This window comes from Pinus tabuliformis, chromosome X (assembly GCF_031772625.1).
Source record: "Pinus tabuliformis cultivar Carrire ecotype Pingquan chromosome X, CPIR1, whole genome shotgun sequence".
NCBI lineage: Eukaryota > Viridiplantae > Streptophyta > Pinopsida > Pinales > Pinaceae > Pinus > Pinus tabuliformis.
Genome location: NC_142308.1, coordinates 1,471,913,668 through 1,471,985,756, shown reverse-complemented (window position 1 = coordinate 1,471,985,756; position 72,089 = coordinate 1,471,913,668). Strand labels below are relative to the sequence as shown.

General features: G+C 37.4%; 1 protein-coding gene and 2 pseudogenes across 1 annotated transcript; 2 read left to right on the top strand and 1 right to left on the bottom strand.

Annotated features, from left to right (window-relative positions):
• Positions 1 to 40,658: 40,658 nt before the first annotated feature.
• On the bottom strand, positions 40,659 to 43,761 carry LOC149145554 (pentatricopeptide repeat-containing protein At1g11290, chloroplastic pseudogene; annotated as a pseudogene).
• A 7,915-nt stretch (positions 43,762 to 51,676) lies between these two features.
• LOC149145553 (plant UBX domain-containing protein 4-like) lies at positions 51,677 to 54,368 on the top strand. The gene is made up of 7 exons (XM_089452495.1): positions 51,677 to 51,685; positions 51,811 to 51,897; positions 52,137 to 52,149; positions 52,319 to 52,446; positions 53,453 to 53,558; positions 53,901 to 54,153; positions 54,245 to 54,368. Exons 1-7 carry the CDS (start codon positions 51,677 to 51,679, stop codon positions 54,366 to 54,368), a joined length of 720 nt encoding a protein of 239 aa, XP_089308621.1.
• Positions 54,369 to 55,017: 649 nt separating this feature from the next.
• Positions 55,018 to 58,575, top strand: LOC149145552 (plant UBX domain-containing protein 4-like; annotated as a pseudogene).
• Positions 58,576 to 72,089: the final 13,514 nt, after the last annotated feature.

Below are 72,089 nucleotides of genomic sequence, written 5' to 3'. Positions count from 1 at the left end.
GGGAGATGTGTAATTCCTTCTATTCTTAACATAGAGTTCTCCTATGGCATCTAAAAAAATTGAAACAAAATAAATATTTCAGTGTCAACCATAAATAAAATATGTTTACATCAATTTCATATATGTAGAGTAATTAAAAGTAAAAAGTTCTTATTCTATGAATATATGCATTCTATATCCTAGGATGAGAGACATGTGTAATTCCTTCAATGTCTAATATGAAGTTGATATGCGACATTTAAAAAAAATATTATTTGATTGCCAACCTTCATAAAATATTCCAATGTCTACCTTATACAAAATATTTCAGTATCAACTATATATATATATATATATATATAGAGAGAGAGAGAGAGAGAGAGAGAGAGAGAGAGAGAGTGTGTATTGTGCCAAAAGGCATGTTCTACAACCTAGGGAGATATGTAATTTCTTCAATGCTTAACATGGAATTGACATGTAGGTTTCAAAAAGTATTTCAATGTTGGTTGTAAATAAAAGATTTCAATTTCTACTTTAACTAAAATATTTGAATATCTACTTTATATATAGAGAAATTGATTTTTTTTAAATGGTTAATACATTTCAATAATATATTAACATAAACAAATTTCTTATTGTCTAGAGAGATATTTTCCATAATCCAATGTAAGAGAGATGCCTAATTCCTTCCATGCTCAACATAGAGTTGACACGTAGCATCAAAAAAATATTAAAAACGAAAAAATATTCCAATGTCTAGTATATATATGTATATATATATATATATATATATATATATATATATATATATATATATATATATATATATATATATATATATATATATATATATAGATATATATCATGGATCAATTTGAACTTCGGATCTATAATAGGTGTAAAGGGTTCAATTATCCTATGGTAAAAACATTTTTATCTTAAAAACATAAGGAAAGGTTGCACCTTGAGGGATTTGATCCCTCTTGGTGCATGATAAATCTAGAGTTAAAATGGATTTAAACGAGTTCTATAATTCATATTCTACATTGCTATATGAGCACAAGTTGTAGATATGGCATCGGTACACAATAGTGCACAAGCCTTTTTATAAAGTCATGACACCCTAGTTTTAACCCACATATATACTCTATGTTAGAGGTTTCAAACTAGGTTAGAATGCTTAATCTCTTATTGCTATATTAGGGATACAAGATTCTAAAGGCCATTGGTGATGCATTGGGTATATATATTACACTTTCTCTAGAGACTTTAATAATGTTTCCAAAATCTTAGTTTGAATATGTATCTAATATGTTGCCTTGAGCAAAGGTCTTCCAACCCAAAAATGCGTTGGAGATAAGGATTTGAAGTTGGACAAAACTTTTGGATTATGAAAACATTGTGTTTTGATGCGATCTCTATTTCAATCATGGACATCCGGTAGCCCCATGTCCCAAGGTAATAAGTTCTTAAATGTCTGTAGGGAAAAATAGAAAGCACTCACGGTGGAAACGATTTATGGATGATAACTACTTATTGGAAATATCCAAACCCTCTTAGAATCCTAACATTGCAACTCCCACAAATGCTTTTGTCACTTCAAAGCACTCATGGTAGAAAGACTCTAAGAATGATAACTACTTAATGGAGCTATCCTAACCCTTATAGAATCATAATATCACAACTCCTAGGAATAATTTTTGCTACTTCTTTATAGGAGGGTAACAAAAATTCTCATCCCAATCATAACTTAGATTGTTACTCCCCTACCACCAATGTTAATGAAAGAAAACTCTTACCATGTCATAATTATTCTTCAACCATAACGCAGTAATAAATTTGAGTTATTAAAAGACCTAACTACAAATTTGACAATGAACTTTAAAAATCGAACCCTTGATAATCCAAATCCACAAGTAAATTAAAAATAATCATTATTAATTAATCATTTTGTTACATTAAATTAAATATATATATATACTAATTAATAAGGCATTATCCTTTACCAAATTTTCACATCATTGTAAGTGTTTTCCTTGAGGGCGTATCATCAGGAAAACAAATTTCCCGGTTTTGGATATGAGCTTACTGCATTGTTTTTCAATAACCAAAGAGATGGCGGTAGGTGATGCTACCTCTAGTATCCTGTACAACTTATTTCCCAAAGTAGCAATAACAACACAGGGCCTTGATTCATACACAACATGTCGCTTCTAAAAGTATGGTTGTCCTAATAATACATCAAAAACTTCAAGGGGAGCAATGTCACACAATACCTCATCCGCGAAGGGCTTGATGTTGTATGGAAGGCGACACTGCTGGCTCACGCGAAGATCTTGTCCTTGGTGAAGCCACTTGATGGTGTATGGTTGTGGATGTGCTGTGATCGGTAAGCCCAGCCACTTCATGACCTCTACCGAAATGAGGTTCTTTTGGCTCCCGTTGTCGACAATGAACTTTAGCGGGGAGTCCTTTACCCACATCTGGGAGTGGAAGAGATGCTCCTCCTCAAATCGTTGAAATAAACTTCTAGGGAGACTGGTAACATTTATTTGTTCCCTTCACAGGTGTTATAATAAAACTATTCTTTGTATATCTGGTTTCCATTGGATGATTGGAGTTGTTGAATTTAGGCTTCTATGATCCATATCAAGTTTTTGAGAAGAGTTTTCGGCGAAAATCACATCATAATCCATTTGTTGATGCATTTCGAACCAACAAGTGTGGTTCATCGTCAAGACAAGATGAAGAACCAGATCATGGTTGCAGGATAAATAGAGAGAGCAGACCATCTAACGGCTACAACATAGTTACCGATCAAATGAAAAAATGACCTACTACCCATTTTTTTTGAGGTAGCAAAATATCACTCGATTTTGAAAAATGGTGATTCAAAATACACCTTTTTTTTGGGAGAATATTTTTTCCACTTTAATTTTTTTTTTTTGTATCAAGTATGAACAATTTTTTTAAATGTTAGTTATTTTCATGTTGATTATGAGAAGTGTTGATGCAGCATCAACACATTTTTTTAGAGGGCTTATTTTTGACACTTTAAATTTTTTTTTATGTATCAAGTGTGAACATTTTTTTTTTGTTAGTGATTTTCATCTTGATTTTCAAAAGCGCTGATGAGTATCAACCCTTTTTAGAGGGCTTAGTTTTTACACTTTAAATTTTCTAATGAATTAAGTGTCGATATTTTTTTTTAAATGTTGTTGATTTTCATGTTAGTAATTAAACAAAAAAAAAACATTACAAAAAAATTATATAACAAAAAAAAAACAAACAAACAAACAAAAACAAAACAAAAAACAAAAAACATATAAAAATGTTAAAAAAAAATAACGAAAAAATAAATAAATAAATAAATAATATCAAAAAATGAAATTAAAAAAAATAATATATAATTTAAAGAAAAACAAATTACACCAAAAAAAAATCTAAAACCATATTATTTATTTATTTATTTTATTTTATTTTATTTTATTTTATTATTATTATTATTATTATTATTAATTTTTTTTTTTTTTTTTTTTTGGGCAGGCGGGGAGCACCGAGTGGGGAGGGCAAGGGGCGAGTGTTGGGGGGTGTCAAGGGGTGGGGGAGGGAGAAGGAGGGGAGAGTGGAGGGCCGAGGTGGGAGGGCGAGCGAGGGAATGGGGAGGGGAGCATGGGGAGTGGAGAGGGGATGGGATGGGTGGAGGCAGAGCGAGGGGGTGGGGACGGGCGGAGTGAGGGGGGGGGGGGCATTTTTTTTAATTGTTTTTTAATATTCTTTTAATTATATATTTTTAATTTTTTTTTAAATAATTTTTTTTTTTTTTTTAATATATTTTTTTAATTGTGTTTTTAATAATTTTTTTAATTGCTTTATTTTATTTTATTTTATGTTTTAAATTTAAATATTTTTTAGTTTTGATTTTATTTTTTTTTAAATGTATTGAATTTTTTTATTTTTATTTTTATTTTTATTGTTTAATTTGTTTTTTAATTGTTTTGAAAAAATAATAATAATAATTCTCAATTTTGTTTTTTAATTTTTGTTATTTTCTTTTATGCTATTTCTTTATTTTTATAATTTTAATTTTAAAAAACAATTCTTAAATTCTTTTTTATTTTTATTTTTGTTTATTTAAATTATTTAATTTAAATTTAATTTTTTCATTTTTATTTTATTTTTTATTTAATAATTATTTTAAGTTTATTTTCTAATGAGGTTTTTATTTTTTAATCAAAACAGTCAAGCAAGGGCTCCCTAAACCATGGACTTAAAGCCTCGTTATCCCTATTTTTAAAAGTGGGGATACAAATAACCCCTCTAATTATCAGAAAATTATGATCAACCCTCTCTTAGCCAAGTTATATGGTATTATTTTGGAAAAGAAGTTGAGCATATGGCTTGAAAGTGAAGGTAAGTGGGCTAAAGACCAAGTGGGTTTTAGAAGGCAGCATTCAACAACAAACCACCTCGTTACGCTTAGAATCATTGTGGAGGAATGCCGCAATGATAAATCCAATCTCTTTTGTTGCTTTGTGGACTTTAGAAAGGCTTTCGATACAGTTCCTAGAAACAACCTATGGAATAGATTAGAAGAGCTAAAGGTTCATTTCGAGTTGAGAGCTACCGCTATAAGGTTATACGAGAATGTAATTGCCATGTTAAAGAGAAATGAGGGGCGGTCGAAAGATATTAAGTGTAATATCGAAGCTAAACAAGGTTTCCCCCTCTCCCCTACCCTGTATGGCATTTACATCGACAAGCTAGAAGGTTGTTTAGAGGAAGCAAGTTGCGCTGGCATGATCTTAGCTGGGATAGTCATAATCCTTCTTCTCTATGCTAACGATATTGTTCTTCTCGCAAGATGCCCATCTGATTTTGATAAGAAACTTAGACTTCTTCAGGATTTCTGCTCTACCATGGGTATGACTGTTAACACTGACAAAACAAAAGTTATGATTATCAAATCCAAGAAGGACACTTATGCTAATTTTATGCATGACAATAGTAACTTGAAGGAAGTGTCTTCTTACAAGTACATAGGAATTGATATTCATCACAAGCTCAACTGGAACTATAGCATTGAGAAAAGATTTAATGGGGGGTGGAAAGCTTATTTTGGTCTTGAAAATATTGTAAAATGGAAAACCTCATAATGTGAGATAGAAATAAATTCATCTTTGAAACTTTAGTCGCTCCTATTATCTTATATGGATGTGAGGTTTGGGGTTGCAGCATCTCTAGAGAATCATAGAGAAAAATTGAGCAAATCCAGAAGCATTTTATATTGTATAACCTCAAAATTAAAAGAAATACACCCTATCATATTCTCCTTATAGAAGTGGGTCTTTCCCCTATCGAGAGCCTAGCTATGACTAGGCTTCTATTGTACAAGTACAAACTCAATAACATAGGATACCATAGACTTCCTAAGCTAGCTTTAAATTCCAGCCAAAACCACCTAAGGCTCAAACGAGGTTGGTATAAAGACACCAGGGCTTGGTTAAACCATTGGGAGATCAACGAGAATGTTGCACTACAAAACATTAATAACATTAAAAATATTGTTATTTCTAAGCTCAAAGAAAAATTGTGGTGTGAGAAAGATTTAGCAGCTAAAAGAAAATTAAGATATTATAAGGAGGTCATCAACCCCACCCTAGAAGATCAAAAGTATCTCTGTAATTTAACTAGCTCAAAGAAGAAAATTAATATAACCAAGATTAGAACAAACTCTCATGAGCTCCATAGTGAAACGGGTCGTTGGGCAATTCCTAAAACACCATGGATGGAAAGGATCTGCCATCTTTGTGAGAATATGAACATCGAGGATGAAAATCACTTCCTCTTAGAGTGCCCCATCTACAACCACATTAGATCTCAGTTTCATAATCTTTGTTGCAATACTGACCATCCTAGCCTTCTACGATGTCAAAATTATAGTGAGCTCAGGAAGCTTCTCTCCAAGCTTTTTGAGCATAGGAATAAAATCTTAAATCAAACTAAATAATTCATTTCTTTAGCTTTGATAGACGAAAACTTGGTCTTAGTGGACATTAACCAACTTCTTCATCATCATATTTAAAAAAATAAAAAATAAAAAATCCCTTTTTTTAATTTATTTTTTGATGTTATTTATTTATTTATTTATTATTTTTTTTTTCCGTTAATTTTTTATTGAATTTTTTATTTTTACGAGTTAATTTTGGTTTTTTTTTTGTCATGTGTTTAAATTTTAAATTTATTTTTTTAGTTGTTTTGAATTTATTTTTTATTTAATTCTTAATTCTTAATTTTATTTTATTTTGTATTTTGGTAATTATTTTTTAAATGATGTTTTTATTTTTTATTTTTAACTTAAAAAAGTTGTTGTTTTTAATTTTTATTTATTTTTTCCTAAATTATATATATATATATATATATATAAACTTTTTTGTTTTTATAATTTTTTAATTATTTTTTGTTTTATTTATTTATTTTTTATTTAAATTTTTCATTTTTACAAGTTAATTTTGATTTGTTTTTACATTTTTTATGGTTTTTTTAATTTATTTTTTATATATTTTATGATATATTTTTATTTTTTCCATGAATCCTCCCCTTGCCACACCTGGCCGATTGGGCCTTGGGGTGGCCGGAGAATTTTTTTTAAGTTTTTGAATTTTTTAATGCTGTATTTTATTTTTTATTTTTTATTTGTTTTTTATTCTTTTATTTTATTCTTTTTTTGTTTTACATGGTATGGTTAATTTTTTTTACATTTTATAGTTTTTTTTATGTCATTGCTATATATTTTTTATATTTGACCTTTTTTGTCATGTTTTATTATTTGTTATTTATATTTTTTTCAATATTTGAATTTATTTATTTATTAATTTTCTTCAGTGTTTGAATTTTTGCATTTCTATATACTTTTTATATTTGATTTTTTTGTCATGTTTTTATGTTTTTTTGTTTTTTTGTAAGGCTTGGTAGGACCATCCATTTTCTATTTTATATATAAGGCAAATTTACACCACGCAATTTTACCAGGTGGCCTCAACTTGCCTTGAGGGGAAATCGAGTATGTTGGCCACCAGTCAGCATTATACACCATCTAAAAACAAAATTGCTTTAGTCTTTCTAACAAGGCTAGGTATGATTTAGTCTCATGTCCAAATATTATATAATATCTGACATAAACAATAGGAAATTTAAATGCTATCCGCATAAACAAAAACTATGCATAGAGGAACTAATCCTTGACATTCTGATCCTCAAAGTCTGAGGCAACAAGGGTGGGATCTTTAGCAGTTGCCTCTAGCATTCCATACAGCTCCACGATGCAAGGGTTGTGATGGTCGATACAATCCATCCTGATATCCTGTTTGTGCAATTGAAATAGGATTTTCTCCATGTATTTTTTGTAATTGGGTAGGCCCTGCAATCTGACTGCCATCCCCACAAAAATTTGTTCTATTGCTTTACCAAGCAGGATTTTCATCAAGAATTACAGGTACAGGGTATCTTTGAACTGCTTAATTCTACCTTGTGTATTCCGTGGGTTAGGAACCATCGTCATCCAGACTTCTATCTCGTCATCCCGTTCCCCTTCCTTTTTTATCTTGGCTTCCCAGTCATCAATCAACTTTCAAATACCTTCATCTATTTCATCCCTATTCATCGCGGCTGCCTCTGTTATGAGGTGCTCAGCAGGCTTGTGGCCCTTGCGGCGTTCCATCAGGCTGGGTCTCTTGGTTGCCCAGGGGGCTCGGCCCTTACTTCCACAACCACAACCTCATTTTGCTGGAGCCATGCCCTGTTCCTTGATTCCCTGTAGACATTCAAACACTGTTAGATTCCTCATTCCATTCACATCATCCCATCACAACTGGCCATGCCTTGCTTCTCTGCATTTCCTAGCCTGCGGCGAGTTAAGGTATCCCAGTGGCCATAAGTGGCCAGGGGAATTGGGTTCCAAGCTCGGGTCCCCAGTCTCTTCACTGTGCCTCTCACCCTTACCATGGTGCAGTTGTTGGTCACCCCCCTGTAGTTGGAGCCAGGCTTTTAGGCCCATCTGGAACTGAACTTTGCAATTGTTGTCATACCCACATGCCCCTCCCTCAGCTAGCAGTTTCCTGCCAAGGGTGTGCTTGCCCCTCTGCCACTTATGCCACCCAGGGTCCCTAGCTACGCTCTTTCTACCATGCATATGCAAATGCCAGGGTTTTCTCAGTGAATTGTTGGCGTTGCTAGTGTCCCGTCCCCCTGCCCGCGGCTCTTGCTTACCTCTCTCGGCATCACTCGCCCCCCCCCCCCCCCCCCCCCCCCTGACATGACATGCCCGCTATCCCCAATACCCCCGGTCTGAGAAAATAAGTAGGGGCCTGTATCTTGGCTCGACCCCGTATTATCCATGTTGTTGCCAAAACTTTGGCTTAAAAGAAAAATGAATGACACGTAGAGTCGGGCCATGGCCCTCCCTTTCCTCCCCTAGTTTCTCCCTGACTGTGCTAAGCCCCATTGGGACATACCCTTACCTCTCCCTTCCCCCAGCGGAACCCCCACCAGCGCATGTAATTGCCGCAAGAACCCGACCAAAGCATAGAAATTAAATAGGAGCGAGACCAGACTACATACCAGAAAGTCGTCGCTAGCCCGCAGACGAAGTTCCTCCTCCTCTCTTCTGCTCTGAACTTCCTTCCTTCTCCACTGCGAAATTCACTTGCCCGGCACGTCGAATACCATTCCCGTCTCCGCCACCCTTCCTTATTCCTCCCTCTGCCACCTTGCCAACCCACATCCCATGCATTCATGGCTAAGGACACTGCACCCTCTACCTTAAGCATGTGGGGGGCGGTTGTAATAAATGCCCTGGTACTAACCATGTCAACTCAAGGCCTGTCGCCTCTGACACCCTCTCTCATCCCGATCAAGAGTTTTTTTATGTTTTATTACTTATTATTTTTTTATTTTTTTTCAATATTTGAATTTTTGTTTTCTTATTCTTATATATATATATATATATAGGGTCTGTGTCGATGCTTGTCTAGCAACTCAATGCCATTATGTGCAATTTGTTAGTTGATTTTAAAGTTTTTGTTATAATGAACCAAGTTTTCCCCACAATGTGTTAATTTCATGGTTGGCCTTTAAGTTTTCATTACAATGGGTTGAGCTCACCTACACTACGTGTCAATTTGATAGTTGATTTTAAAAAAAAATTTGCAATGTATCAACTTGTCTTAGGCTAAGATTTTAAAATCAATATAAATTTAACATTTAAAAAAAATTACTCTTGATATAATAACTCTTTCATTTAGGTCTTCATTTAGAAAGTTTTTTTGTCATAAATTTTTTCCATAATGTCATGCTTGAAATATTTTGAAAACTTACGATTGTTTTGTAGTCATAATCTTTGGTTTTAATTCCATGATCAAAAGTTGTCAAGATTTTAATGTTTTTCTAAGTCGTGATATTTTATATTTAATGTTATGGTTGAAAACCATTATAAATATTTTTTCTTAGCACCATGTTTGAAAGTTGTTGGAATTTTAAGGTTTTTCAAAGAAGTGATATATTTTAAATTTATTGTCATGCTTAAAAATCATTGGAATTTTAAGGCTTTTCAAAGATGTGATATTTTATTGTTAATGTCATGCTTGAAAATGGTTGGAAATTTAAAATTTTTCAGAGTCATGATATTTTAATTTTAACGTCATTATTAAAAAATGTTGAAAAAAAAAAAAAAAAAAACGCTATTTCGGCATCAACACTTTTTGATTTCAAGGTGTTTCTTGCACCAAACAAAATGGCTTTTATTGTTTTTTATTGTTATTTTTTAAAAATATTGAAAATTTACTCTGAATATATGGTGACGCAGAATCAACACTTTTTACTTTTTGGTTGTTTTTTTCATGTTTTTTAGGGATTTTTGGGCTCGAGTACTCGTTTTGAGGTAATAGTTCCTATTTGATTGGTAACTATGTTCTGCATTTGACCAGGAACGACTACATTTGATCAGGAAACGATTACATTAGACTGGGTAACCGGATGGGACCAAGAGATATGGAAAGGGAAATATAATTAGTTAACTAATTTCAACTAAATTGAGAGTGAAATAAGAACTAAATAATAGAATTTTTTTATTATTTAAATCTTTAAAAACTAGAAAAAGACTTATATTAATATTATTATATGAAATAATAAGAAGAAATAATAAATGAGTAATAACTAGATAACCTAATTAGTAAGTTAGTAAGTTAGTTCTTTGACTTAATTCTTATTAAACTAAGAAACTAAGAATTAAGTCAAAGAACTAACTTACTAACTTACTAATTAGGTTATCTAGTTATTACTCATTTATTATTTCATATAATAATATTAATATAAGTCTTTTTTCTAGTTTTTTGAAGATTTAAATAATAAAAAATTCTATTAGTTAGTTCTTAGTTCACTCTCAATTTAGTTGAATGCAATCAATTTACATTTAATCACAAAATAAATAAATATAATAAAACTAACTAATTATATTTCCCTTTCCATATCTCTTGGTCCCATTCAGTTACCCAGTCTAATGCAACCGTTTCCTGGTCAAATGTAGTCATTCCTGGTCAAATGTAGCCGTTAGATGATCTACTCTCTCTATTTATCCTGCAACCATGATCTGGTTCTTCAACTTGTCCTGACGATGAACCACACTTGTTGGTTCGAAACGCGTCGACAAATGAATTATGATGATTGTAGTTATTACTATTTCTTTTTGTTTTTTAACTATGATTGTGGCATAGTCAGAATTTTGTCAATTTTTGTTTGTATCAGTTGTTGCAGATCTACAATGTTTAGTAGCCATTTATATTATTGAGATTGTTTGTCATCCACAATCTTAAGTGGGTTATTTTCGTACATCTTTTAGAAGAAAACTGGCGACTCCAAAAAAACTGGCGACTACAAAAAAATTGGCGACTCCACTGGTTTTATACTTCAGATCCAAAAACCTGGGTGACCTTTGGTTTTCAACTTAGGGTTTCTCCTTTTTCTCAAATTCTCTTAATGTTTCCTAGCTTTTCGACCCTAGATTTGTTAAATTTCTAACTTCCGCAAGCTTTCTGGTCTTTTCTGTAGGTCACAGGAACCAATCGTGACAAAGACGAAAATTTTTTCTGAGATTTTTTTACGGGGATCCACGGAGCAGAAATCACACTTTTTAGCCCAAAAAGTGCAATCTGGAGGCCAGAGCACACTTATCAGCCTAAAAAGTGTGATCCCACCTGAAAATCAGGTCAGTACCTACGATTTCTGGGTTTTAGGGTTTTTCTCAGATCTATTTCTGGGTTTTGCAGAGAGTTGTCTACTGAGTTGTATGACCTCTTTCTCATCCCGCTTAGGCCTTGATCTACTCTGATTTACTCGTAGAAGTGTGATTTATCCCCCTTAGGGCTTCTAGTACACTTCCACCTTTATAGGGGGAGTTTCGCTGAGTGAGTAGTTTGAGTTTCTGCAACGCTTTCAGCCATATTTTCCAGATCTGTACCCTTTTGTTTCAGATCTATAAAGATAGGTTGTCACCATCCATAGTTTCACATTACAACTTGTTTGGTCATTGGCCTTAGGGTCCCATCGGTTTCCCTAGGTGTTTCACCCATCTCCCTATCTTTTTGCAGCGATCTTCCTCTCTGGTTTTTTGTTGTTGCTACACCACTTTCCAACAGCTTAGTGTCACTTGATCCCAGTCACACTGACATTTAGATCTCTTGACCGTTTTAGTGTATTTTTTGTCGATTTAGCCACCAACCAGCACAGTGTTTGCAAACCCAGTTTGGGTGGGGTTTAGTTAATTGTTTTGTTGTTCATTTTCTGTTGTTAATTTCAGTTTATTTTCAGCAAGCCATTTTTTTTTTTTTTTACAAACACTATATGGGCTTAATCAATAAATACACTTGCACACACAAGCACACCTTAAGCGAAGGGAGCTTGGTTTAAACCGCCAAGCCATTTTCGTGTCACGTTTGTTTTACCACCATTGCACCACCAAGGCATTTGTTGCAGAGACTTTAGGCCTTCATCCCTAGTTTCCGCTTGGGCATATTACCCATCCCCATCAGGTTCGAGTTCATAGCCCCCCAAGTCCCAACACCGACTCTTCTCTTGGTTCATCTGATTCCTCATCTGATTCCGAGCCTCCTTCACCGCATATCGTCACCATGTCTGGACCCGGAGCTAGTGTAGGAACCCAACCTGGTGTTGGCTCCGGTTCTATCCTAGTGGTCACATCAAGCGGAACAGTGTCAAGAACCATTTCGACAACCCCCATGCTCCCCTTTATGGATGGGTTAAGTCTACCAAATTTTATCCAATTGATAAGCGACCCCATACACCATGATGGTTGTTGGCCTTTTATGCCAACTAAGCTTCCCTCAGACATCCCAAAGTTTGAGGGTAATGTTGGAGAGGATCCTACTAACCATGTCTAATCCTTCCACATGTGGTGTTCATCCAACTCCATTCTTCTTTGGCTATTCCAACGCACGCTCACTGGAGACGCTATAAAATGGTATGTAGACCAGCACGCCACATGAAATTCCATTTTTGTGACGCTTGCTAAAGCGTTCCTCTCATATTTACAATTACCTCTCTGTTACGACACTGGTACGGAGCTATTGACCCCATTCCATCAGTCCTCTGCCACTCGCCTTTCTGACCATGTTCAAGAATGGCGTTGAAGGAGGAGCACATGTCGTGCCCCGCCCTTTGAAGACTAGGTCTATCTAGATTGGTTTCTTAGCATCCTTTTATCTCCCATTGGAAAAGATGTCGCATCCCATTTTCCTCAAACCGAGGAAGAAGCTCTCCAAACTGTTGTGAGATATGACCTGATTTATGTGCAATCTGGTTATGTCTATACCGTCATTCCAGACCTCCCTCATCCTGGAATTGCTAATGCACCAGGGGCATCTCATGCCGTCAACGGTATCATTGGAACCCTTTCACACCCTTAGCCATATACTCAACAAAGTTATGTCTATTTGCAGGGGGGCACCAGTTCTACCAACACTTATGCCCATCCTAATAGCAACATGTTCTTCAGGGCTCCAGCCTGTCTACTAAACCATTGCTCCTCCTTATACATAGCCTAGCACTCCAAACCCTCAAGCATTGCACCACAGCCTCCCATGCATCCTTAGCCCGAGCAGCCACCACCCCCTTAGGGTTAGGTGTTTGCACAACAAAGTGAAACCAATCTCCAAAATTTGAAGAAAAAGAATAAGGGTAAGCGTAACCAAGGTAACCAGGGCAATCAAGGTAATCAACCTAGTGAACCCTAGGGGAACTAGCCTAACACCAACAACTAGCAACAGGTCAACCATACTAAGAAAAACAAGGTTATTCATACGAACAAGCCTTATGCATGTTGTGGTGTACATGGCCATTATACACATGAGTATCCTCTCTTGCCCCAGATGTGCCAAATGTGGGAAGATCAAGCAGCTTCTAGAGGTCAACAATTGTCTCATAATCCTATGTCATCTCAACCAGTAGCGCTGACAAATCCTTTCCCTCAGCAAGGATTTGTTTTTGCTAAACCTCATCCAGGTCAAGCAGCCCATCCCCCCCAACCTTCTAGTCCTTGTGACTACTAGATCTTTATGATGAACTCTAATGAGGTTAATCCCTCTGATATCAACCTGCAAACTTGGTCGCATCAATATGATAAGCCATTGACTTCGTCTGCCACTTAGTCCAAAACCAAAGCATCTATTGAGCCTCTTACGACACCAAATGGTTCATTACAGATCCCTCAACCTAAAGTCGAGGCCATTCCCAATATCCCAAAGGGACCATTACGTCGCAATGTGGCTTCTAACTGAGTTGCACATTCATACAATATAGTAGATGACTTGGTGCAATCACCTATTGTCATGTCAACACTGGAAGTCCTCCAATCGTGCCAATATCAAAATAAAGCTCTACTAACTACCTTGGGCGCAGTAGATACTTCTGACGATCGTTTGATTTTCTTCCCAGTTGATACATCATAACATCCCCATTGCCTTCATCTATCGCTTTCTAGGTACCAGTTAGAGTCCGTAATTCCATCATCTCCCAATGCATTATTTACAATGGCACATCCACCTGTGTGATATCCGCTTCCATTTGGAAACAGATCAAGTCACCTGAGTTGTCCCCCTCCACCATCCCTTTGCATGCTTGGGACGGACACTTCTCTCATCCTCTTGGCATGTACCGAAACTATCCAGTGGCCCTTGTGGGAAATATTTTCCATGTCGAAATTGAAGTCATTGATGCCTCTTTGGATTACAACATTCTCTTAGGTTGTAGCTACACATACTCCATGTCATTCGCCGAACCTGTGGCGTTCCGCAAGATGTTCTTCCCCCATGAAGGGAAGATCGTTACCATTGATCAATTGACTTACTACGAGTCGACATCAGTGACTTCCCCCGAGTCCATTATCTCGTCAATGTCAGATAAACAATCTTCACCTCCCCTCACCAGTGTTTCACCCAGAGTCTATAAATCTTCCTCATTGTTCGGTGATTTCACTGGTCCTCCCCCTCCCATCTCAGAGCCCAACTCTTTGAGTGTTTTCATGTTACAAGCGTCACAGGTTGCTCTCAAGTAGTTTGGTACATCTGATCAACAACCAGCTCCTTAGCCACCTATTGTTGCCATCCCATCTGAGCCTTCTAGATCCACCCCTGGGACCTCCTCCATTTGTGGGTGCCTCTCCTATGTTTCCACCAGGAACTGTTCCTCCAGGTCTCAACCATCTAGGAGCTATTCCATTGAGGGATTACCCTACAGGCCAGATACATTTCTTATTACCCCCTTCAGGAGTATTTTATGTCCCTATCATGGCTTCGTTGGTCGTACCTAACATGACTTTGGGGATCCCAATATGGTACATTGATCCCCTTGCAAGCATTCTGCCTAGTCAGCTAATACCTTATCATGCTTTGACCCTAGTTCAACCGATCCCTATGGCCCTTGCCACTGCTTCAGTTCCATCACCACCTCAACAGGAACCTGTTATTGTTGGGAAAGCATCTGGACAAGGGGGGCAAAGCTAAGAGGAAAGAACCGAAGGACAAGACTCCCCAAGCTCCTCCAGCCCCTAAGGCCCCAAAGTCATCACCTCCGTGCGATTTGTGTAAAGGTGTTGGGCATGCCAACAATAATTTTCCGTGAGTCAAATATCCTTGAAGTCCATGTTAACTTACCAGGTCCACCCAAGAAACTCAAAACATTGCACACAAACCACCCTTGTGCCTTGTGTGATCATCATGGTCACTATTCCCATTGTTTCCCTCGTCTCGATGAATTTCGTGATTTCCTTGAAGCACTTCGCGAATATGAGGCCACTCGTAGTGGAACACCTACTCCTCTACCCATGGATTCTGGTACCCCTAGTAAACTAGAACAGAGGGACTTTGGTCCCACCATCGTGATCCCTTCCCCCGATGTCGAGATGATGGACACCACAGGCCATATCCTTTACCTATTGTCATCCTTGAGTTCCTCGCAGGCAAACCTTTCTAAATTTTATACGCGTGCTTCTATCGAACCTCTTTCGACTGAATCCCAGGTCTCAACATCCATAGATCCTCCATCTACCAGCTCATCGTCTCCCATTCAAGATGATGCATATGTGAACCTTCTTTCTCAGGTTGATGCACCAGGTAATGTCGCCACATCATGCAGTTAGTCTTCCTCTCGTCCGCCAGTCTTTCATTCCAATGAGGAAACCATGGAAGTTATGTCTACCCATGATTACCCTTCCACATATGCAAGGGGACATATTTTTTGGAGGATTTTGAAGGCCATATCCTTCCTAATTCTCCCAATGCACTCTACCTCAATAAATTTCGTTCATTGCATATCCCTTTGATTTGCATGTCTTTATTTCTACCATGAATTTAGGTAGATTGCATCATCTCATCCGTTGTATTTTGCACCTTTCAGATGGATCCACCATCCACACCGTATATCGGTCATGCCAACGATGCGAGTCGATTCTCCCAGAATCTAGCCTCGGCAGCCTCAGCCATTTTGACCCCCTTGCATACGTTAGTCCTTTCGAACATCGTGTGCATTGGATCTGCCACCAATAACCAGGTCGAATATATGCAGTGATGGGTTTGTTAGTCGCATCCTTCATTTTCATATTTGTTTAGATTCCTTTCTACTTGTCATGCAATTGAATGGTGTGTATCATGTGCATAACTAAGTCCTATTTAGAAAATATCTACGAGTTAAGCTGTTGGTATGTGAATTTGAAACCATTACATTTAGTCATGTTCCCCGATCCAAAAATAACTATGTAGATGCCATTGCAAACAACATTCTAGATTGGCATTTATCACATGTATACCATAGAAGACAACCATAAACACAACACATGGTGAGCCATCATCGTCATATAAAATGCATAATCATATTATGTATCATATAAGTGTTTGGATCCCATAACTCTAAATACATCTAGTACGCCCATAGCATACTGGGGGGTCACATAAGCCCCTACATCTCATTATCATCCTTTGGAGGTTCTCATGCCAAGTTGGGCCGAGATGCTTGAATACCTTTTCTGAGCACTCGGAACACAATGGCATTCCACAAACCCCTCCTACTAGGGGGCATCATTCCCACCTTTGCATACCATATCAGTCCCCTCCGTCACATATGCTTGCAGGCAGCATCCCATGCTTTGGGGCATGATGGTTTTCCCTTCACCATCTTCTCAATTAAGTCTCAGCCTAGATCCTACCAAATCTAGGTATGGTCGATTATCCTCCATTCCTTGGATAGTTTGTTCTACCGGCCTCTCCGGCAAGCCATATGCACATCACATATCGTAGATGTCTGATACCATATCTTCAAATATTGTACTCTATGTCCACATAGTCTCTATGTTTTACTTCATGGTTGAGGATGATTCTAGACCTCCTCTAGTAGTTCATTCTCGTTTTCTTCTTCCCTTAATTCTTCATCAGGAACCATCATTCCAAGAAGCATTAAGGCCATCTTTAGACAAGTAAAGACACTTTCCTAAAAGTCACATATCTTGATTCTAATGGTCGGTTTGTCATCTACGATATCCACAAGATTTAGGGCCTTTTCCTCCTCTTCATATTCACCACAGCTCACTTAGCAAATGAATCCAAATTGGAGGGAAAACGTCTTTTCATAGAAAAATCCACAATTTTTCTGTCTCCCATTGCAACCAAACTGTAGCTCATTTTGACGAACCGTCAGCACCATTGGAAATATATCATCAATCTCTATAATGGGACTTCCTTAATTTTTGATGATTTGACACTTAACCAGGAAGCCATTTTTCTAAGAAGGGTCACTTCATCGTCTCTCAAAATTGAATTTCTTCGTAAAGTGACACTTGTACTTTTAGGGCATCCTCCTCTTAATACTTGTCATACCATGTGTCGATTTTCTTCATGAGTAACCATCATTTACTCATGTTTTCATGGTCCCCACTGAACCTATTCTATGTGGCAGCATCATCGAGACACCCTTGTTCAGAGAATCCACAATGAGCTACCCTTGCATCCATGGAGTCTAGTTCATGTCCCATTATATCATGTCATAGTATTCCATCCATATTTGCATACCATTCATCTTGTGTTGCCCATTTTGGCCTCTAATCATACTATCCCCATCGCCATTCGAGGTTGCGTTAGTCGCTGCCAGGTAAACCATGCACTTTATTCTCTGACAAGGGAAGTTGTCTGTTTGTCCATCAGTACCACTTTACCCATTATCCATGGTGTCATTCCATCAGTCACATTAATATTTTCCCTTGTGCCTCAGTTGAGGATCCTTATTGCCTCATCTATTGCGGGCCCTATTCTGTCGATATCAGCTCATTTATTCTAGAAGAATGGCCTAGAGGGCGGTGTATCTTGGTTATAGCTTCCATTCTTATTCGACACCTCAAATCAAGAAAGGAGACTCATCATTGGCCTTTGACTTGGTTGTTTCATGTTCATGATTCATACACTTGATGATCCAATGATGCAGCAGATTGTACCAGTGATTCCCATGTGTGTGTGAGATGTTCCAGACCTCATGACGGGGTGGCCCTTCAGGTAACCCAACACATGCCCGGATGTATTCATATTATTCTACAGCCTCAGATGTAGTTCTGCAGATTCGATGGGTTCAGTTCCTACCAATCACAGTGTTAATAGCATGCACGTCTCCTTTAGATGATCCATTCAGTTTTGCAGAGCCCTTCCCTATTCAACAGGGCTTCTCCGGTTTTTCTACCCTCCCTCCCAACCATTTTTTGAGGGAAGGGTAATTATATCTCATGTACTCAGATATTATTGTATTCAGTCCTGGCTCATATTTTTCCAGGTGCATTATGTATATGGGACACATTGTATTATTTTTTGGCTCTGTTATGCCAGCATGTCATGTACCATTCAACATGTACTTCATTACTTAGTTTTATGTTTGTGGGCGCACCATTATTTTTGTACTAAGTTATCTTGGTGGGTATGGGTACACCTCCCACACCTCATTGAAGTCTGTTACCACAACATAAAAGGAGACTTGCATTAGTCTCACCCCCTCTGTCCCTATGCTCTTTTGCTTCAGCTTTATTGGTCTCTCTCTATCTCTGTGACTCCCCTGTGTTGTCTACTGATTGTGTCTTTACAACATACTTCGGTCATACCTTTTTCTCCTAACACTCGTACGTTGGGGCGAATTTGTTATCACCAAAAAATTGATCATCTAGCCTAATTTACTAGATGGATCGAAGTACACCATGTAAAGCCAATTTTACCATAATAAAATTGCTTTCACTGCGAGAAATTACTTAATAAAGCACCTTTGTTAAGTAATTTATAGTTAAACCCATGAAGAATAATTAAATAAATCACTATTTATTTGATTTTATTCTAGGAATAATTAATTAAACCATTGTTCAATTATTATTCCTTGTCATATTTGACCCAATCATGAAAAATAAACAGAGAAATCATTAATTATCTTATTTTTATTTAAGAATAATTAATTAGTCACTAATTAATTATTATTCTTTGTCAAATTTGACTAAATCCCTTAGGAATAATTAAATAGTTCATTATTTGTTTATTATTACTTAACTAATTCCTTGAGATGATAAATAAGTCATTTATTTATTTATTATTTCTAAATAAAAGTTTAAATACTTTTTCCATCCTAAACAAATATAATAAAATATTCTTGGTGGTTATTCCAAGAATGGGATCAATAATATTTTATTATTGATCATTATTCAAGGATAACTCAATATTTTGTTATAAATAGAAGGGTTTTCGATTCATTATTCACTTTTGATTATTTTCATTGTTGCACTCACTATTGTAACTCTGATTATTTTCATTGTCGCACACCATATTTTTGTTGGGTTTACACATTATAGAGGAGAAAAACTCTACACAAACTGAAGGCATTTGAGGATAGCCAATAACCCATCCCATAGAGGGGGACTAGTAACATTTGTTTGTTCCCTTCAAAAGTGTTATAATAAAACTATTTTTTGTATATCTGATTTCCATTGGATGATTGGAGTTATTACTATTTCTTTTTGTTGTTTAACTATGATGGTGGCATAGATCATAATTTTGGCAGGTTTTATTTCTATCAGTTGTTGTAGATCTACAATGTTTAGGAGCCATTTATATTGTTGATATTGTTTGTCATCCACAATCTTAAGTGGGTTCTTTTCGTACATCTTTGAGAAGAAAACACTACAACATAAGGGTTTCATTCCTTAGAGGTGGCCATGAAATAAATTAAAATGTGTTAGAATTGATACATTCAGATGTGATTGGGCCTATTAACATCAAGTCATTAGGAGGAGCATCATATTTTGTAACATTTATAGATGATGCATCTAAGAAGGTTTCGACCTATCTTATGAAAAGTAAAAATGAAGTGTTTGAAATATTTCAAAAATTCCATGTTGTTTTTGAAAGAGAGACTAACAAATTGCTCAACTGCTTGAGAATGGATAATGGTGGAGAATATTGCTCAAATTCATTCAAGGAATATTGTAACAGGTTTGTCATAAAGTATGAGAAGATTGTGCCTGGTACTCCACAATAAAATGGTGTCGCAGAAAGGATGAATAACACAATTATGGAAAAGGTCAGAAGTATGTTGTCCAATTCTGGGTTGGAGAAACATTTTTGGGCAGAAGTTGTAAGGACAACTTGCTATATTATAAATCCATCTCCAAGTACAACCTTGGATGGCGGCTTCCCTGAAGAAGTTTGGACTAATAATAATTTGAATTATTATCACTTGAAAATCTTTGGATGTGAAGTATTTGTACATATTCCAAAAGAAAATAGAACTAGGCTAGATAATAAATCTATGAAATGCATTTTTCTATGATATGTGGATGAAGAATTTGGTTATCTTCTAGAGGATCTAGTAAAACATAAAATTATTAGAAGCAAGGATGTTATATTTAATGAGTCAGAAATGTTTAAGAGGACTGTAGGTGAGATGGATGTTAAGAAATTTATTGATAGGTTTGAAGAGCAGCATGAAGACATCCCATCAATGCAAGAAAATGGATAGCAAATTCAAGAGCAGGAAGGACAACAAGTGGAAAGTAATGAACATTAAGAAGGAATATTGTAGGAGATTCAACCTAATAATCCACCACCACAGTTGGTTCGCAGATATTTTAGGCCTCATAAGCCTTCACAAAGGTATCCTCCTTCAAACTATATAGTATTGAATGATGAAGGTGAGCATAATTGTTTTCAAGAGGATTGTAAAGTTGAGCACATTAAATAATGGAAGAAGAAATGAACTAAATCTCCCAAAGGGTAGAAAGGCTCTTCAAAACAAATGGATTTACAGGATTAAGCATGAACCTGATGAAAAGAAGGAGAGGTATAAAGCAAGGCTAGTGGTGAAAGGATTTTCCCTAAAGGAAGGTATTGACTTCATTGGGATTTTCTCAATTGTTGTCAAAATGTCAGCCATTAGAGCCATTCTTGGTCTTGTTGCTACTTTAGACTTAGAAAGTAAACAATTAGATGTAAAAACTTCTTTCCTTCATGGTGAACTGGAAGAAGAAATTTCTATGGAGCAACCAGAAGGCTTCATAGAAAAAGGAAAAGAAGATATTGTTTGCAGGTTGAAGAAGAGCCTATGTGGGTTGAAACAGGCACCTCAAAAATGGTACAAGAAATTTGATTCATTCATGTTGGAACATGGTTTTCATAGGTTAGAAGTTTACCAGTGTGTTTATATCAAGAGGTATGATCAAGGAAAGTATATAATATTATTGTTATATGTGGATGGCATGTTGATTGTTGGCCATGATAAGAATATGATCAATAGGTTGAAGAAAGATTTGGGCAGCAAATTTGCAATGAAGGATTTGGGTCCAGCACAACATATATTGGGCATGAGAATCATGCATGACAGGAAAAACAAAAGGTTGTGGATTGTCACAAGAAAAATATTTCAAGAAGGTGCTTGACATGTTTAATATGAAGGATGTCAATCCAATTGGTACACCCCTTGCAACTCATTTCAAGCTGAGTACTGCATTATGTCTTAGTGATGACAAGGAGAAGGAAGAGATGAGAAGAATTCCTTATGCTTCGGTAGTTGGTAACTTGATGTATGACATGGTACCTTAATGGTACTAGCCAGGAAAACAACATTGGAAAGAAATAAAATGGATTTTGAGGTACCTTAAGGGTACTAGCCATTATTGTTTATGTTTTGGTCATAATGAGACTGTGGTTGAAGGATTTATAGATGCAGATATGGCTGGAGATATGGAAACCAGAAAGTCCACTATAAGTTATTTGTATACATTTTCAAGTGTAGCAGTATCTTTGGTGTCAAGGCTACAAAGTATAGTGGCTCTCTCTACAATAGAGGCAGAGTACATAGATGCAACAGAGGCATGTAAAGAAATGTTGTGGAGGCAACGGTTCCTAGGAGATATAGGAATAAAGCAATACAAGTATGTTTTGTATTGTGATAGTCATAGTGTGATTCACTTGGCGAAAAACCCATCATTTCACTCAAAAACCAAGCACGTTGACTTAAGGTATTATTGGATTTGACATGTATTGGAGGAAGAACAATTATCCTTGGAAAAGATCCATATAGATAGGAACTCTGCTGATATGCTCACTAAGATTCTACCAAGAAATAAACATGAGTTATGTAGAGACTTGGTAGGACTCGGTGTGACTTGGTTCATGATTCTTCATTTGGATTCAAGTGGGAGAATATTAAACGTGAAGCCAATTAAGGTGTCGACTACCTGACACTCCGTCATCTTCAACCGTCACTACCACACCCACGCCGAACCTACCGCACAACCCATTGATTTCTATATCTTCATCTGAATCACATGCAGGATTATAGACCCTCCTTCTTCCTCTATAAATTTGTATTTTCCTCTACCTGAGGAATGCAAGCCAAGGACAAAGGCTTCTATGTAATGTGAAGTGTGATTTCATTCTCCATTAGTAATGTATTTGTGTTTTATAGTTTTGTCTCTCTGGTGAATTGTGTTGTCACTGAATTTTTAAGTAAGCCCGCAATTTTGCATTCTCCTGCCCCTGTTAATGTTTTGCTGCTTTTCCGTGTTGCACTATACTGTAAGGAAACACAATCTTTACATTGGATTCCAAGCCATTGCGAGGGTTCTTCAATGATGAACCATATTACATTGATTTGAACCCTGGTCATATATTAGAAGGGATCAAAGGACAAGTCTTTGGCTACGCTAATACCTCCATGGATCTTGATCCCCTAAATGGATTCACACAGTAGGCAACGAGAATATCTCCTAATATGTTGGACTTAGTGATGAAGGGATTCAGGCCATAGGAAATTCCCCTGTAGAGCACCCTTGTACGTTCACAGTATTCAACCATTGGTTCTCGTCAATAACAAGCCCAACACGTTGTTTTTTTATTCAAGAAACTCACACAGATCCACACACCATGATCCCAAGCAACTGGTGAAGGGGTATCCTGAGAAGACCATCTTCGACTCCTTGCAAGAATCGATGTTGTCAATCAATATCTACTACCCCAACATTCCCATTAAGCTCTTCTACAGAAACCTAAGTACATTTCTAGGTTAAATTGGTTTACTAAGAAATTCAAGCATCATGCCATAGCAGGGACCCTGCCAAATGTTGTGGTCATAGAGCCCCACTACTTCGATCTTTTGTATTATCCTGCAAATGATGACCATCCTTCACGTGATGTTTCTAGTGAGCGGAAATTTTATTAAGAGGTGTTTTGGAATGGGAGAATTGAATTGAGGCCTAAGCACAAGGAGCTCCAACATGAGCTTCACAAGATGGCACCTCCCAATGGAAGGGTTGCCTTACTTTTGGGGCTACATGTCGGTGCCCCATTGTCAAATTAGAAGCTTTAGGTCCCAAGAGATCTCATAAATGAAAAATATGTGCTTGATGGATACCTTGAATGGAAAAAAATGCGGTCTTGTGGAGTCTAATGATGGAAATTTTATTTCATGGAACTCCATGATGGCAAGGTATGCATTGAGGGGATAGTGTGGTTGCATTTCTTTATTGGAATTCCTCCCATCATGATTTGGTCTATGTTGTTTTTGGAGTGAGTGCTTTATTGGATTTTTCTCGAGTTAGTTTCTTCATACAGTACAACATTGCTTTCTTCACACTACATAGTGTCACAACCTACAAGGCATATTGAAGGCTTTGCTACCCATCATAATAGCTCTAGAGATGAATTTAGCAAATGTTCTAGCAAGAGATCCAATGGTAATTTCAACCAGGGATGTGGGGAAGTGCCTCCTCCCCCTCGAATCCACTCTCAAAGTGTTCTCCGAGTGGAATCGCATCTGGAGTGACCCTGAGAGCGCGATCCCAATTCGCTCTCATTTGGGAGCGATTTTCGGGACCGTGCTTCCATGAAAAAAAAATTGCTCCATAGATTTCTTCGCAAAATTTTTTTGCAAAGAAATTCCAAACACAACTTTTTTTTCAAAGAAATAAGAATTTTTGAATGGGGCAGCCTAATCAAGCCTATGGCCCTAGTATTAATATGCAATTCATGGGAATGTTAAATTCTTAAAGTAAAAATGACATTCTCCTTTATCTTTCATCTTCATCCTTTTAATAAAAAATTTAACATCACCATGAAATGACTCGGTGTGTTTGAGAGTGGTTCCGACCTCATTGGATTTCATATGGAAAAAGTAGAATTTTAGATCTAACTCAAAATCCAACAGACTTTTCAGTTTTTCAAGATTTCAGGATTGGGGGGATTGCAATGTTTCCATTGGATTATGTCATGTACTAGGGTATGGAACTCGTATTTAATCAAGAGCACCAAGCCCTCTAGATACCTTGATGTTAGTGACATTGGTTTTCAAACTCCTCTATCATGACCCTACTAAAAATGTACCCATTACTCAAACAAAACCTTGACTTGACATGCTACATTTTTTCTATCTTATGTTTTAAATGCTTAGAGGGTGATATTAATGACAAAGATCCCAATATAGCTAATCATTTTGATGACATGAAGGTTTTTGTTGTAGCATGATTTTTTCGAATGCTAAAATCCATCTAGAGCCTATTTTTTGATGTATTTTCAGTTTAGATATGGATTACACTCGATGTTATTTTAGTTTATGCACCCTTACATGCTATATAAATGAGAACTTATAATTTGTGGACCTATGGTTGGTGAATATTATAACTACTAGATATGTTATATGGTTTAATTTGTGTCTTTATCATTTTTTTCACTAATTCATCATTCTACATGCTTTTGTTGACATAAATGCATCAAAATATATAAAATTCGCTCCCAAAATTGCTCCCGACCCTGGAGGTTTTGAAAATGTCGCTCCCCACTCTCACTTCCCACGTCTACTCCCGCTCCCAAGTAGCCTTGATTTCAACTCCCTATTGTTGTCACAACATGCTCTATCCATGTCATCCTGGAATACGTATAGGCGAACTATCTCAAAGTCCATTTTCTTGGCCATATGTTGTTAGTATCATAGTTGGCCCACAAGCATTACAAGGTGATTCCATCCTCGGACCTTCGTTTAATATGGTTATGGGTCACCCACAAACCCATGGTTATGAGTCAACTACACAAAACGATTCTTGAAGCTTGCCATCACTAACTCAATTTTGGGTCATCCGCAAACCCACAAATATGGGTTAGTCACACAAAACCTTTGTCTTTGTTAGCACTTGGTACATTGTAATCACTTGGTTATGGGTCATCCAAAAACCCATGGTTATGGGTTAACCACACAAAGCCCTTATCTTCAATAGCACTTGGTTATGGGTCATCCACAAACCCGCGTTTATGGGTTAACTACACAAAACCATTCTCTTCATTGGCTCATAACTTTTTCATGAAGGCAACTAGCTCAACATGAGCCATATTGAACAAAAGCTTCTAATGAGGGAACTTGACGCAATGGGGAACAATGCTTCTTAAGAGGGTAGATTTGATTTGAATGGAAAGTGGTATCCACCCATGGTATTGAATGATGTAACTCAAGGAGGCACCGAAAATACTATAAATAATGGACCTCACCTTTATTAAGGAGATAAAGGATTTCACAATGTAGATGTAAAATGTTTTCATGTTCCATTAATAAAGAGTTGGGTGTTATCTTATTCTTGTATTTTATTTTTGATGTGGTGATATTTAGCCTCTTTCCTCTAACGATCTAGATCATGTAATTAGATTATGCTTGATTAGAATTGTCATAACTTAAATTCAAAGACTCTTCACTTTAATAAAGTGTTCAAAACAGAAAGGATTCAAATGACTTCCCACATGTTTGACACAAAGCCTATCGACAAGTTCATGTTTGAGCTACAAATATCAGCACTCATCCCATTATATAACTATGTATTATATAAAATAGCAAAAATATTAATGTATTCTCTTTATTGTTGTTTTGTTCTATGGAGTTTAGGGTGATGTACAATTTTGGTTAGACTCAAATTTCTAAATGCTATTGAAGTGTGTGAATCTTGCCTTGCTTGCTTGTGTGAGAGAATATATAGTTCTCATTTCTCAATTTCCCTTGGCATCCGACCAAGTGTGAAATACCCCACACCTCCCTGCAAAATGTTAAATGTTTCATAGGACTCCCTGAGGACATAAGGGGCACATGGGGTGCATCCCCAAACCTAGGGAGCACATCCCCATGTGACACAACTTTAAGTCATAATATCATTAGTCAAATAATCATGTTTTTATGTTTTTACTATTAGTGTACAACCAACTATTGTTGTAAACTTAAATAGGAATCCTTACCAAACAATTACATTTCATTAGTGTTAGGCCTCTTTCTAATATTATATATTGTAGATATCATTTTTTATTATAGAACATATATATAGATTTATTATGTCTTTTTTTGTTTTGTTCTATGGAGTGTAGGCTCATTTTTGCTTCAGGTTATACCAAATTTCTACATCGTATCAAAGAGGGTGCTTCCTACATTGCTTGCTTGTGTGAGAGCATATTCAATCTGAACCATGTTGAATTTCCATGACCTTGGGTCTAGGTTAGAGTCTTAAAATCACTAATGCTACCAAACCAAGAATCTCAACCATAAACTACTTTGCACAGCGAAAATATAAAGCAGTAAATCACATATGCACAAATATACACACTTTTTAACAAAATTGTACAATATTGTACAATCACCAATCTTCGTTATATTAAACCAAATCTGAATAATACAACAGTCTATGGTATACAAGATACAATGACAAACTTTGTTGTAGCTTCGATGTCGTATCTTGTCCTGTCGGTCCTTCACTTTTTTATTGCTCACTAGTTACCCCTTAGTCCTTTGAAGGACAACACATCGAGACTCCAGGAGGGCTCCTTCCTAACACTAATATATGTCACTTATGTTGCATGTACATGGGCTCATAAATCTTCTCTATGGGTAGGCCTAATTCCTGAGCTCCAATCTGTCTTCTAGTAGCCTCTTTCGTCCATCAAAGAGCTACTCATAAGGTTGCAAACTTAAGCCAATCATGCAACAAACAACGTCCTTATTGTATGTTACTCTAGGGCTACTTTGGGTAGCCAACACACTGTCCTTCAATCAAATCAATGGCACCCAATCCAATCACTGCGAAATCTACACTGATGAAGGCTTATGGTCACTCAAACAAGCATCCAAATTGGCTCCCATAGGTTGCAAGTCAAACTGATCCAATTTGTTTAATGCATGACCCAACGCTCCTTCAAATAATTGTTGCACATATGTGTGCACCTTTTTGTTTTTGATAGTCTTGGTTAGGGCACTTACTACAACCCTAAATCCACCCAACAGTAAGAAAACAGTCCCTTTAAGGGATGCGACACACCTTAGTAGACCTCCTCCCTTTCCATGATGTTGACTTAGGGGATGTGTCAACCCTTGACAATACTTACGTAAGCCCAGTTGTGTGCTATGGCTTGTAGCCTAGCACAACAACCCTACTGTAGCAAACGACCTCCAAAAATGGTGCCCAAACAACCTCGGATCAGCAACGTTCTGCTCTTCATGAAGTTGGCCTAGCGGCCATCCACCTTCACCCTTGAGACAACACTCTTGGACCTGTTTTGACCCTAAAACAGTCCTCCAATACCTCATTGTCCTATATCTTCCTTTGCTTCGATTAGGGCTAGAGATACTCCTCTCCACCAAGTCCTTTTCCTAGAGGCAACGTTGCACAAATGGATACTCAAATGCTTTGTCTTCACCTTGTATTTATATCCAATACAAGGGCTCCTCCAACGTTATAATTTAGGGGCTGCCAACCTGTCATGTGCCTAAAACTCCTTAGGTCGACCTTGACATTCACATTGCAATCCCACCATATAACTTCAAAAATTAATTTCTCTCCTTCTACAACTCGGAATTAGACGACTCTCGAAGCGTTAGATTCGTATTTCCACCCTCTATCGTCTCATGCCATCACATGTATAAATGTGCTTCCACAATTGCCCCAAACACAGTTGGGTGAAAAACGCCATCCTTGGGTTCCAAGCCCACAAGTGACCCTTCTAGTGCTTTTCCCTCCAAACATTAGACCCTAGGGCTTGTAGTACCTCCCAAGCTACATGAATCAACACTCCCTCTTAGTGAGGGAGGTACTTCCAAGGCTCGGAAGTAACTCATCATCATCATCGCTACTTGCAACACTTTCCCAACCCTTGGCACTCACAATCGCAACAATCCTTGTACAGTAAACTACGCCCTTCTCAGAAGTGTAACTATAACCGCTCGAAGTACCCTTCTTCTTCTTCTTATCCTGTAATGTCTTCCACTCTCTCCATGATTCCCTCTTGGTAGTTGTAGGACAAACCGTGCTCCCCACTGACCATTCGCTCTTCTTGAACTCTAGAGTCTCTGATCCGGATTTAAGAAGGAATGCAACAAATTACAGAGATAACCATAAACATAGAGATGCAGTGGAAATAATATTTCATTTTATTAATCTAAAATACTAAAATATGCTTACAAATAGGAATGGAAATAAACCAGCTAGGGCGATGGTCGCTTATCTCTGAGAAGAGATGTGGTGGCTACATGCCTCTGAACTACCTTACAATGAGGCTCAAGAGCCTTTTTATTATTGAACAATAAGAGCAAACCCTAAACAACCAAAACCCTAACTTGAGGAGATGTAACACCAAGAGTTTATGGGCCCCATTGGGGTGAGTTGGCCAGCCAACTTCCCGGGGTCGTGACTTGGTCATATTATCTCTGTTTGACGCGCACGATATTCCATTGGAAATATCTCTCTGAGGACTATGACGAAAAAGATGATTTTAGATAATAAAAAGAATCTTGACAATAGATTTCCAAAAAACATCGTTTAGGGCCTCAAAACGGCTCCGGAAGTTTAGGACCCGAAAAACTGCTAAAAATAGTAAACTGTGCTACAATTAAGGAAACTGAAAAACCAAAAGAAACAATGGTGGGGGTCCAAGTGGAATTGGCGGGTGGCCACCAATATCCACCTGGATCATTCCTCCCCCTTTAGGAAGCAATGGTCCCCATTGTGTTGAATTCCTCCATGAGATGAGGGAACTTCCGTTGAACTTGGTCCCTAGTGAGCCACTTGCCCTGGTGAAGGTGTTGGCATGCTTTGACAACTCGATACAGTTGGATATTCTGTTGGTGAGTGTACTTGATCTGTGTGTCAATGATCTGATCAATTGCAGCTTGTTCCATGCAATCTGGATTTAACTCTGTGGGTGTGCGTTGTTTTGCAATGTCGGATGTGTCTAGTAATGGGGGAAAGTATGGCCGAAGGTGGTCCACATTGAACACTGGGTGTAGGCCAACGAATGGGGGAATGCTAAGCTCAAATGAATTGTCTCCCACAGCCTTGGTAATGGTGTAAGAACCATATCGGAGTGGTCTGAGTTTCCGATAGGCTCCAGTAAGTCGTTCCTTTTGCAAATGCAACCAGACTTTGTCACCCACCTGAAACATGTGTGGCACCCGATGTTGATCATGTCACTGCTTGTACTTGGCATTTGATTTCTCCAGAATGTAATGGACCTATTGGCGAATATGTTGGATGTGCTCAATGAAGTTGTTTGCCTTATCTGTTTCAGACTGGACATGAGCCGAATCTACGTGAGTAGCTGCAAATGGCATGGCCACATCAATGGGACATAATGGCTGGAATCCCAAGCCCACCTGAAAAGGGTTGTGGCCAGTCGAGCTGTGGAGAGCCCAGTTGTAGCTGTGCTGAACATAGGGGAGGCTCTCATCCCATGTGCGTGGATGCTTTGAGTTGTGCATATGCAGAATGTGTACGATCATCCTATTGACAACCTCTGTCTGGCCATCAGTTTGAGGATGGAAGGTTGTGGACTTAGTGAGTTTGGTGTCCAACATCGACGAGAGACTAGACCAAAATGTACTGAGGAACCTACTATCCCGATCTGAGATGATAGACTATGGGATCCCAAAGTGCACCCACACTCGTTCAAGGAAGAGTTTAGCAGTGGGTTCTGCTGTGATATTCTTCTTGCAAGCCGCCATAATGGCCATCTTCAAGAACCTGTCGACGACCACAAAAACGTAGTCATTTCCATGCTTAGTGGAAGGAAGGCCTGACATGTAAACCATGGAGATGGATTCCCAAGGTCGACTAGGGGTAGGCAGCAAGGTATAGAGGCCTTGCTTCTTGATGGTCAGTTTGGCAATGGTGCAGGCAATGCATGATCTGATGTACTTCCCGACATCCTATCGAAGATTCAGCCAATAGAAATACTTCTGTAGTACTGACATCGTTTTCTCAACCCCGAAATGCCTAGCAACCCTACTGTAGTGTGCTTCCCAAATCATCTTTGCATGCTCGCTTGAAGGAACACAAAGGTGACCCAGGTGGCATAACAGAGCATCTTGGAGGTGAAAATCTGGAACATGCTGACCCTCTAAGAGTGTTTGGTATGTGTGGCCGAATTCTGGGTCACTTTTGTAGATAAGTGGCCAATCAGAAGTCTCATTCCCACAAGAGTTGAGCATTGTGGTTAACGCCATCATCGATGGTCGACTGAGGCAATCTGCAACATTATTGGTGCTTCCCTTCTTATACTTGATATTCAAATGGAAGTGTTGCAGGTATGTGGACCACTTCCGATGGCAATCATTCTGAAATTTCCCTTGGGTCTGTATGAACTGCAGGGGTCGGTGGTTTGTGTGGATGACTTCTTCCTTCCCCATAATGTAATGCTTCCATTGTCGGCAGGCCTGCACAATGGAATACATCTCTTTGTTATAAGTGGGATACTTCCGGACTATGTCTGAAAGTGTCTCACTGTGATATGCCACTAGATGCCCATGTTGAGTAAGGACTACCCCAATAGCATAGTCAGAGGCATCTGTTTCGACCTCAAATGGTTGTTGCAAGTCTGGTAAGTGAGCACTGGTGCCGAGCAGAGGCGATCTTTCAACTCTATGAATGCCTTCTATTGATATTCAAACCAAAAGAATTTTGATTTCGCTCCTTTCTTAGTGACTTGACTCTAGGGCCAAGTGATATGAGAAAATCCCAACACGAACTTGTGGTAGAACTTGGCAAGCCCTAGAAAGCTACGAAGCTCTGTCAGAGTGGTTGGAGATGGCAAATCCCTTATGACTTGGATCTTGGATGGATCCACATGCACCCCCTGTTCATCAATAATGTATCCCAGATATTGAACCTGGGTCATGCCAAAAGTGCATTTCTCCAAATTGGCACATAACTTGTGTTGCCACAGTGTTTGGAGAACCTATCGGATGTGGTGGAGGTGCTCTTCCCAACTCTGGCTAAAGATCAGGATGTCATCCAAGTATACCACTACAAATGAGTTGGTGAATGGCTGCAAGATGTCATCCATTAGCCTCATGAAGGTTGCAGGAGCATTCGTCAATTCGAAAGGCATAACCAACCATTCGAAAAGGCCCTCCTTGGCTTTGAAGGCAGTCTTCCACACATTGGAGGGTTCAATTGGTACCTGGTGATATCCTGACTTCAAATCGATCTTGCTAAAATATTTTTCCCCCTTTATTTGGTCCAGGAGGTCATCAATCCGTGGGATCGAGTACCTATTACGTACAGTGATCTTGTTCAACCACTGATAGTCAATACAAAGTCTCCAAGTCTCATCCTTCTTCTATACCAACACGATCGGGCTCCCACAGGTGATGAACTTGGACGGATGTGACCTTTTTGCAGTAGTGCCTGAATCTGCCTCTTGATTTCATCGTTCTCTAGAACAGAACGTCGATAGATTGCTCCATTGGGTAGTGGCGCACCTGGGGTCAGATCGATGGAGTGCTTGACCTGACAATGCAGAGGAACCCCTGTGGGGGAGGTGAAGATTTCCTCGTACTCCTCCACGATGTTGTCCATCTATAGTTATCGTGCGGAGGGGCCCTTTCTGGATGTTGTGGCCACCGTCTTCTTCTTTCCTTGAGGGCGTATCATCAGGAAAATTTTTTTCCCGGTTTTGGATATGAGCTTACTGCATTGTTTTTCAATAACCAAAGAGATGGCGGTAGGTGATGCTACCTCTAGTATCCTGTACAACTTATTTCCCAAAGTAGCAATAACAACACGGGGCCTTGATTCATACACAACATGTCGCTTCTAAAAGTATGGTTGTCCTAATAATACATCAAAAACTTCAAGGGGAGCAATGTCACACAATACCTCATCCGCGAAGGGCTTGATGTTGTATGGAAGGCGACACTGCTGGCTCACGCGAAGATCTTGTCCTTGGTGAAGCTACTTGATGGTGTATGGTTGTGGATGTGCTGTGATCGGTAAGCCCAGCCACTTCATGACCTCTACCGAAATGAGGTTCTTTTGGCTCCCATTGTCGACAATGAACTTTAGCAGGGAGCCCTTTACCCACATCTGGGAGTGGAAGAGACGCTCCTCCTCCTCTGGATCTTCGGGTTCCTCCTTCTGGATCTTCATGGTGGTAACGATGGCAGTGGGCTCTGCATCGATAATCTACTTCCCTTTTTCATTCCCCTTGTCGGGTTCTAACTCAGAGTTGGAACATGCATCTGATTCTAAAACCTTTAGCTCGGCCACCGGTGACTACTTGGCCCGACACTCACTTGTGTTGTGAGTGGAGCTCTTATGGAACTCACACCACTTTCCCGTGTCATTTTTCGACTTCGCGGCACTATTCTTTGCTTGCAGCTTTGGTGGGTTGTCTTGAGCCGCCCCGCATTAACTTTGTCCTTTGTTCTACAGTTTGGGGGCACCTTTCCCTTGCTTCAGATTCACAAATCCAAAGTCTCGCTTCTTCTGTTTAAAATTTTTCTCAACCTTGACAGCATATCGGTATGTCGTGGCGAGCGAGGAGATATTCAGGAATTCTATTTCTTCCTGGATGTACTTGTGCAGGTAGCCACAGTATTTGAGTACCAAATGTTGCTCCGTATCCTTGATACCCAACTTTGTGTGAAGGGTATGGAAAATATTGGTGAACTCTGGCACGTCCTGGTCCCTTCCCTGTCGCAGCGTGGTCCACTTTATGTATTGATCCTCATAGTTTCTTACAGGGTAGTACTGCTTCTTGATGGCATCCCAAAATGAATTCCAAGTGGCTACGACTAAAAATAGTGAGCCTGTACTTTCATTCTTTTGCTCACAGTAGGTTTCCCACCAATCCTTGATGTGGGGGGCTGCTTTGAGAAGAGTGAAAATAATCTTTTCCCAACTGGAAAAATCATGAACAGAAAAATAACCCTCTAGCAGATTTAACCATTTATCGACGGCATCTACATCTATCTGACCCTTGAATATGGGGATTTCAAAACTAACTTGTACCTTAAATGGTGTGGCGCTTCCAAAGTAGCTGTTGGAAGCCGATGCGTCGCCCCTGGGTAACCGTTGAAGGATCTGGGAAAAGTTGTCCATCATCGCGTTCCTTTCTCGCTCGAGGGCTTCTTCGAGCAAGATTTTGATAGGATCTCCTAACCCTCATCTTTCTTTTCATCTGCCATGGGAGACCGTCGAGATTTGCGAGGCTGGTCTCGAAAAGGTTCGACCAGTTCAAGCCCTAATTCCTTATGTCCCGACCTCATTGGGGACACGCAAAGAAAAACAGAGGAAAAAAAAAAGTAGACCACCTGGATACCACTGATCTAGATTTAAGCGGGAACACAACAAATTACAGAGATAACCATAAACACAGAGATGTAGCGGAAATAATACTTCATTTCATTAATGTAAAATATTGAAATATGCTTACAAACAGGAATGGAAATAAACCAGCTAGAGCGATGGTAGCTTATCTCTGAGAAGAGATGTGGTGGCTACATGCCTCTGAACTACCTTACAATGAGACTCAAGGGCCTTTTTATTATTGAACAATAAGAGAAAACACTAAATAACCAAAACCCTAACCCGAGGAGATGTAACACCAAGAGTTTATGGGCCCCGTTGGAGTGAGTTGGACAACCAACTTCCCGAGGTCGTGACTTGGTCATATTATCTCCATTTGACGAGCATGATAGCCCGTTGGAAATATCTCTCCGAGGATTACAACGAAAAAGACAATTTTAAAAAGAAAAATTGCTGACAGTAAATTTCCAAAAAAACGTCGTTTAGGGCTTCAAAACGGATCCGGAATTTTAGGACTCGAAAAACTGCTAAAAATAGTAAATTGTGCTACAATTAAGGAAACTAAAAAATTGAAAGAAGCAATGGTGGGGGTCCAAGTGGAATTGGTGGGTGGCCGTCAATATCCACCTGGATCAATCTCCCTTGGAATCTGTAAGCTCCCTCTCAAACTCGACTCCCTCTGAGTCTCTGGAACCTAGACCTTCTCGAGAAGGTGTACCTTCTTCTCGAGAACCTGTACCTGCTCCTATGAAGCATGTACCTACTCTTGCTTTTGTGAAACTTGCACCTAATCCACCTACTTCTTTCCATGATCCACAGGCTTTCCCATCAACCTATAGAGACCATGCTATCTAACTCTGAGTACACTCACATCAAATTTAGAGCCTCTGGGCTTGAGTCTTTCCTTCCCATCCTAGAAGAATACCTCAAACCCCTTCCTCTCGATCATCGAGACATAAATCATGCTATATCTGAGTCTTGGTATAAACAGTACATCTTAGACCCACATCACATGTCGTGTCTCCATCCTGAATGGCACAACTCTCGATCCTCGGATCTCCAACTGACTCTTGTCGCCCAAAACCATGTGCAACTTCAAGTCCCATTCAGATAGAGTCTCAAAAACCTCTTGTGACCCTGTCATATGCTTCGTCGCACCACTGTCCATGTACCATCCATCCTCATTGATAGTACCCTGCGAGAAATGAGAAATCATAGAAAAGTCCTCCTCTTCCAATCTCCTATTGAGATCATCTATCTTAGCTGAAGTGGAAACACTGGCGGCCTGCTTTCATTTCCTCTTCTCATAATCTCCCTTCTTCTTCATTGGACATCTCGATGAATAATGACCCATCTCACCACAGTTGAAAGACTTGACTTTACTCAAGTCCTTGTTTTGCTTACCCTTCATTCGCGTTGCAAGTGCCATGTCATATCGAAAGACTTCTTCTTTGGATGAAGATCCTCGTCTCACAACTCTTCCTGAATGAAGTCATCCCATAGCCTATCCCATTCTGGCATCTTGTCACAGGCAACGATCCATTTGATGAAGGGATTTCATTCCTTGGTGAACCCTTTCAAAGCAATCCTTACCATATCTCCATCTAAGATAGTCACACTGATGGCAGCAAGCTCATCTTTGACCTAAGAGAATCTCGTCGAATATGAGGTCACGCTTTCACCCTTTATCATATTGGTGGACTTCAACTTATCCTCCAATACTAGTGCTCAATTCTTGTTCTTATTCTAGAACAAATTCTGAAGAGCCATCCACACCTCATGTGCATTGTTCTTCCTGGACAAATGAGGTATTAGGGCATCCTTCACACCATCTAGGATGATCAATCTCACCCTCGCATCCAAATCTTTTATATTTCCAACTCCTTGGGGTCAGTTGGCTTCTTGATTCCTTTATTGATGAACTCCCAGATCCTATTGACCTGAACGATCAACTTGATCCTTTCCTTCCAAGGACTATAGTTGGACAACCCCTCCAACCTATCCTCATACCAAAAACTTACCTGCAACTTTGACGTTGTCGTGAGCCCTTCACTTACAATGTGACCAACTCTCTCACATTGTACTTCGCTACACACAACTCTAATTTACTTACTTCCAAAGTAGCTCAAACATGCTTCGATACCATGTTGAATTTCCATGACCTTGGGTCTAGGTTAGAGTCTTAAAATAAATGATGCTACCAAACCAAGAATCTCAACCATAAACTACTTTGCACAACGGAAATATAAAGCAGTAAATCACATATGCACAGATATACACACTTTTTAACAAAATTGTACAATCACCAATCTTTGTTATATTAAACCAAATTGAATAATACAACAGTCTATGGTATACAAAATACAATGAAAAACTTCGTTGCATCTTCGATATCGTGTCTTGTCCTGTCGGTCCTTCGCTTCCATACTGCTCACTAGCTTCCCCTTAGTCCTTCAAAGGACAACACATCGAGACTCCGCAAGGGCTGCCTCCTAACACTGTTGCATGTCACTTCTGCTACATGTACACGGGCTCATAAATCTTCTCTCTGGGTAGGCATAGTTCCTGAGCTCCAATCTGCCTTCTAGTAGCCCCTTTTGTCCATCAAAGAGTTACTCATAAGGCTGCAAACTTCACTCAATCACACACCAAACAACGTCCTTCTTGTATGCTACTCTGGGGCTACTTTGGGTAGCCAACACATGCCCTCCAATCTGATCAATGGCACCCAATCCAATCACTGCGGAATCTACACCGATGAAGGCTTATGGTCACTCAAACAAGCCTCCAAATTGGCTCCCACATGCTGCAAGTCAAATTGATCCAATCTAGTCAATGCATGACCCAACGCTCCTCCAAAACACTGCTGCACATATGTTTGCACTTCATTGTTTGTGACAGTCTTGGTTAGGCCATTTACTACAACCCTAAATCCACCCAACAATCAACGAGCAGTCCTTTAAGGGTTGCGACACACTTTAGTAGACCTCCTCCCTTGCCACGTTGTTGCCTTAGGGCATGTGTCAACCCTTGAAAACCCTTACACAAGCCTAGTTGTGTGTTATGGCCTGCGGCATAGCACAAAATCCCTACTGTAGCAATCTGCCTCCAAAAACAATGCCCAAACAACCTCAGATCAACAACGTTCTTCTCTTCATGAACTTGGCCTAGCATCCATCCACCTTGGTGCTTGAGACAACACTCTCAGACCTATTTTGACCCTAAAACAATCCTCCATTACCTTATTGTCATGTCTCTTCCTTTATTACGGCTAAGGCTAGAGATACTCCTCTCTAACGAGTCTTTTTCCTAGAGGCAACGTTGCAAATGGATACTCAAATGCTTTGTCTTCACCTTGTATTTATATCCAATACAAGGGTTCCTCCAACGTTATAATTTAGTGGCTGCCAACCTGTCATGTGCCTAAAACTCCTTAAGCTGACCTTGACATTCACATTGCAATCCCACCATATAACTTCAAAAATTTATTTCTCCACTTCTACAACTCAGAATTCGACAATTCTTGAAGCATTAGATTCATCTTTCCACCCTCTATCATCGCATGCCATCACATGTAGAAATGTGCTTCCGAAATTGCCCCAAACACGAATGGGTGCAAAACCCCATCCTTGGGTTCCAAGCCCACAAGTGACCCTTGTGGCATTTTTCCCTCCAAACCCTGAACCCTAGGGCTTGGAGTACCTCCCAAGCTACACAAATCAAGAGACCATGGGCTTGTTAAAGATTTACAATTGCAATTCACTCTCAAGTCACATCTTGCTCCAATGACAATTCTTAGATTGACATGGGGATTTCTAAAACAATGCCAGATATCTTTTGAACCGGTGATCTCACTCCATGAATACATGACTAGAGTTTATCTCCTTTAATATTGTTTCATGGTCCCATAGTCAGTATGTGGCTTCTTCTCTATATGCTTGTCATTCTACCAGTGCTTTGCAATAATGGATCATGAATCTGTAGGTGTGCTTTTTGTTGCAAATTGCACCTCTATTATGCCTCACAACTTCAATGTTTGAATTAGTGGTGGACTTTTTGTGGCCATTTTACCACAATCCTTAGTCTCTAATCTGTATTGTTTTAGCAACTACAAACATCGCTTTCCAAATTGCTCAAAGCAAGCATCTTATTGAAGAGCCTATATTTGATGCTATTTAATATTTATGCCAATAAACATGTCCATTTTGGAATAGGTCTTCTAGGATTTTAATTTAATTATCAATAATTATTAGGTGGTTAATAGGGATTTAACCTCCATAGACTATTCTAGAATATTCTTAGTTGTATACACAAATCAAAGGCTAAGATTTATTTACAAAGTAGTTATGCATTTTTTTCCTTTTTAATTAAATTCATTAATTAAAAGAAATGTCATATGAACAAGCGTCATATGAAATGAGTTATAATATATTGGGCATGTGGTATTGTAACAAATCCTAATTAAGTCTTCATGATAAAGTAAAAGTGAGTCTCTATGGTTAATAATCTTGTTACATCTTTTTTTAACTAATATATGTTTATCTTATATATTAATTCTTTTTATCATTAATAATTATTATATTATTATTCTAAATAAAGTTACAATTTAGTTAATTCTTATGATTTTTTTTAATTTAGCAATTTGAGATGCATGATGAAGTAAGTGTTTTTATGTTTATTATGGATTGATGTCTATCAGCGTTGCCATTTAATTGATATGGCTGCACTAATTATTCCTATGTCAATATTTATCATGGTGGAGTTGGTGAGTGGGTTGTGAATTGACACCAAGGACCTATTCCTTTGGCTTTGCATGTGAAGAAGTTTTTGTTTTAGAGGTTCATAGCATAATTATTTGCCAATTTATTGTGTTTTGGAGGCTATTGATGGTGTTTTTGCCATAACTCTTCAATGAAGTCTTCGTTTTTTGTGTTGTTGAGTCGTTGCGAAGAGCATTCACTCTCTTTCCAATAGTTGCTTGTAAAATGTTTGTTTGAGATTCTTGCTTTTTCTCTTAAGTTAGATAAATTAAGAGAATTGATTCTTCGCTTGTACGTAGTTATCTATCATGGCCTTGTTTTCCAAGGGACTCATATCAAGAGTTGTTGACCATGATGGCCTTCATTTTTGGTACCTCTTTTTTTGCATCTTAAGTAGTGGATTTTGGGCCACTCGTGCAAATATTCTTAAAGTGTCACCAAGTATTTACCTCCATGACCAACCTTGTTTTACAGGGCTTGAAGCTAGACACTTTGGAGTGTTTTTGGCACGGTTGTTCAACATCATCATCACCTTCAATTAGTACCTTTGTACTTTTGTATGCATCTGATATCCATTGCCATCATCTATGTCTATCTAGTTCAACATTGTGTGGGATGGTGTGCAATGCTTCCTTTAGTGATTTAGTGATTCTTTATGCTTTACTGTTTTATTCAAAATCAACTGTTTTTTAAGAGTGGACCTCATATCGAGCACCAATTCATATTTTGACTCAATGGTTACAATGAGTAGCAACCCACACACTCCAGCAAGATCACCTGACTTCCATAAGGACACCCATTTTATGATGTCTTTTGTTGATTTCACATGATTGGGTTGTTTGCGCCAGAACTCCATTTAGTGGATCAGTCTCTTTGCTTGTAAGTTTGAAATTGTTGTTTCGATTTCTACAAGGATCTTTGGTGATGTTAACAACTTGGGGTTACTTGGCCCTCTTTAGAGTTTCGACCATACTTCTTGTATAGAAATTTCAATGGCTGCATACCTCAATGCTCATTTGATGGTTGCTGGCGGTTGCTTATGGTCAAAGCCTTTGTTTTGGTTCCTCACTGACACATATTTTTCTATAGCATCGATTTGTTGGATGTTGATGTTTGCCATTCTCATGGCTCTACAACCAAACCTCTTTTGCTTCAGAATTTAGGCAAGTTCATTAAGGTTACTTGGCTCTCCTCTTTGGAGTTTTGGTCATACATCCTTATTGGAGCTTCTAGTCCTTTAGGTCTCTTGCTCTTGCTGTTTAACACATCATTGTGAAATCTTCAATTTTGGCTCCAATGGCCTTTTTCAACATTAACATTTTCTCTCTTTGGAGATGGGTTTTTTCTTGCAAGTTTTTCTCTTGTTCTCCCTCTTGTGAGAGTCTATTTTGTACTTTTACCTTCATAGGCCTAGTTGCCTAGACCCATTTTTGTCTTTTTTTTGTTTACATCATACATTTCACTTAAGGAAGGGATTTTAGTGTTCTATTAGTGTACAACCAACTACTGTTTACTTGTAATCTTACATATGCATACTTAACTGCCTAAATATTATCTTTTGCTAACACTATGTCTCTTCCCATTGTCATATATAGCAGGCATCCTCTTGTATCAAAGAACATATAACAGATATAAGGATTTAGGGATATATTCTTTATATTTCTGTTTTGTTCTAATGGGGACTAGGGTCATTTATGATCCAAGTTAGATCCAAATTTTTACATTGAGGACACATGGGGTCCTAGGGAGCACATCCCCATGAGATACTGCTTCAAGTCATATAATATCATTAGTCAAATAGTCATTATTTATGTTTTTACTGTTGAAAAAAAAATTAATTAAATTTTTGCATGTCCAAAGATTTATATGTGATACATCCGTTTGTAATCCTGCAGCCTAAATTTCAAAAATTCCTATTCCCACACCTGTCCACATTTCCACACCCACATATATTGGCAACTCAAGAAATGTAATCCCTCTTTAAGTTAATGGTTCAATCATCCCCTTTAGCTTGACATGAGGAAAAGGACCTCAACCATATGATAAGGGTGAAGCTTTTCTATCACCACTTCCTAGGTTGCAATATGAGTTCCCTTATTACGTACAATGTCTATATTTTTGCCTCCATGGTCCTCAAAGAATCACGCAACTTGGTTTTACTCGGTGGATTGCTAAATCTAAGATAAATAATGTGTTAAAAACCCCTTCACCAACTGCCATAAAGAAGATAACGAAATACCTAATTAAGAAATTTGGAAATATCCTATATTAAATAACAAATTTGTGCCCATCCCAACTTGATGCAGAATTGCACTCAGGTCCTATCTCATCAGATTGGGATGTTTTTCAACAAAAGCAAATTACATTTGCAGTCATTTACACTTCACTGACCCAAGCGATGTAACATAAATATACTTAAACCTAAGTAAATTTAAGGTGCATATCTTAATTTTTATCACCAATAATCTCCACAAGAACAGAATCCTTCTTTGAAATGATGGAAACGATTTGAATCCCTTACAATAATTTCTCGCCTAACAATCTTGGAGATGAACTTGGTGGCTCTGTGGCAGTCACCACATACGCGAAGATTCTTTGTAATATGGATAGGAGTCCCAGGACTTGTGTTAATAAGCCCAAAGGCGATTGCAAGCTTCTCACTGTGACTGTGGAGCATATGTTCCTTCACTTCCTCCTCCACGTCATGCAGCACAAAGTTTGTGTCAGGCAAGTATCCTGCTTCTTTCATTTGCCTTCTCAGATTCTCCAATACTGCATAGATCTGCTCAGATTGGGGGTGCAGTCGGTCTCCAACAAGAAAAGAATGGACCTTGTTATTTACCTCAATCAAGCTGCATCCTGGTGTCTTTTTCAACCCTTTGCTTTTCATCATTGTTCTCACCTTTGCTGCATCATCCCACCTGCCAGCTGCAGCATAGATGTTTGATAATAGTACATAATTTCCAGCATCTTCAGGCTCTAATTCAAAAAGGCGTTCAGCAGCATACTTTGCAAGCTCAATGTTGCCATGAATCCTGCAGGCCCCCAGCAAGGCTCCCCATACACCAGCATTGGGTGCTAATGGCATATTTTTTATCAATTCTTGTGCCTCATCAAGATGCCCTGCACGGCCAAGAAGGTCAACCATGCAAGCATAATGATCCACTCTAGGTGTTACGCAATAATCTTGCTTCATACAATTAAAGTATTGCCATCCCTCCTCTATCAGGCCTGCATGAGTGCATGCATACAAAATATGTGTAAATGTGACGTGATCCGGCTTCATCCCTGCCTGCACCATTTGCATAAAAAGATAGTGAGCATCCTCAGCAAGCCCATGCATTGCATACCCACCAATCATTGCAGTCCATGATACAACATTTTTCCTAGAAATTTTGTCGAACATTTGGCGTGCAATCTCTATTTTCCCACATTTGGCATACATATCTATTAGGGCAGTCTCCAAAACAACACTCAAATCAAACCCACATTTAATTATATAAGCATGGAAACACTTGCCTTGTTGCAAAGCAGCTAAACGGGCACAGGCAGGGATCACACTGATCATGGTAACTGCACTGGGCTTTGTGCCCGACAATTGCATTTCATTAAAGATGGACAATGCCTCAGTGGCAAGTCCATTCTGAGTATATCCTGCAATCATTGAATTCCATGAGAAAACATTTCTTTTTGACATTTTATCAAACAATTGACGTGCAATGTCTATACTCTTACACTTCGCATACATAGATATAAGTGAATTTTCCGTAACAACATTCAATTCAAATTTATTTTTCATAATGTATTCATGTATGTACTTCCCCTCTTGCAAAGCTGCTACATCAGCACATGCAGGGAGTACACTCACAATGGTGACCTGGTTAGGTTTCACGTTTCCTGACTCCATCTGATGAAAGAGATCCAGAGCTTCTTCGGCATGTCCATTCTGAGCATACCCTGATATGATTGCATTCCACGAAACCACATCTCGTTTAGCCATTTTGTCAAACACTTGGCGTGCAACATTTATACTCCCGCATTTAGAATACATAGCTATAAGCGAATTCTCAACTGAAAGATCTAATTCAAATATATTTCTGATGATGAAATTATGGATGTTCTTGCCCTCTCGCAGAGCTTCAAGACTTGCACATGCCTGCAGAGCGCTCACAGAGGTAACCGAGTTGGATTTAACATCTGCCCGCTGCATTTGATGAAATAGTGCCAAAGCTTCAGAGGCATGTCCATTCTGCGCATACCCTGCAATCATCACATTCCATGATATCACATTTCTGTTGGGCATAGTTACAAATAGCTTGCTTGCCATATCTAAATTCCCACACTTGGAATACATATCTATAAGAGCATTCCTCACGAAAACATCGGACTCATACCCAGTTCTGATTATGTGATCGTGAACTTCCTTGCCCTCTCGCAGAGCTGATAAGGAAGCACATGCCTTTAGTGCAAAGGGATATGTAAAATTATCCGGCTGTATGCCTGCCTCTTTCATCTGGTGAAACAGTGTAAGGGCTTCCTCGTAAGGTCCGTTGTGGGCATACCCTCTCATCATGGTGTTCCATAGGAAACTACTTCTCTCGGACATTTTATCAAACACTTGGCGTGCATCAATCATAATGCCGCAGATGGCATACATTGTGGCAATTTTGGTAACAAAGAAAGTATCATGGTAGAGTCCAGTGATGAGGAGGTGAGCATGGAGCTGCCTTCGCTGTGAGAATGTTTTATTGTTAATGAAGGTCTGCAGAAGGGAGGCATAATAGTTATTGATAGTAGGGGTATAGTCATCCCTAAAAATATTGTTAATGGGTTGGTCAGAATTCCAGTTGGGTGGTGGCTTAATGGCAGAAGAGATATGAAGATAAAAGCAGAGTATTTGTCTCTCATTTTTGCACCTGTAAAATCTCTCAGATAGCCAACACAGATCAAAAGTTGGTATATGAGGCTGAAATAATTTAGCTGTAAAAGTAACAGCAGATGCCATATGATGGTTTCAGTCCTCCTCAACTCATAACATAACACAAAAAAGTTGTAACGTTGGATTACCTAGATCGAAATCTTCGTAAGTGAGCAGTTACTAATAATTTGAAAATGGAGTTAATGCAATCCGCATTGTTCCGGGTAAATTCAGTACTGCAGTCTCCCATACCCATTACAGGGCAAATGAAGCAGATGTCAAACTGTCATGAAAATGGCCATGAGGCGTAGGACAAGTAGACTACAGCCATGAAAATTCTTCCATCCGTCTGCGTGTTATCATCGAAATACGCAAACGCGGAGAGGTGGAAATTTCGATGGACTTTTCAATTAAATGGAGAATTAAGATTTAGCAATTGCTACTATAATTATATGGAGTTTTCAATTTACTTAAATATTTAAAATTACAAGTTGAATGATACAAAGTTTTATTTAAGTTCTTTATCTATGGATTATACACATATGTATTAAATTTTCTGCAAAACAATAATATATTTTATAAATTAATTTCAACATTAATCTATCAATTTAGATCCATTTTAACCTTAGATTTATCAAGCGTCTAAGGTATCAAATCTCTCAAGGTGCAAATCTCTTCTTTGAGTGTAAAACTTCATGAAAGGTTTGCACCTTGAAAGATTTTTGATCCCTCCCTGTGCTTGATAGATCTGGGATTAATATGGATCTAGGCTAGTTTCAGTCGTGTACGACGATAAAAAAATATGTTGAAAATAGAATTAATTTGGCAATATTAAATATAGTTAACATGTCTAAGTTTATATATTATGACAATACAAATGTTGAATACAAAGTTATAATATTTAATATTCAAAAATGCAAATAATAATAAGAATATGGTTAACCTCTGAAAATTTATGATGTCTTCCTTCTCTTTTACATCTCTTGCACATTGGACCTATATCTGTCTTAAGTACATGAATGCCAACATATGACTCTTCACACACACGGCAATTTTCAACTTCAACCAATCGATCAATCCTGTAACAAAATTTTCGATGTGTGTTCAGTGTGGAGCCTAATTATCTTCTGTATTCAAAGGTATTGCCGCATTGGACCCCAGTTGTCGCCCGTAAAATATTCGCTGCAGGGGGGGTCTAGGGGGGCAGCTGCGGAAGATGGACAGTTGAAGCTAGAAAAGATACACACTAGCCAGAATCCTGCAGATATGTTAACAAAAGTTGTAAACAGGGAGAAATTGAGATATTGCTCAGTTTCAATTGGTCTTCAAGTATAATGAAGAAGATGAGAAACAATGAGGTCCTAAGTGGATCCATTGTCCAACAAATGAAGCAACGGTGGAGTTGCTATAATCAGTCTCCAAGTGGGAGATTGTTGGATGTGGAGCCTGATTATATTCTTTATTCAGAGGTATCACCGCATTGGACCCTAGTTCATAATGTGGCAGCAACGTCACCCGTAATATTTACACTACAAGGGGGCTCCATGGGGAGGCAACTGCGATCTTTGGGAGCCCCCCTTTGGTGGGGGATCGGGGGTAGCGTCCCCGAAGCTAAAAATAGATGCAAAATTGCTTTGTAAAATGTTGTAATTTTGTAGTCAATCTGGGCCATTCATTAGGCTGAGATCTGACAATAGAAGTTATGTTTAATTTAGGGATTTTTACCCTAAAAGGCAACCCCTCGCTATATATGAGAGAATTGTATTGCGTCTATGTAGATCTGTATTCCCAATGAGGAAGAGGGAGGTGATTGAGAGCAAAGAGGGAATTACAACGGATCTGCCGTAGGTTGTATCTCTTCAGTTTGCTGGATAATATAAAAGGAAGGACTAGTTATTTCTCCATGGACGTAGCCCAAACTGGGTGAACCACATATATCTGTGTCTCTCTTATTTTATGCGTTTTTTGTGTTTATATTTCTGCAATATTTTATGTGTTCCATTGCTTTGTAATATATAATTTTCTAACAATATGTAATATTCATATCAATAAGAGTTTTAGGTTGAGCTTGGACACTTATATATTCTGCATCATTTACCATGTTTGAGTTGGTTAGATATTGTTTTCTTTTTCAATATTCTCTTTGATATTCATTTTTTTGTTTTCTATGTTCTTCAATTTTTTCAGTTGTCGTTGTCGTTTCTTGTTGTGCCTTTCTTTGTCAATAAGCTCTTTGGTATTCTCTTTGACGTGCTCTTCTCTCTTCCTGCTCTTTTTTGGTTGTCATTTCTAGTTCCTTTGTATGTTCTTCATGCTCTTTAGTTGTCATTTCTTCTAGATTTTCTCTTTGTTGTGCATTTTCTTCTATTCTTTGTTATGTCTTTCTTTGTCAATATGCTCTTTGATATTCTATTTAACGTTTTCTTCTTTCTTCTTTTTCTTGTGCACTTGTTATTTTTAGTTCCTTTCTCTGTTCATCATGTTCTTTAGTTGTCATTTCTAGTGTTTTTCTCTGTTCTTCATGCTCCTTAGTTGTCATTTCCTCTGTTTTTTTCTGTTGATTTCCTATTTGTTGAACATCGTCTTCTATTCAGATTTGTTGTTTACTTCTTTCTCCATATTCTCTTTGATGATGTCTACGAGGTTCTCTTCTCTCTTCTTCTTCTTCTTGTACACTTGTCATTTCTAGTGCCTTTATTTGGTCTTCATACTCTTCATTTGTCATATCCTCTAGATTTTTTTGTTGATTTTCTTTTTGTTGTGCACTTTCTTCTATTCGTTGTCACACCTTTCTTTCTCTATATGCTCTTTGATGTTGTCTATGACATTCTCTTCTCTCTTCTTCTTCATGTAACCTTGTCATTTCCAGTGTCTTTATTTGGTCTTCATGCTTTTCATTTGTCATATCCTCTAGATTTTTTTGTTAATTTTCTCTTTGTTGTGCATTTTCTTCTACTCTTTGTTGCACCTTTCTTTATCTATATGCTCTTTGATGTTGTCTATGACGTTCTCTTCTCTATTCTTCTTCATGTACACTTGTCACTATTCTTTGTTATGCATTTTCTTATATTCTTTGTTGCACTTTTCTTTGTCGATATTCTCTTTGATATTCTATTTGACATTCTCTTCTCTCTTCTTCTTCTTGTGCAGTTGTCCTTTCTAGTGATTTTCTCTGTCGACTTGTGCTGACTTGTTCTTCATGTTCTTCAGTTGTCACTGGTTGCGCCTTTCTTTGTTCATATATTCCTTGATATTCTCTTTGATATGCTTGATTATTTTCTCTTTGTTCTTCACTTTTCTTTTTTCTTCTATCTTCTCTTTGTTCATCATACATTTCTTCCAAATTTTCCATTTGTCATTGTTGTTGTTTCCTAACACGTTCACGTGCATGTCTTCTTATATCATCAACATGCACATTATCCATCTCGTTTTTATGAGAGGATATGGTAAAGTCAATTACTGTAACATAGAAATCAATGCATTGTCACAATTTTTTTTTTTTTTTTTAATATCCACTAAAATCAATGCTTAAATCCATGCATTTAATTTAGAAACAACATAATGTTGAAATCAATACATTTAACTAAGATGATAAATATTTCTAAAATATTTAGAAATCATCATAATGTTGAAATCAATGTATTTAATTTAGATGTTAAATATTTTTTAAAGATTTAGAAAACACCATAATGTTGAAATCAATGCATTTAATTTAGATGTTAAATATCTCCAAAAGATTTAGAAAACAACATAATGTTGAAATCAATGCAATTAATTCAAATGTTAAATATTTCTAAAATATTTAGAAACAAAATAACACTGAAATCAATGCATTTATTTTAAGTGTTAACTATTTCTAAAAGATTTAGAAAGCAACAATACCATGGGCCAATACCCAGAAGAGAAAGATAGAGGGAGGGAGGAAGAAAGAGAGAGGAGGGAAGAAAATCACAATACGTTGGCCTAATACCATGGGTCATCTATGATTTTGATTATTATGTTATGGATCTAGGCTTTTAATTATTCTGTTACAATACCATGGACCAATACCATGACTTATCAATACCACATGCCCAAATTAATGCATTTATTTTAGATGTAAAATATTTTTAAAAGATTTAGAAATCAATGCGTTTAATTTAGATGTTAAATATTCTTGAAAGATCTAGAAAACAACATACTGTTGAAATCAATGCATTTAATTTACATGTTAAATATATCTAAAAGATTTAGAAAATAACATAACGCTGAAATCAATGCATTTATTTTAGATGTTAAATATTTCTAAAAGATTTAGAAAACAACATAATGTTGAAATCAATACATTTATTTTAGATATTAAATATTTCTAAAATATTAAAACTAATTTAAAAAAAATAAAAAACTAACTTAAAATCTAATTTACCAAGGATCGAAAACTAAATTTACGAAGTTAATTTAATAAAGATTGAAAATTAATTTATAAAAGAAGTTAATTTACTAAAGATTAAAAACTAATTTATAAAAGTTTTTTTTTTTTTTTCTAAAGCCAACATTATATTGAAAACAAAAGCATAACAAAAACATTATTTTTTGTAGATTGTTGTTTTTCCAAACCATTATTTATTTAATAAAATTAATAATTTTTCTCTCTTTGATATGTTATATGAGATCAAGATATTGGCATTGAATGTGAATACCGCTAAAAATGTATTCAAGTTAATGTATCTCTATTTTGTCTCTGTCTCGGATCTTAGTAGTGAATTGTAAGAATAGTGGATGACAGACTATTTTTATAGTTTGTAAAAAGATACTCCTTTCAAAATGGGAAACGTTATATAAAGAGACACCCATTGGTTTGAAATTTTATTATTTAAATATTATAAACTCTTAATTTTATATAAAATTTAATTTAAATTTCTAAATTTGTAAAATGTAGCTAATATTAATTTATATTAAAATAAAAATATTTGAAACTTATATCTCATCTATTATAGATGAAATTAATTAAAATTTGAAAATCAATAACTACACTTTCCCCGACCAAAAAGTGAACAAAATAATAACTCATCTTTCAATATTCACTTTTTAATAAGGTCATATTTTATCTTTTCAATGAAAATTGTTATAATAGAAAAAATCACTAATAAATTAAATAAAAATTATGTTTTTATTTATCATTCTTCACTATTTTAAATACATTATAGTCTTAAACTTTAACATTATAACGCACATATGTACAGGCAATATAATAATTATTTATATCCATTTGAATTTCTCCCCAGCTATTCATTCGAAAATTTAATTTACCTTGGAGTTATTTTTACCAAAAATTCAATTTATCAAAAATTTCGTGGAGTTAAATTGGGATTTTTTTTGTAATTTGGTAAATATCAGATCACTAGTTTATAGAGAGATCACTAGTTTACAGAGAAAGATACATATGAAAAATTTTAATGGTCAAATAAGATCACTAGTTTATAAAGAAAAAACATTTGGAAATTTGAAAGACCAAACAATTATAACACACATATGTACACACAATATAATACCTAGCATTTGCACCTAATGTTGCAAAGGAAACGCAGTAAGGCATAGTGTGTGGAAGAATATTGAAATGTGAATGGGCTTTTTTGAAAGCAAGGGTCGATGATAATGAGTTTGAATTGAGGAAGCCATGCCGAAAACCCCATTCGGGGGTTAAAGTGGCTATGAAATGGAATAAAAGTAGTCATAAATATCCATTGAACTTGTTTAGATACCTTAAAGATTGCCTAGTTGAAGGTGAAGTTAAACAAATGAATTCAGGTGAACAACAACTAGGTATCCATATCGATATACAAAATTTTAAGGAGAGGTATGTTAATCTTTTCAAACAACATTCTAATGTATTTGCCTAGAAATATGAAGACCTTAAACCATATCACATTGTTATGAACTGAATCCTTGCCAGGATATATTCCTTATGACGCAGAGAAGATACAGGTGATTGATAAGGAGGTGAAAACAAATGCTTGGGCTCATGAAGGAGCTCTGTATTGTCCTCCAGCCCACACGGTTCCTATGCCTATTATATTCCATGGCAACATTGTACACAGAGACATCTCTTGCTCATAATTCTGGCATTAAGCAGAATGAATATATTAGAATATTTAATGGATATATAACCATTTAGCCTTGGGTTTGGGATACATTGGTTGTTGGTCTTTGGACCTACAAGTTCAGTGATCTGCAAAGAGAGACTACTGCAGTGGCAATGGGGGAAGTAAAATGTCTGCCTTCTGCATTTACATTCATATTGCTTTCATGGTTGCCTGGTTTTGGTTGAATATTTTTATTTTTCTATATTTGTATCATATTTTGCTTTGATGCCAATGTTTACAAGAGAAGAAAGAGGAAAATGGTGTTGCTGCTGAAAAGAAAGTTGATGAGAAGCAGTCTGAGGCTGAAGCTAAGCCTGAACCTATTGTTTTGAAGGTTGACATGCACTGTTGTATTTTTGGATTGAAATTGTGTAATATTTTTTGAAACATTAATACTCCACTCATCATCAAGAATCAGAATGTGCAATATTTTTTTAATAGTCCCCTCTCATCATAGATTAGAAAACATAAAGATGGGTAGTAAGTGTTAGGTAGATCTGCCTAAATCAAACACACATTTCATGCACTTTGGTCTTTCTGGTCTTTCATTTATGTAGTTCTGCTATGTTATAGAATCTGATTTCAGGTATTCTAGACCTTCTGATCTTTAGAATACAATTTGAGTTCATGATATCTAGATTTGGTTATAAACTTTTGCTATACTCTCAGCAATTCAGGTATATGTGGGTTTAGTTATAGAACTTTTCTATCCTCTGATCAATTAAGGTATATGTGATGTATATAAACATGTAGGAGTGGAACAACTTGAGGTCAATATGAAACTCAACAAGGTGACTGTGAAGGGAAATGTGGATCCTCTAAAATTACGTGAAAGAGTGCAGAGGAAGTCTGGAAGGAAAACTGAGCTCATATCTCCATTGGTACTGCCCAACAAAATAGAGGAGAAGGAGAAGATTAAAATAGAAGATATAGCTTTTAGACAATGATTTTGAAGCTCTTCCAACTTTGGAACCAAATGAATGCAGATTTCCTTTGGACATCATGTGGAAGAGCAGTATTAGTAGTTGAAGATATGGAGCTTGAATGTAACAACACAATTACTTACCATAAAATTATGCAGTTGAAGGAGCTCTGTATTGTCCTCCAGATGTTAATCTTTTCAAACAACATTCTAATGTATTTGCCTAGAAATATGAAGACCTTAACCCATATCACATTGTTATGAACTGAATCCCTACTAGGATATATTCCTAGAAATATGGCATGGTATTAGGAAAACAAATAAAAGGTTACAAGAAAGCTTACCTTCCATTGAAGAGTATAACATGGGAAAGTGTTGCACCAATCCTTGCAAAACCAAATCCAGTGGAGAAAGCAAACAATGTGCGAAGATACAGTTTGTTGTATTTATCATAAGCCTCAATGTTCAATTCAAACTCTGGTGTGATATGAAGACCTTAAACCATATCACATTGTTATGAACTGAATCCCTGCCAGGATATATTCCTTATGACGCAGAGAGAGGAAAATGGTGTTGCTGCTGAAAAGAAAGTTGATGAGAAGCAATCTGAGGCTGAAGCTAAGCGTGAACCTATTGTTTTGAAGGTTGACATGCACTGTTGTATTTTTGGATTGAAATTGTGTAATATTTGTTGAAATATTAATACTCCACTCATCATTAAAAATCAGAATGTGCAATATTTTTTGAATGATCCCCTCTCATCATAGATTAGAAAACATAAAGATGGGTAGTAAGTGTTAGGTAGATCTGCCTAAATCAAACACACATTTCATGCACTTTGGTCTTTCTGGTCTTTCATTTATGTAGTTCTGCTATGTTATAGAATCTAATTTCAGGTATTCTAGACCTTCTGATCCTTAGAATACAATTTGAGTTCATAATATCTAGATTTGGTTATAAACCTTTGATATACTCTCAGCAATTCAGGTATATGTGGATTTGGTTATAGAACTTTTCTATCCTTTGATCAATTGGCTACAAACAATCTAATAGAAGAAGTTTGAAGAGAAATAAACTAAACTTCTCGCTACAAACAATCTCACAGAAGAATTTTGAAGAGAAAGAAACTAGCAACAACCACTAATATTACAATGCATGAGTGGGAAGTGGGCACTATAAATAACCATTAGAATATTTAATGGATATATAACCATTTAGCCTTGGGTTTGGGATATGTTGGTTGTTGGTCTCTGGACCTACAAGTTCAGTGATCTACAAAGAGAGACTACTGCAGCGGCAATGGGGGAGGTAAAATGTCCGCCTTCTACATTTAGATTCATATTGCTTTCATGGCTGCATGGTTTTGGTTGAATATTTTTATTTTTCTATATTTGTATCATCTTTTGCTTTGATGCCAATGTTTATGGGAGAAGGAAGAGGAAAATGGTGTTGCTACTGAAAAGAAAGTTGATGAGAAGCAGTTTGAGGCTGAAGCTAAGCTTGAACCTGTTGTTTTGAAGGTTGACATGCACTATTGTATTTTTGGATTGAAATTGTGTAATATTTTTTTAAACATTAATACTCCACTCATCATCAAGAATCATAATGTGCAATATTTTTTGAATAGTCCCCTCTCATCATAGATTAGAAAACATAAAGATGGGTAGTAAGTGTTAGGTAGATCTGCCTAAATCAAACACACATTTCATGCACTTTGGTCTTTCTGGTCTTTCATTTATGTAGTTTTGCTATGTTATAGAATCTGATTTCAGGTATTCTAGACCTTCTAATATTTAGAATACAATTTGAGTTCATGATATCTAGATTTGGTTATAAACCTTTGCTATACTCTCAGCAATTCAGGTATATGTGGATTTGGTTATAGAACTTTGCTATCCTCTGATCAATTAAGGTATATGTGATGTATATATAAACATGCAGGAGTGGAACAACTTGAGGTCGATATGCATCTCAACAAGGTGATTGTGAAGGGAAATGTGGATCCTCTAAAATTACGTGAAAGAGTGCATAGGAAGTCTAGAAGGAAAACTGAGCTCATATCTCCATTGGTACTTCCCAACAAGATAGAGGAGGAGAAGATTAAAACAAAAGATATAGCTTTTAGACAATGATTTTGAAGCTCTTCGAACTTTGGAACCAAATGAACACAGATTTCCTTTGGACCTCATGTGGAAGAGCAATATTAGTAGTTGAAGATATGGAGCTCGAATGTAAGGACACAATTACTTATAATAAAATTATGCAGTTGAAGGAGCTTTGTGTTGTCCTCCAGATGTTAATCTTTTCAAACAACATTCTAATGTATTTGCCAAGAAATATGAAGACCTTAAACCATATCACATTGTTATGAACTAAGTCCCTGTCAGGATATATTCCTAGAAATATGGCATGGTATTAGGAAAACAAGTAAAAGGTTATGAGCAAGCTCACCTTCCATTGAAGAGTATAACATGGGAAAGTGTTGCACCAATCCTTGCAAAACCAAATCCAGTGGAGAAATGAAACAATGTGTGAAGATACAGTTTGTTGTATTTATCATAAGCCTCAATGTTCAATTCAAACTCTGGTGTGATATGAAGACCTTAAACCATATCACATTGTTATTTGAAACTCTATTGTCAGCGAGTATGGTAATATTGACTAACTCTTCCTATGTGACAAATCATAAAAATGGATTTCAGTTAGCTCCATGGTCCTTGGAGAATAATAATATATACAACTCTCATCCATCATGGCCTCTCAACGGTCCAATTACTTAGCTAATTGCAGATCTGTCTTGAAACATTCTATATGATGCCACTTTTGTTACAGGGATGGAGAAATTAGATTTTAGAATGTGAATTGTGCTTCAGCGTTATTTTCATTCAAGCTGCATTTGTGCCAATTATGTCTTTTGGACAATTATGGTTATTCTAAATGGTAATGCTGTGTCAAGTAGTATGTGTTAGCATTTTTATTTTTATGATTAAAGCTGCATATTATGTCAGTTTAAACAAGCATAATCTGATTTTCATGCTACACTGCAATTTTTTTTATAGGCATTGAATTGTTTTTTTACAGAGTATCCAGAAGTCTGAATGCCCTAAAGAATTGGAGCCAGCAGATAGGAGGGTTCCAGTACATGTCAATCTGATCAGGAGGGATGAAGACTGTCCTGTATGTTTTCATTCCATTGCCCAATTTATGGCGTGCTAGTTTTTCTAAGGTTATGGTGTTCATGCATGTGCTGTTATACTAATTGTGAAATGAGGGAATTTAGTTGTTTCATACATTGTTTTAATGACATTTAAACTCAATAAATATCAAATCACTATCCTAGATATATTGTCTGTGTGTCAAACGTCAATGGCTTTGCAGCTGTTGATTTTTGTTTTGTTTGTGTAATCACTATCACTTATTTTATTCTTTTTTAGATTTATTAGTAATATAGTAGCTAATGCGGTCAGATTCATGATCAATAAAATATATGTAAGCTTAATTTTCTAAATTAAATGTATGCAAGTCAGAGATCCAACATATGTGCCTTTTCAAGGTTTAGGCAGAACACTCGGTAGCTCTAGCTCATCAGCTCCTGAGCTCAATGCCCCTTCAACAGTACAGCCAACTACTGGTCAGCATTCAAAAGGTCTCACAGTGGATGATTCTAAGCCATCTACATCTATTCAACTTCGCTTATCTAATGGCACACGCATGGTGGCTCGCTTCAATCACCATCACACAATTTCTTATATAAGGGCATTCATTGATGCTACAAGGCCTGGAAGTGCTACAACATATCAACTGCAAGCAATGAGTTTCCCTCGAAAGCACAATCATTGATATATGGGCATTCATCGATGTTGTAAGGCCTGGAAGTGCTGCAACATATCAACTGCAAGCAATGGGTTTTCCTCCAAAGCCATTGAATGATCTGACGCAGACCATAGAAGAAGCAAGACTAATCAATTCTGTTGTAATACAAAAATTTTAGTTTATTAGTCTCATTAAGGAAAACTTGAAGATTTTGACATAATGGAACATCATGATTAATATCTTGGTTATTAAATCCTTGTAAAGATTGGTGCTAAATTGTATGCGAATATGCAAATTGGTTTTGTTCATTTCCTGCATTGTCAACAAGTTGTTTCTCCCATCTGTGGAGTTGTAATCAATTTAAGACTACTTTATTTCCATCCCTAATGGTTACTCCATTATGCTATAGAATCCTTGAGAATAATCTTTCATAAGAAATTACAAATTAGAAGCGCTAATGACTGCTGCCAGCTTCATGCGGTGTAAAGCTTCCACACAATCTATGCACAGCTGTTTTGGATCCCTGATCAGATTCGAAGCTGCGATTATCTCCAGTGTCACTTTTTCCATATAACTCTGGCATGGTATTAGGAAAACAAATAAAAGGTTATGAGCAAGCTTACCTTCCATTGAAGAGTATAACATGGGAAAGTGTTGCATCAATCCTTGCAAAACCAAATCCAGTGGAGAAAGCAAACAATGTGCAAAGATACAATTTGTTGTATTTATCATAAGGCTCAATGTTCAATTCAAACTCTGGTGTGATATGAAGACCTTAAACCATATCACATTGTTATGAACTGAATCCCTGCCAGGATATATTCCTTATGACGCAGAGAGAAGAAAATGGTGCTGCTGCTAAAAAGGAAGTTGATGAGAAGCAGTCTAAGGCTGAAGCTAAGCCTGAACTTGTTGTTTTGAAGGTTGACATGCACTATTGTACTTTTGGATTGGAATTGTGTAATATTTTTTGAAACATTAATACTCCACTCATCATCAACAATCAGAATGTGCAATATTTTTTCAATAGTCCCCTCTCATCATAGATTAGAAAACATAAAGATGGGTAGTAAGTGTTAGGTAGATCTGCCTAAATCAAACACACATTTCATGCACTTTGGTCTTTCTAGTCTTTCATTTATGTAGTTCTGCTATGTTATAGAATATGATTTCAGGTATTCTAGACCTTCTGATCTTTAGAATACAATTTGAGTTCATGATATCTGGATTTGGTTATAAACCTTTGCTATACTCTCAGCAATTTACGTATATGTGGATTTGGTTATAGAACTTTGCTATCCTTTGATCAATTGGCTACAAACAATCTAACAGAAGAAGTTTGAAGAGATAGAAACTAAACTTCTAGCTACAAACAATCTCACAGAAGAAGTTTGAAGAGAAAGAAATTGGCAACAACCACTAATAGTACAATGCATAAGTGAGAAGTGGGCATTATAAATAACCATTAGAATATTTAATGGATATATAACCATTTAGCCTTGGGTTTGGGATACGTTCGTTGTTGGTCTTTGGACCTACAAGTTCAGTGATCTGCAAAGAGAGACTGTTGCAGTGGCAATGGGGGAGGTAAAATGTCTGCCTTCTGCATTTAGATTCATATTGCTTTCATGGCTGCCTAGTTTTGGTTGAATACTTTTATTTTTCTATATTTGTATCATCCTTTGCTTTAATGCCAATGTTTACAGGAGAAGAAAGAGGAAAATGGTGTTGCTGCTGAAAAGAAAGTTGATGAGAAGCAGTCTGAGGCTGAAGCTAAGCCTGAACCTATTATTTTGAAGGTTGACATGCACTGTTGTATTTTTGGATTGAAATTGTGTAATATTTTTTGAAACATTAATACTCCACTCATCATCAAGAATCATAATGTGCAATATTTTTTGAATAGTCCCCTCTCATCATAGATTAGAAAACATAAAGATAGGTAGTAAGTATTAGGTAGATCTGCCTAAATCAAACACACATTTCATGCACTTTGGTCTTTCTGGTCTTTCATTTATGTAGTTCTGCTATGTTATAGAATCTGATTTCAAGTATTCTAGACCTTTTGATCTTTAGAATACAGTTTGAGTTCATGATATCTAGATTTGGTTATAAACCTTTGTTATACTCTCAGTAATTCAGGTATATGTGGTTTTGGTTATAGAACTTTGCTATCCTCTTATCAATTAAGGTATATGTGATGTATATATAAACATGCAGGAGTGGAACAACTTGAAGTCGATATGCAGCTCAACAAGGTGACTGTGAAGGGAAATGTGGATCCTCTAAAATTATGTGAAAGAGTGCAGAGGAAGTCTGGAAGGAAAACTGAGCTCATATCTCCATTGGTACTGCCCAACAAAACAGAGGAGAAGGAGAAGATTAAAACAGAAGATATAGCTTTTAGACAATGATTTTGAAGCTCTTCCAACTTTGGAACCAAATGAACGTAGATTTCCTTTGGACCTCATGTGGAAGAGCAATATTAGTAGTTGAAAATATGGAGCTCGAATGTAAGGACACAATTACTTATCATAAAATTATGTAGTTGAAGGAGCTCTGTATTGTCCTCCATATGTTAATCTTTTCAAACAACATTCTAATGTATTTGCCTAGAAATATGAAGACCTTAAACCATATCACATTGTTATGAACTAAATCCCTGCCAAGATATATTCCTAGAAATATGGCATGGTATTAGGAAAACAAATAAAAGGTTACAAGCAAGCTCACCTTCCATTGAAGAGTATAACATGGGAAAGTGTTGCACCAATCCTTGCAAAACCAAATCCAGTGGAGAAATCAAACAATGTACGAAGATACAGTTTGTTGTATTTATCATAAGCCTCAATGTTCAATCCGAACTCTGGTGTGATATGAAGACCTTAAACCGTATCACATTGTTATCTGAAACTCTATTGTCAGCTAGTATGGTAATATTGACTAACTCTGCCTGTGTCACAAATCATATAAAAATGGATTTCAGTTAGCTCCGTGGTCCTTGGAGAATAATAATATATACAACTTTCATCCATCATGGCCTCTTAACGGTGCAATTACTTAGCTAATTGCAGACCTGTCTTGAAGCATTCTATATGATGCCACTTTTATTACAGGGATGTAGAAATTAGATTTTAGAATGGGAATTGTGCTTCAACGTTATTTTCATTCAAGTTGCATTTGTGCTAGTTATGTCTTTTGGACAATTATGGTTATTCTAACTGGTAATGGTGTGTCAAGTAGTATGTGCTAGCATTTTTATTTTTATGATGAAAGTTGCATATTATATCAATTTAAACAAGCATAATCTGATTTTCATGCTACACTGCAATTTTTTTTTATAGGAATTGAATTGTTTTTCTGCAAAGTATCTAGAAGTCTGAATGCCCTAAAGAATTGGAGCCAGCAAACAGGAAGTTTCTAGTACATGTCAATCTGATTAGAAGGGATGAAGACTGTCTTGTATGTTTTCATTCCATTGCCCAATTCATGGCGTGCTAGTTTTTCTAAGGTTATGGTGTTCATGCATGTGTTGTTATACTAATTGTGAAATGGGGGGATTTAGTTGTTTCATACATTGTTTTAATGACATTTAAACTCGATAAAGATCAAATCACTGTCCTAGATATATTGTCTGTGTGTCAAACTTCAGTGGCTTGGCAGCTATTGAATTTTTTTATTTTTATTTTTTTTGTAATCGTTATCGCTTATTTTATTCTTTTTCAGATTTATTAGTAATATAGTAGCTAATGCGGTCAGACTCATGATCAGTAAAATATATGTAAGCTTAATTTTCTAAATTAAATGTATGCAGGTCCGAGATCCAACATATGTGCCTTTTCAAGGTTTAGGCAGAACACTCGGTAGCTCCAGCTCATCAGCTCCTGAGCTCAGTGCCCCTTCAACAGTACAACCAACTACTGGTCAGTGTTCAGAAGGTCTCACAGTGGATGATTCTAAGCCATCTACATCTATTCAACTTCGCTTATATGATGGGACACACATGGTGGCTCGCTTCAATCACCATCACACAATTGCTAATATACGGGCATTCATTAATGTTGCAAGGCCTGGAAGTGCTACAACATATCAACTGCAAGCAATGGGTTTCCCTCCAAAGCCATTGAATGATCTGACACAGACCATAGAAGAAGAAGGACTAATCAATTCTGTTGTAATACAGAAATTTTAGTTTGTTAGTCTCATTAAGGAAAACTTGAAGATTTTGACATAATGGCACATCATGATTATTATCTTGGTTATTAAATCCTTGTAAAGATTGGTGCTAAATTGTATGCGAATATGCAAATTGGTTTTGTTCATTTCCTACATTGTCAACAAGTTGTTTCTCCCATTTGTGGAGCTGTAATCAATTTAAGACTGCTTTATTTCTGTCCCTAATGGTTACTCCATTATGCTATAGAATCCTTGAGAATAATCTTTTAGATTGGATCCCTGATCAAATCTAAAGCTGCGATTATCATCAGTGTCACTTTTTCCATATAAATCTGAAAGTGTATAGTTAGTGACTGCAAAAACCAGCACAACAACATCAACAATTCAATCAAATACTGATATTTATTAATAAACTGTATTCTTAGAATGGAATTCAACATCAACAATTCAATCAAATACTGATATTTATTAATAAACGGTATATCAAGAATGGAATCCAAAGAAATACTTCTTCATTCATATGTCATACATGAGGGTGTCCAGACACCGTGGGAATCAGATGAACAATTGGGTGACCAAAAAATTCCACCTCCTCCACTGGTCCAACTATGTTGGAGAATGAAATGCTTGTGTGTGAGATCATTTTGTATGTCATAGCAGTGGCCGCCTGTCCGCCATTATCATCATTAACCCCAACTTTAAATTAAATAATTATATTTATTAATAAACGGTATCTCAGAATGGAATCCAAAGAAATACTTCTTCATTCATATGTCATACATGAGGGTGTCCAGACACCGTGGGAATCAGATGAACAATTGGGTGACCAAAAAATTCCACCTCCTCCACTGGTCCAACTATGTTGGAGAATGAAATGCTTGTGTGTGAGATCATTCTGTATGTCATAGCAGTGGCCGCCTGTCCGCCATTATCATCATTAACCCCAACTTTAAATTAAATAATGATAATATTACAGTAACTTTCATGAAGATGTGTATAGATTTTCATACCTTGACACCTGCAAGCTTCGTCACTACTTTCGCACTTCATAGATTTTAAAGAACTTCTAAAAAAAGCCATAGCAAAGTTTTCCAGAATAGAGCATTATTGCAAAGAAAGAATCTATAACTGGAAAAAGTAAGAGGGGAAGAGAATGAGGTACATGGAGTCCTGGAGCAGGCCTTGTATTCACCAAAATTGCTGAACGCACTCACAGATTTGATGGAAGATGTTGCTTACCATAAAATTTCCTATCTTCTGGTTTTGATTTTGAGATTCCCTCAGCCTGGGCCTCTTCAAGTTAAATAGGGAATTACAAGATTCAGAAGGCGCTGGACTCTGCATCCTCCGATCTAATGCACAGAAAATGAATCTGCCAGAGGGGAAGAGAATGAGGTACATGGAGTCCTGGAGCAGGCCTTGTATTCACCAAAATTGCTGAACGCACTCGCAGATTCGATGGAAGATGTTGCTTACCATCAAATTTCCTGTCTTCTGGTTTTGATTTTGAGATTCCCTCGGCCTGGGTCTCTTCAAGTTAAATAGGGAATTACAAGATTCAGAAGGCGCTGGACTCTGCATCCTTCGATCTAACGCACAGAAAATGAATCTGCCAGAGCGGCCTGGAGGGATCCAGGGGAGGGGCTGTCGCCAAATTAGCTACATATTTCTTCACAAAATCCAGACTGCAATTGTCCGCCTTCGTAACCAATTTGTAACTATTTCCAATGAATTTGTAACTGTTTTGATCAGATGGTTCAAGTTTTTGTAATCGTCTAACATCTAATCGTATGGCGTCCAAGGATGACAGGTAGGCAAAAAGGGGAATGGATTTCAGAGGGGAACGCCTTATGGCATAATTATTTATATCCAATTGAATTTCTTCCCTGCTATTCATTCGAAAATTCAATTTACCGTGGAGTTATTTTTACCAAAAAAATTCAATTTACCAAAAATTTCATGGAGTTAAACTGGGAATGTTTTTGGTAATTTGGTAAATATCAGATATGTATGAGCTCAATTAAATATAGTTTAACTATTTTTTTTGTAGTAATATTATTATTTACACTACACTCACCCATCTAACACTTACACATATAACATATCACATCTAATGTTCACCCATTTAACGCTCTCATATCTAATGCTCACACTCACTCATTTAATGCTCTCACATTTACCCTAAACTGGGTTGTAAAGTGCCTCTTGGCACAACAAAGTACATTAAAATATTTAGTAATCTCATATTTCTTAGGATTATAAATTTCTAATATAAATTATATTGAAATTACACTTTTAATTTTAACATAAATCTTATTTTATAATATTTTAATAAGTATTGATAATATATTAGTCTAATCCATCTTAACTCCAAATTTATTAAGCATCATGAGGGATCAAATCTCTTGAGGTGTAAACCTTTTTTAAGTGCAAATTTTGAGGAAAATTTTGCACCTCAAAAGATTTGATCCTTTGTTCTTAATAGATTCGGATTTAAGATGGATATAGGCTGGTTTCATTCATGCACAACCACACAAACTTTGTCTAACATATAATTAATCTAATCATTTTAAATATGTTAAATATGTATAAGATTAATCTAATGCATTTTTTTTCTTCTACATCCTACGCACATTATGACTGTATTTATATTAGACACCTAAATTTCAGTGTATGACTCCTCACACAAATGACATATTTGAACTTGATCTAATAGACAAATCTTGTCATGAAATTTTTATGTGCAATATTCATCTCAATAAAAGTTATAGGTTAAACTTGGGCATAAATATATTTTAAACATCTTTTTTAATAGGATTTTCTTTTACATCTTTTCTTATGCCTCAATTGGTTGAATATTGTTTTTTTGTCGATATTCTCTTCGTTATTTTTTTTTCTTTTTTTTGCTTTATTTGTCATGCTATTCAATTGTCGCCTTGTTTTATTTATTTATTCTTCATTGTGCATTTTCTTGTATTCTTTACTGTTGACACTATTTAGTTGTCATATGTTGTGCCCTTCTTTGTTCATATGCTATTTGATATTCTTTTTTATATGTTTTTTTTCATCTAATTTTTTCCTTCATCAATTTTTTTTATTGCTCAAATATCATTTTTTTGACTGTCTTTGTTAATCCACTCTTTGTTTATCCCTTTGTTGTTGATACTCTTCAATAACTGTCATTTCTTATGTCTTTCTTTGTCAAGTTGCTATTTGTTTTTCATTTCTATTTAAGATGGGTATACATTGATGATTAAGATGGATTTTGGTTCTTTATCGTTCATTTCTATCTAATATGGATCTAGGTTGATTATTAATGTAACATGTTAGCACCTAAATCTGCCTTAGGCTGAAGGAAGGCAAAAATTAGGGTAACCACAAACCACACTCAGTCTGGTAGCTAGCCCTACCAGAACAGGAGAGGGCTCTCTCCGAGTCACGCTCAGTGAATAGATAAGCAAAAACAGTCTGAGATGACTTACAGTGAAATATTGATCTTAGGCTAGTAAGTGAATAGGGATACAGGAAACCATTTTCATGAATGACCGAGCTTCTAGGATGGTATGGGACCAACGGTCAACAAAGAATAGAGAATTTAATACAAAGACACAGATTATTCCGTGAGGCAAGGCAGGCGGAAAATGTAGCAATTTAGTTTGAGGTAATGCGGAATGAATAGATTGCTGAAGAAAGTGAAAAGGGCATAGTTACATGAATCCTTTTCAACAGAAGAAAAACATTGAACATGAAATTTTCCCACAGGCAGAGCAATAAAATTGAATTCTACCTAATCTCACTCAGAAAATTTCACTGGAAATGAACATGAATTGAATTATGAAACATAACGAAATACATATGAAAACATAAGAGACACATTTGCTACACTCACAACCACAAGAATCTCATGAAACAGAGCCGCTGCCTTTCATTAATTCTCTGTCAAAAATACACAGTGAAGAAACATAGTTTCTTTCCCACAGTCTCCCAGAAGTTACAAACCAACCAACCCTTTGCAAATAGCTTGCATACAATATATAGAATGTGTAAGGAAGAGATAGAACGCCCAAGGGTTGGGGAGTTACTCGAATCATTACAAAATGGAGATGAAGAGCCAACCATCAGCTACAAGTGCAGCGCTACAAACATGACATTTGGCTTGGGTGACCGTTTGCATTATTTCGCCACTTGGATAGAAGCCAATCTGGTGAAAAATACTTTAAATGACGCCTTTGGTGCCAAAAAACTGAAGTGTAGATGAGCGGGCCCACTTGGAAGCAAATTCTGTGCGTCGCGCCATTTTCTATGTGCGTCGCGCTACTTCGGGGCCTGTTTTGGGGCACTTGTAGGTGTCCAAAATATGCCCAAGTGGGCTTGTTGGAAAGCCTGTCCTGTCTACTTTCTAACCCCACTATAAATTTTGAATTTTGTGCTCAGTTTCCTCTCTAATTCTCCATTCTGCCAAGACTGCTTCCTGTGTGTCAAAAAAGGGGCAGAGAGGCCATTTTTGGGTGTTTTTTGACCTTTTGGAGACTCATATCTTGTCAAAATTTCTTGTCCGGGCACCAATAGTTGTGATTTTTCTTGCTGAATCCAAAAATTCAAACCATTCCTCATTTGGAGTTCTAGATTTTTAGCGCCGCGCCAGTGCGCGGCGCACAGGGAAGTGGTGCGGTGGACTAGGCTTGAGGCGTGGCGCATATAGCCTGTGCGTAGTGGTTTTTGAAGGAGACGTTTGGAGGCCTTCTCGGTGTCCCAATTGGGCACAAGATAGCGTGTTGGAAAGGTATTCGAGTCTACTTTCCAACCCAACTGGAATTTTTTAATTTGGAGTTTATTTGCCATGTCAACAATCAAATCTCCCAAGACTAGTCAAAATGTGCCAAATGAGGTTGCCTAAAGGCAAGGTGCTGTTGCAGTCAACTTTTGAATGCCTTCCTCAACCACAAATTGAGCTCATGGTAGCTCATTGGAAAGATAATTGTGTCTAGTTACCATTTGACTCATCAAGCAAGTCATTTGGAAAACTGAGCTAGGAGGAAGTTTGATTTTCCCAAGGTCACTTTAGAGGTGCATCAATTCTCCTGAGGAAACTATATTTTTGACATTTCTCCAAAACCATGACACCTGTGTAAAAAGTGAAGGAGTTTTTTCTTCCTTGGAATGTTGTGGACAAAAATATCTCTCAGTTTTCCCAAATTCATCTTTTATTGCTCAGACACCTCATTTGAGTGAAACCTATCCCAATGTGTGGAACAAGGGATTTGTCGAAATGAAGCGAAATGAAGGGGATAGGGAGTTTCTAAATTCTTGAGGAAATTTTGGGAAGTAGGGAGGGACGTTAGGAAGTAAGAGAAAGTGTAATATCAGATATTGAGTGAGGGGAAGGGGTCCAAAAAGGCAAACACAGGTCCAACCTAGAAAATTGCCAGGTTGTAGCAAGAAACTAGGGTTTGTGCGAAAATGAGGAAGTTGGGGGATCTCAGTGATGGGAAGTGTTTGATAAGGTACTTTAAGGATAGGGGAAGGTGTATGAACATTAGGATACAAGTTTTTCCGATGATTTGACCATCCAAGAGAAATTAGCTTCAAAACCCTAGGAGAGGGAAATGAACCTTGCCTAGGCGCAACTGAAGCATGAACAAGGTGTAAAATGACCCAGTGGAACTTGACATGATGATGAAAACCCTTTGAATGATGGTACACTCAATTGAATGGTGACATGGAACATCATTTGGACAACTTTGACAAGGGTAAAATCAAACCCTAGACCTAATGCCTAGTGACCAAATTTTGCTTGAAGACTCACTGAAATGACAAAATTTGACCTTGACACCTTAAAATCACTTTGTAAGAGCATGTTTGATCACTGGAGGAAGGCTGCAAAGACTGACACTAACATTGGCTCCAATAGGGATGGCAACTCCAGCTCCTTGGAGGTGCCAAGAACTGCAGATCTTTGGGTGAGCAGACAGTGCCTTCGTCCATTGGGCTATGGAGTCAAAACACGGAAACTGACATTATGCAGACGAACTTTGACTGAAGACTCAAACTGAAAACCATAATAAAACCAGACATGACTAAATCCTAACCAACAAACTGAAAGATGCTCATATTTGAGCTTATTCAACAACCTACCCTAATTACTCTTTCCACCACTTGGTCAAGTGAGATGGAACAACCAATGCAACTAGGTAAGCATTATGGAAGATATTTGATTTCTTCCCAAATGCTTTATGATGCGTAGGAAAAGGGAAGAATCGAAAGACAACTCCCATGGAAACTTGGAATCAAGTTCACTGCTGACAAACTTGCAAAGCATGAATTGGCTGGATGACTTCAAGAATACTGCAAAAGGATCTTCATAAGCATCACCATTGATTTCCATTAACACATTACTACTCTGGTCCAAGTAATCTTCACAGTTGGATATTAAACTTTTCCTCACATCTGCAATGTCTTTCTTTGATGATTTCAGCAAGTGGTCAAAAGGATCCTGAATTTCGTGAAGAACCAAACTCTGTTGTTGATTCCAAACAGAACCAAAGCCTCCTTTATCAATCTCCTCATATGACTGCAAACTTTGGTATGGGATATGAAATGAATAATCTGTTAAACAAGACAATGAAGGTGACCCTTGAAACAGATGATTATCAAAATTCTCTTTTGTCTCCTGGTTGGTTGATGGAGAAGAAGTTTTACAACAAATAAAATCTAACACATGAGCAAAAGGATCATCAAAAACTTGAGGAGACTGCTGTGATGTATCTATTGAAACTGTATGACATCCTATTGGTTGTTCATCCTTTTCTTTAGAGATATTACGAAGATTATGCCTTATAAATTGAAATGCTTCGTAACACAAGGGTACAGAATCCTCTTGCATCATTAAATCATGTATTTCGGCTGCCTCACCTTCATCTGTAATCTGACCTTGAATTGTGTTTGGTGGCTGTGAATCTGGTTCTGTATCCAAAATTATTTCATCAATCATTTCAGGGGAAGATTTCTTATTAATGACCTGCTAAAAAATTTCACCATCTGTCTCACCTTCAATATTAAAACTGAAAGATTGTTGATTTCCTACAAGCTTTTCATTTGAAGATTTACTATGCAATTTACCCCGCAAAAACTGAAATGATTCAAAACCGAGAGGTAAGGAATCTTCTTGTATCGTTTGATCATATAAGCCAGCTTCTATGTCTTCATGTGCAACCTGACTATTAATGGAATTTAGGGGCTGGAACTCTGAATATAAGAAGTCTGGAACAAAGTTTTCATCGCCCTCAAGAGGATCCAAATCAAGATTTTTTGATAGCTGATGTCTGATTGCATGGAAATTATCTTTGATGAACTGACATGAATCAAAGCACAAAGGAAAAGATCCTTCACTTACTTCAAAATCTGCTGCACTTTCCTCATCGTTTCCATAGCTGATATGCCTCGGTTGATCATTGTACTCGAGCTACTGTAAGCGAACTTCCTCATCCCATAAACTAGCTGCTGATTTGTCTGCAAGATTAGCTTCTGTTTGGAGAGCATAATCATCATCATCATACTGATCAAACTGAGGCAAATCGTCAGTATAAAACACGTCATCAAGCATACATGTCATATCAACAGGTCTTTCTTCTCCAATATGATCTACAAAACAATCCTTATGACTACTGAGATAAGAAACAAAATGTTTTGGATCAGCCACTTGTTCATGAACGTCATTTTCATCTTTTGCAGTCATTTTCCTCACCATCTCTTCTACTGCACTCACCAAAATGTCAAGATTTTCCTCTAAAGGTGTAGTTTTCTCTAGATCCACATTTTTCATCTCTTCTTCTTTCAACCTTGCCCTATTGATCAACAAATGAGCCTCTACATTTACTGCATTGTTTTGCATCTCTTCAAGTGTTGCGACATTCTTTTCTCTCAGCTGAAACTCCATTTCCAGATCAAAGGCACCCGGGTAGTGCAAGAGAGAAGATCCAGGAGTGGGTCTTATATCAACTGGCATTGAATAATAAACTTGATTAAATCTGGCTGAAAACTGTTGTACTGTCTCCCCTGGTAGTCCTTTCAGCTGATTATACTCTTCTATGATAAGGAAAAGGTTCTGTTCGATCCTCCACCTGTCAAGAAAAACTTTGATGAACTGCTGTAAATCTATGATGCTTGCATCAGGCAAGGCTTTGAACCAACTCTTGACTTTGCCTTGCAAAGAAAGAGCAAAAAGCCTTATACTAACATCTTCTTCATCAATTTCAAAAAGGTCTAGAAAAGTCTCAACATTCTGCACATGTTGCTCAACATTGACATTCTTACATTCACCGTCAAATCTTGGCAAGTATAGATCATAATTTTTGGGGAAATCATGAAGATCAGAAGGTAAAACAAGAGGTTTATACCTATCTGGGATTATAACAACTGTAGGGATATGTACAAGAGCTATGGGATCAGTTTTGTTTTCTTTAGGCTCATCACTTTGCAGAGAATCATCATAAGATGTAGGAAAAGTAAGGAGGCCAGGATCAAAGGGCAGCTCACTATGTACACTTTTTGAATAGGTCGAGTGAAGATTTTGATCACCTTTATCATACAACAAGTTCTGAAAAACTTTTAGGGCAACTTCAAGAACAACGAAGAAGTAATTTACAAGAAAGCAGAGTAGAACCTAAATACCATTCCACTTTGGATACCCAAACTTTGTGTAAGATCCTTCCATTTTCGCAGAAAAAGAGTCAGTCCTCTAGTGGAGTCACCATGAAGCACCGATTGCTGGGTTCTTCAGTGAATGGAGTCGCCAGGTGAATGATTTCAGCCGTCTTTTGTCTGATCGTTGTCCACCATCAACCATCATATCTGAACTTGAGATATGTCCTGGGGCAAGACAATCTACAAGCAAACCATTTTGTGTCCCTAGCGGAGTCGCCACTATGTTAGCACCTAAATCTGCCTTAGGCTGAAGGAAGGCAAAAATTAGGGTAACCACAAACCACGCTCAGTCTGGTAGCTAGCCCTACCAGAACAGGAGAGGGCTCTCTCCGAGTCACGCTCAGTGAATAGATAAGCAAAAACGGTCTGAGATGACTTACAGTGAAATATTGATCTTAGGCTAGTAAGTGAATAGGGATACAAGAAACCATTTTCATGAATGACCGAGCTTCTGGGATGGTATGGGACCAACGGTCAGCAAAGAACAGAGAATTTAATACAAAGGCACAGATTATTCCGTGAGGCAAGGTAGGCGGAAAATGTAGCAATTTAGTTTTAGGTAACACAGAATGAATAGATTTATGAAGAAAGTGAAAATGGCATAGTTACATGAATCCTTTTCAATAGAAGAAAAACATTGAACATGAAATTTTCCCACAGGCAGAGCAATAAAATTGAATTCTACCTAATCTCACTCAGAAAATTTCACTAGAAATGAACATGAATTGAATTATGAAACATAACGAAATACATATGAAAACATAAGAGACACATTTGCTACACTCACAACCACAAGAATCTCATGAAACAGAGCCGCTGCCTTTCATTAATTCTCTGTAAAAAATACACAGTGAAGAAACAGAGTTTCTTTCCCATAGTCTCCCAGAAGTTACAAACCAACCAACCCTTTGCAAATAGCTTGCATACAATATATAGAATGTGTAAGGAAGATATAGAACGCCCAAGGGTTGGGGAGTTACTCGAATCATTACAAAATGGAGATGAAGAGCCAACCATCAGCTACAAATGCAGCGCTACAAACATGACATTTGGCTTGGGTGATATTTTACCTTCCTTCGCCACTTGGATAGAAGCCAATATGGAGAAAAAATAATTTAAATTCTGCCTTTGGTGCCAAAAAACTGAAGTGTAGATGAGCGGACCCACTTGGAGAAGTCGCGAAATGGAAGCAAATTTGGAAATTTTTCCTCTGTGCGCCGCGCCATTTTCTTTGTGCATCACGCTACTTCGGGGCCTGTTTTGGGGCACTTTCAGGTGTCCAAAATGTGCCCAAGTGGGCTTTCTGGAAAGCTTGTCCTGTCTACTTTCTAAACCCACTATAATTTTTGAATTTGGTGCTCATTTTCCTCTCCAAATCTCCATTCTCCCAATACTCCTTCCTGTGTGTCAAAAAAGGGGCAGAGAGGCCATTTTGGGTGTTTTTTGACCTTTTGGAGACTCATATCTTGTCAAAATTTCTTGTCCGGGCACTATTAGTCATGATTTTTCATGATGAATCCAAAAATTCAAGCCATTCCTCATTTGGAGCTCTATAATTTTAGCGTCGCGCCATAGGGAGAAAAACCCCGTGTTTTGCCCAAAAATTTGTCATGTGACCCAAAATGCCCCAAAAATGCTCCAAATTTCTTGTCCGGGAACCAGTAGTCATGATTTTTCATGTTGAATCCAAAAACTCAAACCATTCCTCATTTGGAGTTCTAGATTTTTAGCGCCGTGCCAGTGCGCAGCGCACAGGGAAGTGGCGCGGCGCACTGGGCTTGAGGCGTAGCGCATATAGCCTATGCGTAGTGGTTTTTGCAGGAGACTTTTGGAGGCCTTCCTGGTGTCCAAATTGGTCGCAGGATAGCTTGTTGGAAAGGCCTTTGAGTCTAATTTCTAACCCAACTAGAATTTTCTAATTTCAAGTTCATTTTCCCTGTAAAAAATCAAATCTCCCAAGACTGGTCAAAATGTGCCAAATGAGGCTGCCTAAAGGCAGGGTGCTATTACAGTCAACTTTGGAATGCCTTCCTCAACTCCAAATTGAGCTCATGGTAGCTCATTAGAAATCTTGTTGTGTCTAGTTATCATTTATCTAGTAAGTCATTTAGCCAACTGAGCTAGGAGAAAATTTGATTTTCCAAAGGTCACTTTAGAGGTGCATCAATTCTCCCGAGGCAATTATATTTTTGACATTTCTCCAAAACCATGACACAGTGAAGGAGGTTTTTCTTCCTTGGCATGTTGTGGACAAAAAATACTCTCAGTTTTACCAAATTCATCTTTTATTGCTCAGACACCTCATTTGAGTGAAACCCATCCTAATGTGTGGAACAAGGGATTTGTCGAAATGAAGCGAAATGAAGGGGATAGGGAGTTTCTAAATTCTTGAGGAAATTTTGGGAAGTAGGGAGGGATGTTAGGAAGTAGGGGAAAGTGTAATCTCAGAGAGTGAGTGAGGGGAAGGGGTCCAAAAAGGCAAAACATAGGTTCAACCTAGATTTGCCAGGTTGTAGCAAGAAACTAGGGTTTGTGCGAAAATGAGGAATTTGGGGGATCTTAGTGATGGGAAGTGTTTGATAAGGTACTTTAAGGATAGGGGAAGGTGTATGAACATCAGGATACAAGTTTTGTTGATGATTTGACCATCTAAGAGAAATTAGCTTCAAAACCCTAGGAGAGGGAAATGAACCTTGCCTAGGCGCAACTGAAGCATGAACAAGGTGTAAAATGACCAAGTGGAACTTGACATGATGATGAAAACCCTTTGAATGATGGTACACTCAGTTGAATGGTGACATGGAACGTTATTTGGACAACTTTGACAAGGGTAAAATCAAACCCTAGACCTAATGCCTAGTGACCAAATTTTGCTTGAAGACTCACTGAAATGACAAAATTTGACCTTGACACCTTAAAATCACTTTGTAAGAGCATGTTTGATCACTGGAGGAAGGCTGCAAAGACTGACACTAACATAACACATAAATAAATGGTCGGCATCAATAATTACTTTATACATACATTGAAATCAATGCACACTATTAATTTAATTACTTTGAAAATAATGAACATCATAGGTCTATTTATATAAGATCACAAATTAATATCTACATTGAAATCAATGCATCCTTATTTATCATTTATTATGCCTTTCTTTATCGACTTTCTCTTTGGTGTTCATTTCTATTTAAGGTGGATCTAGACTAATGATTAAGATGGATCTAGGCTCTTTGTTGTTACTTGATATTTATTATGGATCTAGGCAGATGAATACTGTAACATAGAAATCAATGCATATCATTAATAATTATTTTATGTGTATACTAAAACCAATGCACAATATTAATCTAATTACTTCGAAATCAATGCACATCATTCATCTAGTTACATCATATTAGAAATTAACATCTACACTAAATTCAATGCATTTAGTGAAAATAACCAAATAATATTAGGCATCAACATTTGCACTGAAATCAATGCATTAAATATAATCAGTCAAATAGTATTACGAATCAACATCTACATTGAGATCAATGCATTAAGTGCAATTAATCAAATAAGATTATTTTTTTGTAAAGCTTGGCAGGGCCATCCATTTTCTATTATATATATAAGGCAAATTTACACCACACAATTTTACCAGGTTCCCTCAACTCACCCCGAGGGGAAACCGAATCTATTGGCCATCGATCATCATTATACGCCATCCAAAAACAAAATTACTTCAGTCTTTCTAGCAAGGCTAGGTAAGTCTCAGTCTCATGTCCATATACTATATAACAATAAAAACTGACATAAACAAAAAGAATTTTAAAAGCTACTCGCATAAACAAAAACTAAGCATAATGAAGCTAATCTTTCTTGACATTCTACTCCTCGGAGTCTGAGGCTACAGGGGTAGGATCTTCAGCAGTTGCCTCTGGCATTCCATACAGCTCCACAATGCAGGGGATGTGACAGTCAATACAATCCATCCTGATGTCCTATTTGTGCAGCTGAAATAGGATTTTCTCCATGTCTTTTTTATAACTAGGTAGGCCTTGCAGTGTGATTGCCATCCCCACAGAAATTTGTTCCATCGCTTTACCATGCAAACTTTTCATCAAGAAGTACAAGTACAGGGTGTGTTTGAATTGCGTAATTATTCCTCGTGTATTACCTGGGTCAGGAACCATCGACCTCCAGTATTCTATCTCCTCGTCTGGTTCCCTTTCCTGTTTTATCTCAGCTTCCCAGTTGTCAATCAGCTTATGGATACCTTCATCTGTTTCATCCCTGTAAGTTGCAGCTGCCTCTACTATGAGGTGCTCAGAAGGTTTGCGGCCCCTACAACGTTCCGCCATGCTCGGTCTCTTGGCTGCCCGGGAGGTCGAGCCCCTACTGCCACGACCACGTCCTCTTTTTGTTGGAGCCATGCCCTATTCCTTGATGCCCTGTAGACAGTCAAACACCATTAGATTCATCATTCCATTCGTATCATCCCAATGCAACTGCTCATGCCTTGCTTCTCTACCCTGTTTGGCTTGCGGCGGGTTAAGGTTTCCTTGTGCCCTCAAGTGGCCAGGGGAATTGGGTTTCAAGCGAAACTCCCCAAGCATGTCATCGTGCCCCTCCCCCTTGCTATGGTTCAATTGTTTATCTTCCCCCTGAAGCTGGAGCTAGGCCTTCAAGCCCGTTTGGAGCCTAGCTTTGCAATTGTTGTCATGCCCGCATGCCACTCCCTCAGCCAACAATTTCCTACCAAGGTTGTGCTTGCCCCTTTGTCCCTTATGCCGCTCGGGGTCCCTAACAGTGCCCTTGATACCATGCATATGCAAATGCTATGGTTTGATCATCGAATTACCAACATTGCTAATGTCCCGACCCCCTACACATAGCTCTTTCTTACTTTCTCAGCCACACTCAACCCCCAAGACATGACATGCCTGTTATCCCCGATATGCCTGGTCTGAGCAAACAGGTAGGGACCTGTATCTCGGCTCGACCCATTGTTATCCATGTCATGGCCAAGACT

Excerpts from the sequence above, each read along its gene's own strand:
- LOC149145553 (XM_089452495.1), top strand. Across the intron at positions 52,447-53,452 it reads CTGAGCTCATATCTCCATTG|TTACAGAGTATCCAGAAGTC; the intron begins GTACTTCCCAAC and ends TGAATTGTTTTT. Across the intron at positions 53,559-53,900 it reads GGATGAAGACTGTCCTGTAT|TCAGAGATCCAACATATGTG; the intron begins GTTTTCATTCCA and ends AATGTATGCAAG.